Here is a 72089-nt window from a genome sequence, read left to right on the forward strand (position 1 = left end):
TGACAGAGCCCCTCTCGCAAATCATTCCAATATACCATAATTCTTACTCCATTCATTTCTATGACATTTTGGAAAAAGGTCAAGCAAGAGAGCAAGAGCAGAATAGTTTTTGTCAGAGGCTGGAGGTAAGGGGTGGGTATAATGGAAGTGCTGGCGATGCTATTAACTATTCACTAAGAATCTCGGGGCTGGAGAGATAGCACAGCGGGTAGGGTGTTTGCCTTGCACGCGGCCGACCCGGGTTCGATTCCCAGCATCCCATATGGTCCCCTGAGCACTGCCAGGAGTAACCCATATGCATCACCAGGTGTGACCCAAAAAGCAAAAAAAAAAAAAGAATCTTAGAAATGACACTAAATGGGGTGAATTTTACTGTAGGTATTATCACTTCACATTTTTTTCCTAAGGAAATTAAATCACCATCAAATGTGGGGAGCGTTGCCATAGCATCGGTATGGAGACCAGAGAGAGGAAGTCTGAGTTTCTCATGGGACGATCAAGGATGGAGCCAAGGGGAGCTTGGACAGAGAAGGCCACCTCTGATTTGCAATTTCTGAAGGTGACACAGACTAGCCGGAGCAACCCTTTGGGTAGAGGGACTAGGATGCCACATGTCTGAGACTGGATAGCAAGGCACCTTGAGTTTGGGTACCACCAGCATTGGTCCATGTCTCAGCTGTGACTGTCAAAAGGCGTGCAAAGGATGGAATCCTTTGCCTTTCAATATTTCAATTGTGTGAAAGCACCTCACACAGTTTGCTCTTTAGACCATGGTGTGTGTTCAATTTGGTGGCAAGAACAGTATGATGTATGATACCACCCATCACTTCCCCAACCCTTTGATCCCATCACCTCGAACAGAAACTCCCTGTTGAACAGCAACTTTCCCTTCCTCCCTCTCTCATCCTACTGAAGGAACCTCAAATCTACTTTCTGTGCTCTGGATTAGTCTCTTCTATATATTTCATAAGTGGAATCAGTGCTTATCCTGGAAGTATTGGGCTTGTTTCACTCAGCTTTGTTCTGTTTTCAAGGAGGACTTTGGATCAAGGAGGCTGGTACTTGGGGAGAGCCTCTCTTCTGAGATGGGAGAAAGAATATGCTGTTTCTGAGCCAGCAACATTTCGTGTTGGGCTGGCGCTATTTTCCCATGCACTGAGCTGCCATCTTCATTTCTGAGGTGGACTTCAGACAGGATTTCCCTGAATGCCTACAACTCCCCTGCTCTCCATAGGGATTCCATTTCAGTCTGCCTGCCCCCCACCCCTAAACACACATCTCTTGCATGGCCTTCTCACTTCCTATAAAACTGCAAAAGGTATTTTTTAAAAAGACTCAAGAAATTAAGTGACCAAGAATTGCAAATGAGGTGACTCAAGAAGCTGGGTTTGGAGTTAATTAGCCCTTGAACTGTCAAGCCCAATTGCTTCCAGTGAGTTCTGACATTTCGAAAAAGAATAATTAAGGACTTGCCTGTCACATTTCACAAAGGCCCAACCACTACAAGAACAAGTCCTACCTGCATCCCTCCCGACACACAATGTCTGGAAACATGGAGAGGAGAATTATACCCAGTGCAAATTGCAGGTCCTTGGGTAAAAGTGTCATGTTTTTAAAGAATTTTAAGATTTATGCCCTAAAACATAATGATCCCCATTTAAGGAGTAGGTGTGAGTGGCAGGGGGTGGTACTTAAAAAACATTTGAAATCACTGGAGAGTGAAAACTAACATTTACCTGGAGGTTACCATATGCCAGACACTATTCTAAGTGCCATAAGAGCTCATGGGATAGAAATCTATATAATAGTCATATAATGTAATGCAATGTCATATAATATAATTCTTAATAGGTGAGAGGCACAGAGAAGTTACATAAGGTTTTTTTTTCTTTTTGGGTCACACCCGGCGATGCTCAAGGGTTCTCCTGGCTTTGCTCTCAGGAATCACTCCTGGCGGTGCTCCGGGGACTATATGGGATGCTGGGAATTGAACCCGGGTTGGCCGTGTGCAAGGCAAACGCCCTATCCGCTGTGCTATTGTTCCAGCCCCGAACTTACATAAGGTTTTGAGAGTTACAAAATCAAAATCAAACCCAAGCGTTTAGCTCAAAAAGTGGTGTTCTCAACATTGACATCCACAACCCTTGTCTCAAAGCCATCCTGAGTTATGCTGTTATGGGATCAGTCAGCTTTTCTGATATGCATCATTAGTGTGACTAGAAGGCATTTATTAATCACATAATTCTTATTCCTTATTCTCAAAGAAGTAATTTTCCAGCAGGAAATAAATTTATCTATTATATATTCAACTATCTTATACTCAAATGACTACTTTAATTAATTTTCACTATTTTTGTTCATTAGATACTTATTGAACATATACATATATTCAAGGCTCTATATAAAGCCAGATGAGAGATACTGATAATTACTTAGAAAGAGAGGAGGCATTTGCACTCTGGGTGAAGATAGTTCCTGATATTATGATATATCACAATGCATGGAAATATAGTGTAAAGTAAAAAGTGGTAAAAACCATAAGAAAGGTATTGCGATGGCTCTTCAAAGAAAACAAGTGGCTTCTGGGATACCTAGCTATGCATATGCAATTGGAAAAAATATTTGTGGAGAGTAGAAAAGTAAGGAGAGAAATAAATGAAGAAGAATTAGGGTAGATGTTATGAAGAAGTAATGAGACAGCCAATAAACAACCCAATAAAATAAATGGGCATAATATTTGAATAAACATTTTTCCAAAGAAGAATGCAGATGGCCAATAGGCATATGAAAAAAATGTTCATTATCATCAATCATCAGGAAAATGCAAATTAAGACCACAATGAGTTACCATCTCACACCTGTGAGAACTGTTTACATCAGAAACAACAATAGTCTGGGATGTGGTAGAGAAAATTCCCTGCCTACATGAGGACTGGGTGCAGTCCTGTAGCCGAAACAAAAACAGAACAATAATAACAAGTGTTCTGGGGAGCATGGAAAAATAACTTTTGTGTACTGTTAGTGGGAATGTAAACTGGTGTCACCATTTTGGTAAGCACGTGAAAGGTGCTAAGAAGTAAAAGACAGAGTTACCATGTGGGCCAGCAATCTTGCTTTTGTGTGTCTATCAAAGACTAAATTAAAATGTTGACAAATTGACACAATGTTTATATCTACTCCAATATTTATTGCAGCATGTTTTACAATAATTGAAATACTGAAGCAACTAAAGTGCCTGTTGATAGATGATTAGATCGATGTTTATGGAGTGGAATATTATTCAGCTATAAAAATATGAAAATTGGCTGTTTGCAGAAAAATGGAGGGAATCTAGGGGAATAAGCAGAGTGAAATGAATCTAAGGCAAAGAGCAGGTATTGGATGATTTTCCCCACTATAGGGATATAAAATTTATGAAACAAAGCAGAATACTAAAGAGACAAACTAATGATAATAGAACTAAGGTTACCTGAGAAAAAGAGGTTGGGGAGGCAGGGACAAGATGAAGAGGTGTAAAAGCAAGAAGAATGCAATGAGATACATCTTTGATATGTGCTCAGTTGTAACCCTTGAAATTTGTGTGCTGAAACTAGAGTCTCCCATCCCCTGTGATGGGACTGTATTTAGACAGATGGACTTTAAAAGAGAGAATTAGGTTAAAATGAGGATAGAGGGGGTACTGATTCAGTAGCAATGGTGTCCTTATAAGAACAGGAGATCTGGGCCCAGACACATACAGAGTTGATGAACTGAAGACAATGCAGAGAGAAATCAGGCATCGCAAGCAGAAGAGAGGCCTCAGAAGAAACTGCCCTACTGATATCTGGATGCTTTCAGCCTCTTTCAGAACTGTGAGCAAATAGCACATCCATTAAGGCCTCCAGTCTGTGGTACTTTGTGATGGCTGCCCTATCAAACTAACACAGGCTTGAAAGAGGATCTAGACACGGTAGATAGGGACAGAAGGAAAACTATAGCTACATAAGACAGCATGTTTGTGATCACTGGATTTCATTCAGTGAAGATGGAGGATCCCTAGCAGATTTCAGTGTAGGAAAGGCATGTAAGCAATCATTCCATTTATTTGATTCATCTAGTGAACATTTATTAAGGATCTGCCATGTTCCAGGCATGCCAATAACAACTCAGGAGCTCAGTTATGAGTAAAGTTCTCTTCAAGAAGGGCTCTTCAGAATGGCATTTCAATAGGGTAGGGGAAACAGAGAGACTGAGGAAGATGGAGGGTTGGGAGACAAGTTTTAAACTGTTGGTCCTGGCATGGCTCATTGCTTTTCAACCTTCTTTTGAAAGAGCCTGATATAACACCCCACACCATCTTTCCTTACAAACATATATGTAAGAGATGAGTCCGCCCCAATCTTTTGCTTCCTTTCCAAAACATGGGTTACAGCACAGGCACATTTCTTCTGCTTAGTTCCACTGCCCAAGACAATGTGATTGAACTTTACCTTTTCTTTGGTTTTGTTTTTGCTTTAGTTTTTAGGTCACACCTAGCAATAGTCAGGGGTACTTCTGACTCAGAGCTCAGATTGCTCATGGCAGTTCTTGAGGGACTCTATGGGATGCTGGGATTTAAACCCATGTTGGCTGCATGCAGGGAAAAGGCCCTGCTTGCTGTCCTATTGCTCCAGCCCTGAACTTTACTTTCTGTAGGTGAGCTATGCACTAGGAAACACTTGTCTTCTGTAATCTAGCCAGGACTGCTGAGTGTATTCTTTCAGGATTGGTCTTTGCCATGCCTTCCAGTTCCTAATGTTCTAAACTTGCATGGTGGATTTATTAGTCTAATTTTTTTTCTTATCAAATTCTATGTTCCCTAATGGCAGGAACTGAGTTTCTCATTCCAGTATCTCCAGTGTCAACTAGTATCTGTCACTTTGTGGATTTCAATTGCTATGAATTAAGTGATTGTATGAAAACTCAGGGCAGCCTAGAGCACTAAAGAGGCGCATCAGTGGTGCTTTTGAGACATAAGGGGTCAAATATGATGTCACCATTGATGTATATGCACATGTACACACACATGTCATTATGTAGAAATGAATTACTGTTAACTATAACCCAGACTATAAGAAATCCCATTCACAAGTAGAGAATAGTGAGTCACTCAGATGAGAGCCAGTGAGAGCCTGGCTGCCCAAGACAGTCTTTGTGAAATGTCACTCCAAGCCCTTTTCATGAAGAGTATTTATCAACGGGTCTGTTCTAAATGTCTCCCATATGTAATTCATGTAATTGGTCCATCCAGCAGAGACTTGGAACTCAGCAACAAGGCTTCATTAATTTGGACATATTCCTCACGAAATGATGTTTATTTCTGGAAGAAAATGACCGCTCACAATTTTACGTGGAGGAATAGAAAAGTTTGAAGTTGTTTTCTCGAAGAGCTGAGGGTGGGTGATTACAGTAAAAATAATGCATCCTTCTTTACAGCACTTCTGTGGTAATTATTTTCCAAATGTCCTGAGTGACACTTCTGATTGCTGGTAGAGTTTGGCACCTAGGGAGCTCCCTACTGGCCCAGATGTGGCTTTTGTTTCTTCCTCCATGACATGGATGCTCTTGCTAGCCTTGTGGCATCATGGCAGTCTGCACACAGCTGTGGTTAAAGGTTGCAGCTCGGACGCCCGCAGAGATCCTGCTGCTGAAATGACGTCTGCATCCTGCAAGGATCAATGAGCTCTGTCAGTGTCCAGGCATCTGCCCACCCATGACTCTTCATTGATCAGTACAGTTTATTGCTCTTCCATCTGCCCTACCCTAATTGGTCATCTAATTGGAAACCAGCATTTTCCTTCCAATTTCCAGATCCAACCCTGATGTCGGGAATAAAACAGTTCCAACCGTTTTGGGACAGTCCATTATGTTTTTGTTTGCTTATTTGCTTGCTTCTGGTTTGGGATATGTACCCAGCAGTGTTCAGCATTTACTTCTGGTTCTATGCTCAAGAATCACTTCTGGTGGAACTCAGGAGATCATATGCAGTTCCAGGTAACAAGGCTGTGTCAGCCATGTGCAAAGTGAAGGCCTTACCTCTATACTAGTCTAGGACAGTTAATTATGTTGAGGAATTCCAGTGAATGACAGTTCTCTTCAGAGAGGTTTCCTTCAGTGCAGACTTGAATGTTAAGAGTCTGCTTGTTCAGATTTCCAGTTCAGGTTGTCTTTTTTGCCTTCTTTCTATTTCCTTTCCAACTTATTGAGGCAGGTGTTGGTTCTGATGTACCTGCAAGGTTTGAAAGAAGTAATTCTTTTTCCTCACTATCAAAATCTAGAGTGAAAAGTCATCCAGCAGCAATTTTGGTGATTCTACTGTGCACATACAGGTTTGTCAAGTCTGAGACAGTAAACAGGAAGTGGATGATAAGATGGCAGATTTGGGCAGTCAGCACACAAATTTTCTTCAGGGTACACATGTGAGTGTCTCTGTAACGCGAGACCCCTGAGAGAGGCATAACAAAGTCAAGAACTATTCAGTGAATGACTAATGTATTTATCAGCTATAACTTAGTTTGACCAGGTGAAAAATGGATGGACTGGCATTGGAACATGAAGAAGGGTATTTAAAATGACTTATTATTATTCCATTATCCAAACCACTCTACATCCTAAACCATTGCTTGCCTGAATGATCCCCTTGCTATTTGGCCACTTGAATAATCATTCTGGATTTAAGGCAGATTCTTCAGAGCAGGTTCTGATGGGAAGAGTCTTGTGAATCTCTCCAGCATGAAGATTTGGTGGTTAGGGGGGTCTCCTTTTTCTCAGGCAAGCCACTTAAACTCTCTGGTAAGAACTGCTGAGTAGCAAAATCTTTGCTGAATGTAAGCAAACCAAAGGACTGGAAGTTAGGAAATAAATGGTCACCTTCATACTCCATTTAAGAGGCCACATCTCCTGAGAAATCAGGGAGCAAGGTCTGAGATGGCAATACAGAATCTCTTCACTTCCTTATCTGGGTGTAATAAATGTGAATGGGTTGCACAGGGCCCAAAAAGAGGGAAAGAAGAGAGAAGTTGAGCTAGAAATGGCAGAAGAAAGGCCAGAAGTTGAAAATTTGAGAGAAAGCCATGACCTTGAAAAGAGAAGAGGTCAAAAGTCTCTGGACCAAGAGTTTCTATTTTTAAAATGAAGATGTACCCAGTTTTCACAAAGATATCAATTTAGAGCAGTTTCTGCTGTTATCTTACTTATTGATTAAGGCCTCCATCCCTCTCACCAGTTCCTCAGTTTCCCCAGTGTAAATGTGGCAATATGGAAAAGTTGGCAATTAGATTTTAAGATAGATATTTATCTGTGCCTCTAAAATTGAAAAAAAAATCCCACCAAGAACACTATCTCACCATTTACTACTAAGTACTTCAACACCTGACAGCTGCTCACCTATGCAGAAAAAACACAAACACAAAGCAAGATTAACAAGCTGTTTTCTTAGATCATAGTGAAACACACAGTTTAATGGTGTCTTTCAAGAGACTGGTGCCTAAGACAATAATCCCATCCTAGATGGAATAGGGTGGTGGGTTCTTGTAAAGGAAGGTCTGTGCCCATTAGCCACGAATCCACAAAATCTAGTGGTAAAGGTAGTTCACCATAGTTGGACTGTATGGATATCCCCATATAGGCATGCAAAATTTATGTGACATTTAAAAACGTAATGTAAGACCACAAAGAAATGTATGCTTTAAATTGGCTACTATTAGCCACATTCTCAGAATCCTAAGTCCCAGCAGAAGTTTTTCCAGTAAAGAGTTTGAAAAGCTTTGGCTTGGGAAATATGAGCATATCACATCTGGCCCTTTTCCCATTTTCTTCTCGCTTTTTTAATGGATAAAACAAGATATCATGCATAATCACAGACACTAAGAATACAATACATGAGTGAAAACAATGTGTATATGTATATCATACATGCATATATAGTATATACACTCTACAAAACATACGAGCAACAGGAACCCAAATTATGGTGAGAAGACAGCCACACTCCTTCTTTCACATCAAACATCTTGGGCAACCACCACTGCCCATAAAGAATCAATAGCTATGAATCTATATACCTAAAATATAGACAATGTTGTAAACCACTGTTTCCTCTGCCAGGGACCAGCCTCAGGTGAACAGACCTGAAGCAGGGACAGAAATCCCTGTCCCTGAAGCAGGAATAGAGTCAGAAATCAGAGTAAAAGCAGAGATGGAGCAATAGTACAGCAGCCTGTTGGGCATTTGCCTTGCATGTGGCCGGCCCTGGGTTCAATCCATGACATCCCATGTGGTCTCCCAAGCACTGTCAGGAGTAATTTTTGAGTGCAGAGCCAGGAAGAGCATCATCTCTGGATGTGATGCAAAAAACAAAAGAGAGGTAAAGAGGTAGAGAGAGAGAGAGACAGAGAGACAGAGAGACAGAGAGACAGAGAGACAGAGAGAGACAGAGACAGAGAGACAGAGACAGAGAGACAGAGAGACAGACAGAGAGAGACAGAAAGGGAGCAAGGGGGGGGGGAGAGAGAAACATGAGGTCAGGGGGCTCACAGCCTCAAAGACTGAGAACCTTGACTGTCCTCCACACACAATATTTATTGCTCAGTATTGATTATTAATCCCCTTCAGTAATCATTGGAAGAAGCACAACATCCTTTGGTCAAAGGCTTAACTGCTTTAATCTATCTGAGCTAGAATTTTACACGTCTGAGGGCCTTAGTTTATTGGAACAAACACCTTTGTAATGGGCTTTCTCTAGGGAGTATTCTTCTGGAAGAGGGAGCAAAGATAGAGAAGTTACAGGATCCCTGCCAGGGCAGCATTCTGCCTCCTGTGTCAAAATTCTGAGTCAAAAGATTCCATAAACTACCCATCCTGTCCGACTCCTTTATCTAGTCCCCATCATTCTTCAATTTAGGAAAAGAAAGAGTGGCAGAAATGACAATCATGAACAACTTTGTAACTATGTATCTCATGGTAATTCAATAAAAACTACACACACACAGTAAAATAAATAAATAATAAAGAAGTGGCACATTAGTCCCCTGGTGTGGTATGGCCCAGGCAAAGACTGGCTCCTGACATAAGGTCATTTTATGAAGAGTAGAGAGTCGCTTGATGCAGGCAAGGTCAAACACTAGACTATATGCTACTTACATTGGCAGGGGTCATAATTTCTGCTTGGATTCCCGAGAGGCCAGGTTCTGCCTTTTTCCCTTGGAAATAGCCTCTTCAAGGCTCCAAGGGCTCCTAGCATGGCCTAGCACCCCCTGAAACACAACCATCACACTCCCCCTGCTCAAATACCGCGAAGGTGCCCTTGCGCCTTCTGCATCCCATTGAAGACTCTCACAGTTCAGCAATTACCTCCCTACTACATCTTCTAACCTTAATCGCAGTGGCCTGTAAGTCCATTCTCAGCAGCTTTTCTCAGACTTCTGTATATTAAATTTTTTTCTTTTTAAATTTTCATTAAAGATCCATGAATTAAAAAGTTACTGACAGTGGAGTTTCAGGCATACAATAATTCAACATCAGTGTCAACTTCCTTCCACCAGTGTTCCCAGATTCCCTCCCCAACCCTCACTTCACTCCTGCCTATCAATCTGAAAGGCACATTACAAAGGCCTAGTGGTTGCTGCTTAGATCTCATGTTTTCAGTTCTGTGGAATCTGTGTTTTGCATATATGGCTGTACCACTCACCCATATCTCTGGTATAACTGAATCCCTGATGCCTGTTAGCCCATTACTTTTCGTTATCTTCCTCCCCTCTTGATTTCTTTACATCTCTGCTTGTTTCCTCTCTAAACACTGGGGTTAAGCATGATCTAGACATCCCCCTTTTACTATAACACATTATATTACTAGAATTATTGTAATATATTATAATACTATGATATTCATCTAGTATTCTATATACCACAGTTAAGTGATATTATCCTGTGTTTGTCTTTATCTGGATTACCTCACTCAACACGAGAACTTCAAGTTTCAACAACATTGCAGCAAACTGCATGATTTCAGAGTTCCTTATAGCTGCATGGTATTCTACTGTGTACACGGAGTTTTCTCCCTGAAATTTTCTTCTTCCTACCACCATCCCCTGCCCATCATGGTTCATCTGAATACATGGTTCATCTGGTGGTCTTCAAAGCTCAGGCAGCTTCTCTCTGAAACCTTTACTCATCCTCACCTCCATGGTTCTGTCACACTCTGTAGCTCTCCAACGTTGGTCATATTCTGCTTTTCAGCCTCTTGAGTCTCTGTCTTAGACTCTTAATTCAAAATTAGCGAATTTGAGGGTCAGGCTGTGAGGGTCAGGGTCTTCCCCATGTTTGCATTTTTCACCCTAGCTAGGCTCATATGCTTTTCACACAATAAACCCTGATTGTTAGCCTTGTGTGAGTTCCTGCTTCTTTCTTAGCCTCGGTGTACTTATTTATAAAGCAGGGCTAGCAGTGTAAGTCCTGCTTAGGGAATGTATCAGATGAAGTGAAGTTATGTAAGGAAAGAGATCAGTTCACTGTGCTGGCACAGAGTACGTATTCTTTGCTACTAGTATCAATATTTTATCACCAGTACCTTATTCATTTAATACTGAAATGATGTCTTCAGTGTTAGGGGTATCTTCCAGTTTCTTATTTAGTGATGAGAACAGAGCTTATTACACTTGGGTATTCTTATTCCTGTTTCTGCATCAAAATCATCTGGGGGCATTTCAATGCCCCCCCCCCAAAAAAAAACCCCTGATGCCCTAGACTTGTTCATTCAGAAACTCTGCTCCAATTGGTGAGATCCAATCATCACCAACTTTTACTCTTGAAGTGTTTTTCATGTAGAACCAGGGCTGAGAACCTCCGTATAGCATTAGTTTCCCATTTCTTTCACGTGTCTTTTCATTCCGTAGGTTGAAGCCAAGATTGTAATCTTGGTGGAACTGATCTCCGGAATGTTTCATGGACACAGGACTCCTCTTGTTCTCTACTGTTTTTGTTTAGTTTTGCTTTGGGGCCACACCCAGCAGTGTTTAGGGGCTACTTCCTGCTCTGTGCTCCAAGATTGCTTCCAGAAGTTCTCTGGGACCATGTGGTGCTGGGAATCAAACAGGGCTTCTTGCACGCTCAGCCCACAGATCTCTCTCTTGGGGCTCCACTTCTTGCTCTCTAAAACCACCACCAGGATCATTCTTAAGAGGCAGCCATGGTGACCCAGCATTTTGATGTCTCCTGAGATGCCTTCTCATTGTACTATGGGGTTATGGAGAGACTCTGGGACATGGGGCACATGCCATGCATTCACATGGACCTGAGTTCGGTCCCCTGCACCACTTCCAGAAGCATTGCATTGCTGGGTCCTGGCAGCCATTTCTGGGTCAGGCTTGTTTGTCAAGTATGGAGTCATAGTTGGGGCCACTTGAGAATTGCTTGGGAGTTCACCCCCCTCCAAAAAATGATAGTGAAGTGCTCATCTTAAGTAACTTACTTCAGACAATGTTGTAATGGAAACACCAAATCGTGCTGAGCCCTAAGGGATAGATAATGCATGCAGAGAGTCACTCCAGACGTCCAGCTTTCCTTTCCCCTTTGCGGCTGATTATGAGAGGTGGATAGGACCTCCACAACGAGTGGACAGGGCCTGGAAGAGGGCACTGGAGGGAATGGCAGCTCTGCCTGTGCCAGCATGAGCAGAGACAGGGACAATTGGGCTATTATAGTTATCAGCAGAGGGTAATTGCTGATACAGAGAGGCAGATTCCTATTTCTTGCCCTCTAGCCTTTTCAAAACCTTTGTTCATAATTGCGTGTATAAAGCTTGTAGTTCTTACTGAGCATTGAATTTCCATGGGAATGAAGCCAAAATAAGGACCAGAGACTTGGCCCCGTTTTGGCCAACCTGGGAATGCTTCGTCAGTCCTGTCCTGCTGACTCAATTCTCTCGGAACTGCAGGACTTATGTAACTTCAGCATACAAGTCGAACCCAGTGGTTCTCTTGCCAAGATGGTGGGGTGAAGGCGGGGGGGCTGATTAAATTTGAGACATGGCAGATAATGTAGGAAGGCAGAGGAAATGTGATCACTGAAGAGAGAACTGTGTGTGTGTGTGTGTGTGTGTGTGTGTGTGTGTGTGTGTGTTGGGTTTCAGAGAAATGGAAGTCTGATGCCAAGATCGTTGTTGTGAAGCAACCATTCTGAGGAATTTCTTCGCTCCCCTGCTCTGGTAGCTGGTGGTCACTGCTGTTTTTCTCTAGACCCAGGAATATCACTCGAAACACCCACGAACGGGAAGCACTGCCTGTGTTCATCCCAGGGCCGGAGTGCTGGTTTCAGGAGAGAACCTGGTATCCTCAGCCCCCAGAGGACCCATGCCCCTACATCCAAATTTCAACTATTGTTCCAGTTTCTCAGATGTCCTGGGCCTAACCCAGAGGAATTAGAACAGTAAAATGGACTAGAGATGTTGACTGTTCTTCAGACTTGGGGGGAGACACTTTCAAAACTTTTATCTCAGCACATACTACACAAACAAGACAGAAGAGCAAGTGGAGACAGAGCAAGAGAGCCAGGAAGGACATTCTTAATGCATGAAGTCACTGGCTTGCAGAGGAAAGCACCTATGGAAACAAAGTTCTTGCACAGGCTGCTGCTACAAGGCTCTCCAAGGCCCCTAGGGAGATGCAGCAGAGAAAATGTCAAGCGTCTACCCAATGCTCTGCAGCCTCAAGCTCAAATATTTGTTTTCTATGAGGAAATGACTAAGGGCACAGGCACAATCTCACTAAGTGCATGATTAGGGAACCACGTGACTAGTTAAGTGCCCAGCATGATTCAGGGGTTCTCCAGTCTTGGCCACTCCTCTGATCAACACCTTTCAACAACAAACACCACCTGAGTCAGTAGTCTGAAATCCGGAGTCCTGTTTACTCTTGGTCTCTGGAGCCGAGCGCTGCACAGCGCCCCCTGCTGGCGACCATCCCTGGCCTCGCTTTATCTGGTTTAGGAGCCTGCTGCTCTGACCTACCTTGCGGGGAATGCGTAGACTTAGGGGTTCCTGTCTGACAAGAGCCTGTGTCTGCTCAGAAAGCCCGGCGCTGGGTGATAACATACCTTTCCTGCTCCGTCTGCGTCCCAGGGAGGAAATCCATCTGGGAGTGGTTGGGAGTATTATGAATTCCTACCGGAGAGCATCTGAGATGGAGGAATTCCAGAGTGGAGCAGGTGATGCGCGTGCCATGCCATCCCCAAGGAGCACATCAGCTCATGCCACTGAGGTGCTGCAGCACGGGGCTGCCCTCTGTCTCATCAGACGGAATGCAAGCAGAGAAAGGAGAGCCCCGCTCGCTCACCGTGGCTCCTGCTATTCCTGGGTCAGCCCGGGCTCCGGAGGTGACCTCAAGGTGAGGGAGGGGAACCCCCAGCTCCTCGGAGCTGCCTGGGCTGATGTTCAGGATGAACCCGCTTTTGGAGTGAGTCCCTCTGTCGGCAGGACTGGGGGTATCTGGGTGACAACCAGTTCTGTTCATCAGGGCGTGGGCCTAGAAACTGTGTTCAAGGCTCTTGAAGAAAAGCTAACAGTCAAGAGAGAGACGGAGGTAGGGGTGGGGTGTGACTTACAAAACCTAGATACCAGAAAGAATGAAATCAAGTTTGCCGACCTTGTAAGAGCTTGCTGCCAACAGGCAGCTTGTTGGCCAATCACTCGTCTGCAATTCCTGCTCCAGGGGGAAAAGTCTTTCACTCCACAGCTGAGAGGAAAAATAAGACTGACTTGCCCAAGCACCTTTGATTGAAAAAGAGAAAACAGTTACTCTCAGGTTGAACTAAATTATAAGTCATCCATGTTAAATCCTTGAAAACTCAGAGTGTGGAGAAAAAAAGATTATGTAGATGCTGGAGCTACACTTTGGCTGTGTCATAATTTTGCCTAGGGACTACTTGTCTCGCATGATAATTGACCTCACAAGCCTGGGTGGGTTTCTCTCCCTATGAAGTGCCTCAGTGCCCAGCCTACAAGCTGTCTTATAAAGTCTGATTTCCTGGGCAGATGTCCCAATTCTGTCCACCAACTGGGAGCTCTGTAAAGTCCCAGAGTCTGTGAGCCAGCAGAATTCCAGAAGGCAGATTCCTGCTATGCTTTTACGGATCAGGAAGTGACGGTCCTGAGACCTGAGACAATGCTTGTTTCTGCTCAGACATTGAGTCTAGTTCTCTCAGCCACTGCCTCTGCGCCCCCCCCCCCCCTTTTCCTTCTCTTTCCCCCTGCTCCGGCTTTTGACCCAGGACCTGCCAACACCCTTCCTTTCAAGCTTTCTGGTAATGGAAACCCTACTTGACTATTGAGGACGCACCTCTCCAGAAGCCCCAAATCTGTGGCATGAATTAAACAGAGAAACATTTCCTCCCATAAAGCAGGAGAACTGGAATCATACAGATGAGTCACACACTGAAGGTGGTAATAGAATCTTCTGTAAATCAAGGGCAGGAGGCAGGTAGAAACCTAGAAACAGCCCTTCCATGGTTTTGATGCAGGAGAGAGACTTGGTGTAGGGCTTTGGTTTTGCTGAGTACAGTTCTTTGGACTGGCATGGGGGTGTGGGCTTTGTTCTAGGAAGTGCGCCCTATTTGGCTAGTGGTTCTAGAACAGAGATTACAGAGAAAATGCATGCACACCCACACTCACTACACCCACTCTTATGCACTCATTCAAACACACTCTTTCACACACATGCGCTCACAGACACACACATGCACTCACACACACTTTCAAACACACTCATGCACACTCACACACTATACATACACCCACACATACACCCCCACTCACATATACTCACACTCATTCACACACATATTCACAAACATGCACTCACACACACTACCACACACACAAACTCACTACCCATACTCTCACATGTACTCACACCCTCATTTACACACCACACACATACTCACTCACTTCTGTGGTTGCCCTGGACCCCGGTATTTGTTCCCACTGACTGACTCAGCAGAAAATTTGGCTGATTTGCAAGACTCTGTTTTGAAAGTGGGTGTTGTCAAGAGCAAACACATTTTTTCAGGTTCAGGAAAACACCATTCAAGATGCCAGGGAAGGAGGAGAGAAAAGATCTTTTTTTTTTCTTGAGTAATAACTTTGTAAGTTGAGCTGAATTTCACCTATGAACCCTGATGGGAAGGATCTGCCTTGTTGGTTTACTTTGAGCATTGTGCCTGGCCGATGCCAGTTCTGGAAGACTCAGCCTACCCGGCTGGCAGCCATGATGTAACTTTTTGTTTACATGTTCAGAATATGCCATGACTGAGCAAGCAAGATTGGGAGGCAGCAGAAATAGTAGTTCGAGAGTCATAATAATAGCAGAAAACTTCAAAAAAGTAGTTGTTGATGGGTGTTTTATAACTTCTTGGAATAGTGGTGCCTGCTTCAAGGGATAGACAATCAGTAAATGTCAGCTTTGGGTAATGGACCAATTTAGGAAGTAACCAGAGAACCCTAGATCTGAATGAAGGAAGAAGTAAAGTTAATGCTTTCCTTAAAGGTTTCAATTTTTCATTAGATTTTAAAAATGCAGCTTAAATCCCAAAAGCGCAACATAGGAAATGATGTATTAAATAAATGTGATCAGTGGCCAGTTTAAACAATGACCACATGAATTTGCCACTATAGAACTATAGAGAGAATGAAATTGAGTTGCTCTGATTTAGGAAAAACAACTTTTTTTTTTGAAGGGGGGATTTGGCAGGGCCCACACCCAGCAATGTTCAGGGGTTACTCCTGCTTATATACTCAGGAATTATTCCTGACTGTCCTCTGGGACCACATGAGATGATGGGGATCAAATCTGGTTATCTGTGTAAGGCAAGCACCCTACTTGCTGCGCCATCTCTCCAGCCCCCGAAAAAAAAACTTGAAATAGCATTTAATTTTATTGGGAAATTTACTTCTATATGTAAATAGATAACAAAAGATTTAAAGAAAGAACTTTTAAAATACAGATTTCTATCATCACCAGTCCTTGTTTTATAATCCCCTCCATTATTTAAATTTTGCCAACGGGTTTGATGAACTTAATGTTACCAGAGGAACATTAATTTCTCTAGGTTTTTGATAAGATGCCTAGTTCCCTATTAGGAAAGAGAGGAGGGGTCACTGACATCACATCAGTGTTGGGAGTTTCAGAAGTTGGGTCATTGCTAAATCAGGTTTGGATTTTCACACTCAGAACAGGCCTGGATTTGTTATGTCACTTCTGTGGCTCCAAATAGTGAGAAACCTTGAAAGAGGTCATAGAGGTTAGAAATATTTGGTTCCTCGGGTGGGAAATGTAAGGGTATACTGGGGATATTGGTGGTGGGGAATGTGCATTGGTGGAGGGATGGGTGTTTGGTCATCGTGTGATTGTAACTCAAACTTGAAAGCTTGTAACTATATCTCATGGTAAATCAATAAAATTTTTTAAAAAAGGGAAATAAAGAAGAAATATTTGGTCCCTCAAATCCATTAAGTTGGACTACTCTTCAGAAATCAAAAGTGTAATGTCTATAAAATAACACCACTTGTTTATTTAACAAATTATCTTTTAGCCTGACATAGTCAAATGCTTTAGGTCAGAGAGATAACACAGGGGGTAAGATACTTGTCTTGCATGTGGCTGACCCAGTTGCAGCCCTGGCACTGCAAATGGTCTCCTGAGCACTGCCAGGAGTGATCCCTGAGTGGAGATCCAAGAATAAGTCCTGAGCGCAGCCACTTGTGGAGTCCTAAGTAAATAATAAATAAAAATCACAGTACATTGGTGGGGGAGAATATGGGAGAAGAAACCAGCATCTGACGTTTCTAAATTTCTATGGGTATTTTTCTTTCAAGAAATAAAATATTATCTATCTCCCCTAGAACTGGAATTGGGCTGAAAATTCACTCAGAGTACAAAGTGCTAAGCCTTTCTTATCCCAAACCTTGTTTGACAAGTGAGAAAGCCCCGATCTGACCAGGCACCCCAAATGAAAAAAACCAGCAAAGATGAGTCTCAAATGTTGGGGGTTTTAAATGCATGGTAGGGAAACAATGACGTTTGTGGGAAAATGATCACAATGCCCATATTTCTTATGTATTCAGTCTAGTCTTTTAAAATGGGAACTCTGCAAATGAATTTTCATCATGCAGAAACTAATTAGAGATAACCATTTTTAAATTTCCAAAGCTATTTTTGTAACTCAATCTAACCAGCAACCTGATTCAATTTGGAAAGCAAATTTTGTCTGGGATGAAACAATTGATGGGAAGACTTAGACCAATCAGGGCTTCATTTGAAGTTGGGAGAGGTCAAGATTCTGTTGTATGAAAGTTTCTTCAGGATCTTCAAGACTAATGCATGTAGTTCAGTTGCCGTGACAAAAAGGGGAAGTCAAGGGAGGGGTCTGACTGCAGGAAAAAAACTCAGTGTCATGTTAGTTTTGTCTCTGCTTCCCTAGAAAGCAGAGCCAAAAGCATGTGTGCTCCTTTGGGGGAGTAGCACCCCCAGGAGAGAAGCCACTGAATTGGGGACAGTTACTGAAAGTTTCAAGGAGCTGGCACCAGCTTGTATACAGGCATGAATGCATCTCACAATAGCCCGTTTGTGGGCATGAGAGAGCTTCTCCACCTTATTGCTTCTCCCATTGATCAAAGGCTTATCCAGTGGACAGTAATCCTTCTGATATGTGGTTTCTCGTAGCATGTTGACATTGTATGGTCTCAGAGATAAGCCTGCTAGAGAAACTCCAAGCCGGTGGCATTAATCTATGGAAGAACTCATGCATATCTAGTCTAGGAGGAGTGCTCAATGGAAAGTTATTCTTGCAGCTAGTTCTGTACTGCACTGTCCCTGCAGTGCTGGCCAGCAGAGCAGTGGGTGGAATGGAAAAGGGGGACGAGGATCTTAGAGATGTGAGAAGGAGTGAATCCTATGCATGATTTTGATGTAAATTTCTATCTGAATTTCTGTTGCAAAAAGGTTTATTCTTTTTTCTGTTCATGGAGAATAGTAGCAGTGGAAATTTGGCATTTGTGACTGATGTGTATTTCCCCAATATCTATTCTCATCCCATTAGAAAGATAGTCCTGTTTCTCCTAAGCTTCCTTGCAGATAGGTGTGATCATGTATGTGACTTAATTCTGACCAATGAGATGCAAGAGGAACTGAAATGTAACTCTAATAAGTCTTTAAATAACTATTTATTTATTGGCTTTTGGGGTCATACTCCTGGTTCTGCACTCAGGAATTAGTCCTGGCAGTGCTCAGGGGACCACATGGGATGCGGGGGATTGAACCCTGGTTGGCCGTGTGCAAGGCAAATGCCCTCCCGGCTGTGCTATTGTCCCTGCCCCTAATAAGTCTTTAAGTGGGAGGGACATGCTTTTCTTTGTCCTTTCCTTCTGCTGAGAAGCTGAATTTCAGAAATAATAAGTGGAGTATTCCCAGTTTGGACCATGAGAGGAGACTGGGAATGGAAGTTACTTGTGGCAAAACCCAAATCCTGAGGATCTTGAGTTCCTGTCACTGTGGTCAAATCATCTCTCAACTGCTTCTCCCCAAAAAAGGCCTGCACATTTGCTTTACTTAAACAATTGTACTTTTATTTGGTCAGACAGTTCTAAGTGCGATAGCACCTAAGCAGAAGGACAGAAATAGGAGAGCATACTGAGTATCCATTTGAAAAATGACTCTTTTGACTTGCCTGTGTCCCCCCCTCTTACCTTCTCAGAACACCTTCAACTCCTCTCCTGGTGATAAACAGTGCTGATCACTACCAAATGGGCCTGGACACATCCCATCTGCTCTCTATCCATCTCACAGAATGTTGCAAATTATCATCATGCCATTATGGCCATTTTCCAAAAAGGGTTGTCCCATCCCCAATCTTGCTCCACTTCCATCTACTCTCTAATTAGTGGCCAGATTGATTCTTCCCACATAAGTTCCCCTGGCACCCTCTGTTTAGACTCTTTCTATGGTGTTTTAGTTCTCTTATGATCTATTACGAATGACCACAAACATCACAACTTCAAATGCAATATTTCTGCCCTGGATTGTCAACATCAGGGAAGGAGTCGGCCTGGTAGTTCTCCATGGGGCTCTTTTATGTGCCTGAAATTATAAATTGGTGGGGGTTCTGGTCCTCTACATACCTGGTTCGACTCATGGATCTGCTTCTCAGATGATGCCTGGATGGCCACTGTGGCTGTAGGTGGGCCTGCAGTCCTGACCACATGGCCACCTATGTCTCCTAATGAGGCCAGTGCTTTATGCCTTTCTGTCTCTGTCCTTGAGATGGGGGTAAGCTAATCCTCTGACTTTCTGAGCACAATGAATAAACAGCCTCACCTCCCTCACCACAGGTAGTTTAGGAAGGCACCCTGGTTCCCTAATGTCTTCTTCACATGCCATCTCTGCCACCTCTGTATTGGGACCTGATTGAATTATCCAGTTTTTAGTGTTATTGCTTTGAGTCTAGTGTGGCTTACTTTACATGAACTAAGCAGTCAATATTTTTCCCCTCTTTCCCCTTATCCATCATCATCATCATCATCATCATCATCATCATCATCATCATCATCATCATTTGGCTTGGGGGCCAAACCCAGCAGAACTAAGGGCTTACGCCTGGTTCTGTACTCAGGGATCACTGCTACCAGGGATCTGAGAACCATATGGGGTATCAGGAATAAAACCCAAGTTAGCTGCTTATGAGGCAAGACTGTACTATCTCTCCAGTCTTCCCCTTTTACTTCTTTAGCTAAAAATCCCAAGTTCCCATTGTATTTAATTTCTTCCTTCCTTTCTTTTTTTCCCCCTGATAATATGCCAAAGCACTTCCAATAATTCTGTTATCTAACTGCATGTCACCAGCCAGAAGACATTTGGAAAATTGACAGCAATAATAAAAAGGCTGAGGCCCAGACTGCTTCTTGGCTGAAAGGTCATCATGTGTTAAGACAGACCCACTAGACTGTCTTGGGAGATATCCTCTATCTCTTTCATTTCTGGAGGGACAGAAACATAAGGAGAAACCCAGCTGGGAGCAAAGAACATTCCTTGGAGGGTCTATGAGGCTTTCCCTCTGAGCCTTCCTTATATGTTATGTGAAATTAGAATCTCTATATCAGAAAATGAGATTTTCTTCTATCTATATGTCACAATTTTATCACAGACATATATATGCATGTTTTTTCTATTTCACTGTCACTGTCACTGTCCTCCAATTGTTCATCAATTTGCTTGAGTGGGCCCAGTAATGTCTCCATTGTGAGACTTCTTGTTACTGTGTTTGGCATATCGAATACATCACAGGGAGCTTGCCAGGCTTTGCCCTGCGGGCGAGATACTCTTGGTAGCTTGCCAGGCTCTCCGAGAGGGGCAGAGTTGTCGAACCCGGCTCAGCCAGGCTGGCTGTGAGCAAGGCAAATGCTCTACGGCCATGCTATATATCTCTTGTCTCCTTCCCTCCCTCCCTCCCCCTCCCTCCCCCTCCCTCCTCCTCCCTTCTTCCTTCCTTCTTTCCTTCCTTCCTTCCTTCCTTCCTTCCTTCCTTCCTTCCTTCCTTCCTGCCTGCCTGCCTGCCTGCCTGCCTGCCTGCCTTCCTTCCTGCCTTCCTTCCTGCCTTCCTTCCTGCCTTCCTTCCTGCCTTCCTGCCTTCCTGCCTTCCTGCCCTCCTGCCTGCCTGCCTTCCTGCCTTTTTGCCTGCCTGCCTTCCTGCCTTCCTGCCTGCCTGCCTTCCTTCCTTCCTGCCTTCCTTCCTGCCTGCCTTCCTCCCTTCTTTTCTTCCCAACATTGTACACAAGGTTAGTCCCAGTTGCCTTGTTTTAATAAGCGACCTCACACGTATACCTGCCAGGGAAAGAGCAGAATGATTGCTTCCTCAGCAGACAGCATACATGTAGCATTATTCTGGGGTTCCATGTGTCGCCTTCCCTACAGCTAACTAGATTCAGGGGCAATTGGTGGGGCCGAGGGATTTGGATACTTCGCCTTCTTAATTGAGAACTGCATTATCCCAACAGTCGGCTCTCAGCCCAGATGGCGCCCCGATGTTCTGTGAATCTCTCTCAGCACTGCAAGCACATCTGCCAGTTGGATTTCAGCATTTGTTTCCTCTTTAATTATCCAGCCAGGCTCAGCCAGGGAATATTTCCCAGTCATATGCTGGCTGTGCCCAGACTTCCCCAGCCCTCTCCGCACCCCCCTGGGCAAGAGGAGAAGTAGGCATAGAGCCTGTTGCCAGGGCCAGCAGCTACAAAGGCCAGGTAGTCTGAGTGACCCTGTCTTCCCTTTGGTCTTCTCTGCTCTTCCCTCATGGTCTTCCCCCTGCTCTTCCTGCTCCTCCAATGTATACTCCTGTTGCCCAAAGGAGACACCTCAGGCAAATGTAGATTCAACCCCTTCTACTCTTCCTTCCTCTTCCTCTTCCCCTTCCCCTGGGTTTAATATCTACGTCCCCAGGGCAATGCTCAGTTGAGAATTCACAGGGCCTGACAATGTACCTTTGTGCCCTGGTCTCCTGCCTGATCCCATCATCATAATGCGTAACTTTTATTTGTTTGTTTTTGTATGAGGACCATACATGGCTGGGCTCAGGGGACCATATTCAGGGCCAGGGATCAAATGGAGTAGACTGTGTGCAAGGAATGCCATTGTACCCTCTCTCCTGCCCGAATAAGGTTTTCGTTTTTGTTCGTTTTGATTTATTTTGGGGCCCCACCTGATGATGCTCAGGGCTTACTCCTTGCTCTGCACTCAGGAATTACTCCTGGTGGGAATCAGGGGACCAAATAGAATGCTGGGGATTGAACGTGGGCAGCCTGTGTATGCAAGGCAAATACCCTACCCACTGTACTATCTCTCTGGTACCAATAATGAATAGTTTTTGAATGGTCACTAGAAGTCAGGTGCTTTAGGAATATGGATTTATTTAATTCTTATACAATTAGTCTGTGAGGTAAGGTGATTGTGTTACCCTCCTTTGACAAATGATTACAGTAAGGCACAGAGAGTTTCAGTCACTTGCCCAAAGGTCATACAGCTGATTAGCAGAGTGAGGATTTCAACTATGAGATTTGAGCCTGACAAAATCATGAGATTCAAACCAAATTATTAGATTTGAGTCAGCTTAAAAATGTACAGCATGGCAATAACCGAGAAAGAATCTTGACTCATGTGGCATATTTTCTTTTTATTTCCTTGTTTTCACTCTTCTTTTATTCAAGGTTTCTTTTTTCATGTAGTGACTATGCTGATGCAGTTTCAGATAGCTGAAGATGCGTGGGGATGGGGCCTTTACATTCGGTTGCTTTGCTGTGCCCCACTGTCTGAAGGAAGGCAGATATGCTCAGACCTGGGTTCTGGTCTTGCTTAAATCCTATAAAGGAATCATTCAGTATTTTTATAGTCCTTATGAAAATACTGTATAAATGTCTCTCCAAGAAAAGTTCTATGTTCAGGAATTTGAGAATCAACTGAAATCAAAAGGGAAAAATCATTGGAAGGGAGTGAGCGATCTGAGACTCTAAATTGATTCATGGAGAAATATAAATAAATAAATAATTAAAATATTCACAGACTCCTTCTTGTGTAGGAGGCATTGTATGTGGGAGAAAAGCATCATATTTTCATAACAGGGGAAATTCGTTTGCAAATGTGATTGGGGGTATCATGCTATGGGGTTTGGAGAGGCTTTCAAGCAAAAGTGAGTACCGAGGGCAGAAGGGTGATGGTGTTGGTCTTGAAGTAAGACTTGAATAATGCAAGAACAAGTTAAACTTAACCTTACCTAGTTCATATCTAGCTTTGACCCATGTGGTCACTGCCACAATTCTCCTGCTTTGGGTATAATCAGAGTAGATACCATGTCCACCACCTTGGCACTCTTACCTCTCACTAGAGTACATAGTACTTAACTGTTGTTCCAAATACATTGGCTAAAAAAGTAAATCGATGAGTGAACAGGGCAACTGGTCAAAATCACTTAGTCAAATCAGGGATATGAAACTTAAAGTGCAATTCATACCTCTCTCGCCTAATGCTGGTCTCTCACCCACTGGTCTTACAAGCTTCTCTGGCTCTTTATTGAATTATCTGGCTCTCTCGTCATGTCTTTCATTTAGTGTTGTCATGGAACAAGTGACCTTGCAGCTTCACCTACTATGTTAGTGTGTCAGCAACTACATTCGTACTGGGGGAGAAGAAACAGTGATTTCCCATTGTATGACTGAAACTCAATCATGGAAGTTTTGTAGCTGTATCTTACAGTGATTCAAAAAAAAAGTTAAATTAAAAAATAAAACAAAGAGTCAGGAAAGACTGGGGGGGCAGAAAGATAGTGGATAGGGCACTTGCTTTGCTGTCATCTTAGCCCAGATTCAATCCCCAGCATCCCATATGGTCCCCTGAGCGCAGAGCCAGGAGTAACCCACAAGCACTGCCAGGTGTGGCTCTAAAACAAAACAGTAAGACTAGTCTGGAGAGAGCTTATATCCTCTCCTTGATTGTCCATGTGAGGACAGACCCAGGGGTTGGCCATCTGCATTCAGAAGAGAGGCCTCTCAATTTTGCTCTCAACTCAGTTATTCTGGCACCTAAAACCTAAACTTCCAACCTCCAGCACTGAAAAAAATAAAATTCTTTTCTTTGTAAGCTAATAATAATAATAATAAAAACAAAACAGTGATTTCCTTTACTTGTGAGCATAAGTAAGATTTCTGTGTTTGCAAAAATCTTTGGGTCTCCATATTGGTTCCTGCTACTAAAACTTTTGGTGGGAAAAATAGAGTGATGGTGTGTACTCAAAGTTGGAACTGGCAAAGAGATGGCACAGAATCATTTCTATTCTGCTGCTCCCTCAGGTTGTCATTATCAGGTAAGAGGGTTGATGTGTTTCAACACTCTTTGGTTCAGCCCCTGCACTGTACCACAGGGTGCTGGGATGTCCCCATGTCCTTGATGTGGTCCCCATGAGATAGAGAGAAGCTCTTTGAAATGTTCAATATTCCATTGGAATGTATCCTCTAGTGAATGAAATTTTCCAGGAGCAAGTTTATTAGCTTTTCCTAAAACTTCCTCACTCCTTTTTTCAGTTCCACTTATTTTTATTAAGGGGGGGGAACCTATCAGGGTGTCAGTTTCCTCCCCCTCCATTCTCATGTGAAAAGAAAATGTGACATCATTTTCTGAGTCTTCAGCAACTGAATTGCACTCTGTTGAAGATTCTCAATTTGGGCTTTCTTCCCCTCTAGAGAAGTCAGTGTTCTCACTTTAACATGTCTCTCATTCTCTGACCTCACATTTCTTTAAGTTTTTTTTTTTCAATGAGAACTATTTTTTTTAATTTGTAGTTAAAATTCATGATTTAACCAGGATTTTGTTTCAAAAGACCTAATGAATACTTATATGTTTTAAAAGTTACAAATTTATGTGTTCACATCACTATTAACTTTCTATTCTGACTTTACTTCACAGTCTTGGAGAAAATCTCTTAGCAACTACTTCCCACAGCAAACTCTTCTAAGTCAGTGTGAAGCTTCTAATTTAATTAACACCTTTCCAATTTCCCAACAAGGGTAAATGAGAGAAACTAAATTTATGCCAGAAAGGAAGGAAATTAATTTTTCTCAATTGATAAGGGTGAAGGTCTTGCAAAAGTGGCAATTTAACAGTCATCATATCAGGGTTCAGGGAGAATCCTGAGTCAAGAAGTTAATAGGTTAGGGGGGTCATGAGTACTTGATAGGTTTCATAGTAACTCCAGAGACTTCAATGGTAATGACTTAGAGAAGACCCAATAGCAAAAATATTCCTTAAGAAACAAAAAGCAACTGGGATTTGAAAGGAGGGAATTATATCATCAGAAATGAAACTCAACATGGATCATTCAAATGTAAAGAACCTCCAGAGTTTGTCTCTCAGCGACTTCCAAAACTTTTGGTCAGAGTGTCACTAAAATATTGTTGAGATGAAGATGCCCAGAACTTTATTTTCTAGAAGCAAAGAATGGAGGTGGAACAGAGGCAAAAGTAAAGAGGGATGGGACCCAGAATTTAGGGGAGACTTAAAGTGAAACAAAACAGCAGAAAGAAAATTTCCCCTACCATTCTTCGTTCTTCTTGGGCTGCTCAAACAACCAAACTAACATCAGAGATAAGTCGAAGAAAAGAACAAATCTAAACGCATACATATGGAGACCCAAGATGTAGATTATAAAGCAAATGGGGCCAGACTGAGGGTGCTTATAGCCTGAGTGTAAGGATAGGATGGAAGGCCAGAGCCAAAGTAGAGCAGACAAGGCACTTGCCTTGCATGCATGTGGATCAGGTTCGAACCTTGGCATCTATGGGCCTCAGAGCCCCACCAAGAGTGATCCCTGAGCACAGAGAGTGGAATAAACCCTGAGCACCACAAAGTGTGACTACAAAAAAAAAAGAGAGAGAATAGGATATATATCTGAACTTGAAGGAAAGGAGAGGTCTCACGTAGTGAAGGTCAGATGCTCTGTAATCACCCCATTGTCTTGCTACCTTTCTTTCTCTGATAGAAAAGTTATTTTTGAAGATAACCCTAAATTCCATGGCTACCCTCAGTTCTCATACTTCTGGGGAATTAAAAGAACAGTAAAAGTTACCCATGAGCCACAATTGACCTCAGTTCAAGATAATCCACATGCCAAGATAAGTACTAGAAAAAACCTGTTCTGAACACTAGCTGGAGTCTCTTTCTCAAAAATAGATGCAGAGATGATTAAGATAAACTAGATCATGTCCAGTTATAATTAGGGGTTAATGCAAACACGTAGATTTTGGCCAAAATGTGCTGATTCAGGTGAAGGATGGCTGGAGAACAGCAGGCACATGTTTTGATCCCAGACCAGAGAGGAAAAACAAAGGATTGAGAGCACATACTATACATGTGGGGGCCCCAGATCAATCCCAGGCCCACGGAGTCCTCGAGACCTCCACGAGTGACCCTTGAGCACCAAGCTGGGAGCAGCCTTTGAGAACTTCTGGGTGTGAACCCCCCGCCAAATACAATAACCTTATCACGAGACGGGAAATGGTACAACCATACTATGGTAGCCTGGGCTCTATTATTCCAGAATGATTCTAAAATGTGTGAAAGCTTTTTCTTTTTCAAACATTTCAGTGGGACAAAGAAATAGTCCTTTTGTTGTACTTCTCTATTGGACTCCTAGGAAGCCACATACCAGCTTGATGACTACACTTTTCCAAAGATAGGGATAAACTTGAGATGATCCAGAAAGAGTGACACAAATGAAAAGAAAGAACGCAGATTGGAAAGAGGGCCCGGGGGTAAAGACTCAGAGCTACTTAACCTACAGAGGAAAGATCAAGTCTTGCAGAATTATTGCCTTCAAGCATCTGATGGACTTTTGGCAGGAAGATGCTGATAATAAGTTTCCTGAGCCCATGGATGTCAGAGGTGAAAATAATATAGACGAAATTAAGGACAAATCAATAAGTAAGCTCATCCAGGGTGTTTGATGCAATGTTTCATGGTACACTGGGGTCCTCTCCTGTCCTTTCCATCCTTCTGCTGCAAAGCCAGCATCTCTGCTTGAGGGTATCTCTGCATAGCTTTCTCAGTACCAGCCTGGCCAGCAGCCCTGTGTCTCAGCTGGGGGTGTGTCAGGGGGGGAATCTTACATTACAGGCGCCCCTGGAACTCCAGCAGCTATTAGCCCAGTGCCAGACTAGAGTCTGAACCCAATTAAAAGTTGTTCAATCAAAGAGCTATTTAAGGAGGAAATACTTAATGCCAGAAACAAAGATCAGGAGAGAGTTGTCTACTAAAATATTTAGGAGTACAATGTTTTGCTCATTCCATTTCATCCCTCCTACCATGGTCTTCGTTAAAATCTACTGGGCTCACAGCTATCCTGTGAAGTAGGTTTCAGTTCACCCACAGAGTGGGTGAATGCAAATTCAGGGCCTAATCCTGAGAGGAGGTAGATCTGGGATATGGGGCTGTGACCTTCAGATGGTCACATCAAGGAGAGACTTGGAAAAGACCACTCCCCCCTCCCCTTCTCTGAGCTCTTCTTGCCTCCTAGTGCAGGGTTTTATCTATATCCTAATTCTTCCATAGACATGTTCTTGGTCTCATGTTCTTGGTCTCTTTTCTCACTGTTTTAAAAAAAGTATTCATGTATTTAACTCTACTCCTATTGGTTTGCAGTCCACTCTTGGACTAGCATGTAAATAAAGAGCATCACCTATTTGGGGATAATAGCAGTTCAGTTATTCAGTTTCCCTGACTGCCATGTGTTGGCTCACCTTGGCCCATATGGAATGAACCATTCTTTAGGACTCTCTGTCTTGGGAGCTGCACAGCTTCCTGGCAGGATAGGAACAAAGTGTCCTTATGTCATTCATCAGCTCTACTTGGGAGAAGTTTAGGGAGACCCACAGGGAATGCTAGCAATGGGCCTCTTTGCCCTTGGAGAACTTTTAGGGAGTTCCACTGCTCCAAACCATAGGCGCAAATTATACAAATCTGGCAGAGATGGGGGGAAATCATCTAGAGCAGTTTTCTCAACCTCTTTCCTCCCCTGACCCCCTTTCTATCTCCCTCCCTCACTGGCTGGTCCCCTGGTTTTCAAGCTATGGATTCCCATTTATTTGATTTTTATCTGTGACCCCCTTGGAAATATGGAGTCCCACTGGGGACCCATTTGATCCCCAGCTGATAAATGTTGATCTAACTCTTGCTTCTCAGTTGGGGCAGAACACAACTCACCCATTGCAGAAACCTGACGTCTCTCTATGTAATCAATGCTCTCTTCAATCCTACCATCCTATCCATTCACGTTTGCAAACCACGTTCCTCTCCAAGGCCTTTGAACTGTGTTTACTTTGAGACCCATTAGAACACCACAGTGGTTTCCCATGATGCCTCTTGCCCCTTTGCCAAAATTATGCAAATTAAGTGTAACCCCAATCTTCACTGGATTGCTTGTGATTGAAAAGTAATTGAGTTGTAATATGCTAATCCTTATGCTAATATTTGTCCCCAAAGATAGAGAGCCCTGAAAATGCTAATGCAAGAGGTCTTCCAGGAAAGAGGATTAGGAGCTGGGGGGTTGTGGGAAGAGGAGAGAGGTAAGGAGCCCAACTGGGGGGTTGTGGAATCTGGAAACAGAGCGTTTTGTTGGTTATGTTGGATTTTTCAGATTGTCTGCAGTGATGAAGTGTTCCTTTGAGAAGCAGGGACAAATTAAATCCAACACAGAGGGCCTCAAAGATGAGGCTCTCCCCCAGGGTTATGATGGAAGTTCATTATATGTGTCTTTGGTTTTATAATTGATTTGTAGAATGTACTTTAAAGAATGACTTAGCTTGTGGGTGGAAACTTTAAAAAAAGATCTTCAACCTGTCTGTACCTGGGATGAACTTCTCTGTTCCAGGCTAAGAAAATGCTGATTTGGGGGAGCTTCCTGTAACCATACTGATAAGATGCCATCATGTGTGTGTGTGCCCCCCTGTGTTGCTTGAGCATGAAGCAATGTAACAATGAGTTTGTGGTAATGCCCCATAAAAACAGGCTCTTGGATCCCTGAGCTTGATCTAAGCTTTCAGGTACTTGCCTAGCCTAGACTCAAGGGGGTTTAATCAGTCAGTATCATAAATATCAATTTGTTTTCCCATCATGGATTGTCTTAGTTAAGTGAAGAACCTGGTTACAACAACAAAGACAGAGAGGACTTACCAAAACACCTGGAGTAAGTGAAGATGGGGAGATGGGTTAAGGCTGCAGCTTTCTCAGAGAGGAATGCTGAATGCAGGAAAATTGCCGGTCCTGAGGGATCCAGGAACCTTGTAGCATCAGGTCCTAGCATCTGAGAGAGCTGTGGTTCTCTGGTCTCTGGGACTGAGAGAGAAGAGAAAAAATATATATACTTCAATCTAGTGGAAGAGGTCAGTGTGACTAATGATTTGGAAACTGTAAAAACCATTTCAAGTCCATGTTTTTATTTCTTCCATAAAATGTTATTCTAAGCTACATGTCAATTATCATCTCTGTCCAGTACTTCTAGTTTCTCTGAAGGAGAAGAAGAGTAAGTATGACTTATGCTCTGTTCTCTGGCTACAAGAGAAGGGCTTTGGCTGTGACCTCAGAGAATGAATTTGCTGCAAGTAGTTTGGGCCCCAGGTTTTCATAGCCCAGATTGCTGGCTCAGGGTGAGGGAGAGAGAGGGTAATGCCCAGGACGGTGGCTGCTTGGGTCTTTGCTTTTGGAAAGGTGCCCAGGAAGGACAGGAAACTCCTGGGAAATTTTTGGAAAGAAATAAAGATGATGATACTTCAAAGTTTTGCTTCTACAGTCCTCTAGGTGAGGGCAGCCTCAGGCCAGTTCCAGCTCTTCATTAAATGCTCCCCACCTGGGATTCCAACTGGGATGCTCTGAACTCCTCCTAAAAGTGCTTTTGCTTACCTTGTCACCCTTGTCTTTTTCTCTTGAAACCTTTCTCAGAGATGTTAAATTTTCCTTAGCTTATTTTCTTCTCCTCCATGACCAGAAATACATACATTATTATCATCTTCAACATACCACAGAGGTCAAAGTTTCTAGCTAGCGGGATTTGAATGTCATCAATGAAGATAGCAGCCTATTAGAGAACAATGTAAGAAATCTGGACCATTTTTAAGGAGTACTCCTGCTGATGTCTCACTTTCTGGTTTTCAGTTTCTTGGTTTCATCTGGTCATGGAGAATGACATTTATTTGTACAAATGTGTAGAAAGCGGGGCAAAAATGTTGAAGACCTCTTAAAGATCCTAATTGGTTTGAGGCTAGGTCTCCACTTTCTACTGTGGGAATTGGGTCTAAAGGCTGTAAAGGAAAATTTCCCAACAAATGCAAGTCTTGTGCCATATTGCTCAGAGCACTTCCCAGGAAAGGTTGCCAGGATGCCTTTCAACAAAAGTAATGAACCACTCCTGCTGGAGGAAAGAGGCGTTTGTTGATCACACGTCTTTTGAATTAGTTACAGACACAGATGTTCTTACATTTTTTCCCCCCTGATGTCCTCTTCCTTTTCTAATCAAAGGTACACAGTACAAGAATCCAGAGGCACATTTCCCTAGCCATCAGACATGATTTATTCCTATTTTCTATACTACTGTTTCAATTTTTGTCTTGAAAAATATCACAAGCCTCCCCCCACTCATCACCTCACCCCCCCACCCCACTCCCCACCAGCAAATTACTTAAATAATTGCAGTCTAAGAAGTTCCCTTGTTTTCACACAAACAATAAGCTATAGATAGGCCAAGGGCTTTCAGTGTTAAACATGATATGTGTGTCCATTTCATTCAGGAATCTTGGTATAAATGGTAGGGATGGCGAAATGAGACAGGGTCAGATTAGAACCGGATGTGAAGAGGGATGTCAGGAGTAGGGTCGTGATAATCACCTCACTGACCGGAAGGAAATCATCTCTTCATCCTGCTCTGCCCTGGTCCCTGTTTATTCTCCCTGCACACTTGATACCCGCCCCCCCCCCCCCCAAAAAAAAGAACCAGCTATGCCTTTGGTTAAGAAGACATAAAAAAAAAGTCTCTGCCTTTAACCTAGGTCTTTAACCTAGGAGATCCCTGCATCCTTCCTGCCCGCCTTCCCTTCTTTCTACTCATTTAAATGAAATATCTCCTGAATTCTGCTCTTAAATGTTTTCTGCTCCCAAATTTGACTGTCGAAAACATGAACCTGAGTTCACGGTGGCAGAACCCCATCCCTCTGTCAACAACAAGCTCTTTGAAGCTGCATGAGCCTTCTCTGGGCCTTAGTTTGCTCACCTATTATGGAAACATCCCAAATGCCCAACTACAGATGAATGGATCAAGAAGTTGTGGTTTACATATGCACACACAATGAAATATTCTGCAGCTCTAAGAACAGAATCAGAATAATTACCATAATTTCAGTTACCAGTGAACATCCATCACAATGCAGTTACATTTTTTTCTTGTGATGAGGATTTTAAAGATTTACTCTCTTAGCAACTTCCAAATATATATAATAGCAATGTGGATGAAGCTAAAGGATAACATGCTGAGAGAAGTCTGATGGAAGGAAAGGGACAGATACTGAATGATATCTCTCATAGGTGGGACTTAAAGATACACAGCAAGGCAGCAACAAAAATGCAAAGGCAACATAATGGGAGAACTGATCCACACAGTTGAGTTAGGGGGATGGGCGGGAGGGGGTTGGTGTCCTTGGGGACAATTAGGGGCAGGAGACTGGTAACAGGTGTGGTGTTAGAATTATGTTCATGAGAAAACATTATTAATAGCATTGTTAACCGCCTCCACCACCCCCTGCCCTGCCCCAATAAAGTAAGTAGCAGAAGTACTTGCGTGGCTGCCCCTCGCCCTGCCCCATGCTCTAACCCCCCCAGCTGAGGACTGTGTATCTAAGCAGATCCCCTGTGGGGTGACATGTGGATGTCTTTGGCTGTCAGATGCCCTCTAACTCCCTCTTCCATACATACAAGCTCTCAGTTTCAGAATGGACTATTTTAAGCTTCCTGTTTTTTGACTGGAATGGTCTGACTTTTGCTTCCAGGTCCAGCTTGAATGCTGTCTTCCCTCTGTTCGTTCTTGCACACAGGGGTTTGGGCAGAGGCTTAGCTGTCTCAGAATCAATTTCATTCTGCAGGCATGCCTGGAGCGCTTCGCAGCTACCCCTATTACACACGAGTCTTTGGCAAATGGTTAGTTTTGAATTCATGCCAGAGGGAGGCACATAGGCTCACAGGCAGGCACCATGACCTCTGAGAAGCGCTATTGTGGTCCTGGGATTTGAGGATAGTCTTACCCGAGAAATACTACGATCTTTAGTTCCCCTATTTTATTGAGATAGCTGATATATAACTCTAAATTTCAGAGATCTAATATAGTGATTGAACATACTGTGGAATAATTACCATAATTTCAGTTACCAGTGAACATCCATCACAATGCAGTTATATTTTTTTCTTGTGATGAGAATTTTAAAAATTTACTCTCTTAGCAACTTCCAAATGTATAACACAGTATTACCAATGATATTCTCCATAGTCTAGTTCATGATCCCCAAATTTAAGTTATCTTCTAACTAAAAGTTGGTAACTTTACTTTGTTTGCTTTGGAGCCAGACTCAGTGGTGCTCAGGGATTAGTCCTAGTTCTGTGCTCAGGGATCTCTCCTGGTAGAATAGGATGACAATATGAGGTGACTGAACCCAGGTCAGCTTTGTAAAAGGCAAGTGCCCTACCCATTGTACAATTAATCTGCCCCCAAAAGTTGGTAACTTTTTGACCAGCTTCAACCACTGATCTGAGTTTCATTTCTCTGAGTTCTGTTTCTCTGAGTTGTTTTTTTAAATTCTAAAGATGGTGCAATCATGTAGCATTTATCTTCCTCTGGTTTATCATAGCCTAATGCCCTTGAGGTTTTAAACATCAGGATCTGCTTTCTCATGGCTAAATAATAGACAACAAGCATCTATAACCTGTCTGGTCCACAAATGGACATTTAGATTTTTTCCTTATTTCGGTGATTGTTAATACTGCTGTAAGGAATATGAACTATTGGATATTCCATTTTCACTTCCTTCCAACATAGATCCCAACATGCATCACCAGAACCTGTGGTAGATGGATTTTCAGTGATACAAAAACTTCCACCCTGTTTCAGATTCCCAGCAACCATACATGCCAGTTCCCCTTCTCTTCAGCAGCCCTGTTCCCTGTCATTCCCTATCAAGACAGATAAAACAGATCAGACGCATCTCATTGTGGGGGAACTGCTGAATTCTTCACCGGCAGACTGACATCAAGGCGTCTGCACCCACAGTCCAGAGAAGTGGCTGAGTCAAAGCCTTGTACCTCAGGCTCTGTCCTCAGGATCACATGCCTCTTGCTGGTTTCTTCTCTTGCGCAATTGTTCTGCCACAGACCCTGCCTTGAAGATGATCGAGTTCAGAGTCACATGTCAGGGCCCAGCAGAGCTACAGAGTTCTCCAGAAGTACATGGTGCATAGCCGACTGACCAACCCACTGGCCACTTGCTTTGTGTTTACCTCATGATCCTGAGCTTGAGCAAGAGCTCAAAGGGGTGGAGTCGGGGAGGGGAGGGCGAGAGGTGGTATGGCCAAGGCCTTAAGCTCAAGCCCAAACTGCATGGCCCCTAGATGGTCCTGTAATCACTTGTTCTGAGTACAGACCCACTAAGACCATATGAAAGATACCAGGCTAAGGATCACCAGGAGTGATCCACAGGCCCCTGTACACAAACAAATAACTAAGTATAAGACCATATTCTAGAATAGGCAGGGGCTTGCTCAAAGAGCTTTGTGAGCTGGAGAGATAACATAGGAGTAAACTTATGTTATCTTGCCTTGCAGTCCTGTCAGGACTGATCCCTGAGCATAGAACCAGGAGAAAGCCCTGAATACAGCTGGATGTGGCCCCAAACCACAACAAAAATATAATGCAGATTTAAGAATCTACATTTAAGTACAGCGTTTGGTTTAAGAAAAAGCAAATCAGGGATTTGAGAGAGATAATTCAGGAGGGCTGGAGCGATAGCACAGCAGTAGGGCGTTTGCCTTGCGTGCAGCCAGCCGGGCTGAGCCGGGTTCGATTCTCCACCCCTCTCAGAGAACCCAGCTAGCTACCGAGAGAGAGTATCTCGCTCTCACGGAAAGGCCTGGCAAGCTCCCCCTGATGTATTCAATATGCCAAACACAGTAACAGAAGTCTCACAATGGAGATGTTACTGGGCCCACAGGAGCAAATTGATGAACAACAGGAGGACAGTGCACAGTACAGAGCTAATTCAGGAGGTAAAGTACTCCCTTGCAAATGGGTAACTTTTGTTCTATCCCCAACATCACATATGGTCCCTTGAGCCTTCCAGGGGTGACTCCTGAACGCAAGCCAGGAGTAAGTCCTAAGTACAACAACAACAAAAGATTTGTCACACTGCATCTCCTACAAGGGATGGAGCCTGCATGGAGCCCCTGGGTCTGGACACTGAATGTTGGTGGCATCATTCTTAGGGACCGTGTTTGACAGAGCATGTGCTGGGGTTGGGACTTGTCTGCCCCCTACCCTGCCCCCTATCCTAAAGCCACCGCGGGCCTGGGCATTCCTGGAAGCAGCTACAGGGTTGTTTATGAGTGGACCCACCTGGAGATGCAGAGATGGGTAGGGCACCAAGAACAACTGGGTGTCCTGCAGACAGATCTTGCAGCCTGAGGCAGGAAGGCCCACCCCTAGGGCCCAGCACAGGAGCGGGAAGGGAGGGATTTCACAGAAGCCATTTGGGGGGGTCTCTGCTCCCACATTTGACCTGCTCCTTCTTCCTTTTAGGACCGTCCCAGACTCCCAGAGCTGGCACCACTCACCTGGAGCTTGTCTGGTTGTCCGAGCAACCCCCAGCATCACCCTGAGAGCAGCAGTGGAGAGATACTCCTGCTCTATATGCAGGAGCGCTGTGTCTGCTCTCCAGAGAGGCCCTTAAGCAATTTGTAAATAGACTGTCCCCCATTGATCTATCAGGGCAAGGAAGCCAAAGGAATCACCTCCAAGCTCTTCTCTCTGCCACTCTCTCTGCATAATTCAGAGTGACTCCTGGGCTGGGAAAGATCCCAGGAGCTACATCTCCCTCCAGAGCCAAGGCTCTTCTGCCTCCCCCCCACCCCATCTGCACCCTGAAATTAGATCTGTGGGAGAAGAGGGAGAGAGGTACTTCCTCACAATCAGTTCCAATGAACCTGCATGAAACTGACCTTGCGTGAAGTGGACTTTGCTCAAGTGGCTTACTGTGGCAAGTGGCACTTTTCTGTTTCAGCTTCATGCACTGAACTTGCCTCCAGGTCCCAAATAAGAGGAATCATTTCCCCGGGACAGATGCTAAGGACAAGTGCTGGGGACAGGGTGGGAAGGCAGGCCTTTAACATTCTTCCCCAGGAGCGGGAAGAGGTGCCTTCCAGGGGTGCCTTCCATGCCCAGGCTGGAGCAGTCATGGGAGGACCTGTAGACAGGAGGGGACCCACAGACTTTCCCTGGAACCCCAGTGGCTGAGCTGAGACAAGGGGAGTAAGGCAACAAGGAGGAAATTATAACTACTTCCTGTTACTGGGCTCAACTCTTCGTGTTCTTTGCTTGATTGTTATCCAGTGTACTGATGCTGTAACTGTGGAGTGTCAGGTCACCAAGATACTGACCCTGTAGCTGTGGAGAGTGAGTCCACCAAGATTTTTGGCACCAGAGTGCCTGTTGCTCCTGGAAGCATCAGGGCTTTGGCACCCCCAAACGTTCCTTTGGAGAGATGGACAAGTCAAGGCTGCTACCAGGCTGATGTGCCCAAGAGAGGCTCAAAGCAGGTGTCTGCTCACTGGGCACTCTGACCCTCTGCATTGGTGGTTTAAGTCCACAGCATAGAGGGGTGACAATTCCACAGGCACCCAGCTTTGATCTGGAGAAAAGGACTAAAGTTCATGAGAGCTGGGATTTGTTTTCCCATCCCATCCCCTTCATTCCCTCTTTAGACCCTTTGGGTCTGAAGTCTGTAGGCCCAGCTATGGGTTCTTGGGAAAGGGGTACATGCCTGTGTCTGTCTTAGACACCCACATACCCCTGCCCCTACAACACGCTCTCAGGAACAATTCACTTTTCAGTTCTCTTAAATATTCCGTTGTCTTTTCAGTACTGAGCATTGGAAAATAGCACACATTTTCCCCCCGCTGAGCCTCCAGACTGTTTCAGTTCCCAAACACACAGAGACACACAGGACACATAAAAATGCATGTATGCACACACACACACACACACAGATTTCTATACATGCACACATGGATGCATGCACATGCACACACATGCCCTCAGAAAGCTTTGTGCCCGGGCCCCATCCCTGCTTCCAGCTTCATGGTCTTAGAGGTGAACATTAGGGTTGTGGAATATTTTAATCATTCCTCCTGGGTTGTTTCCTTGCTGCTGGCCCCAAAGCATGTCATTTTATTTGACAGCTCTCCAGAAAGTAGGCAAGACGAGGGGACAAGCAAGAACACTCAGAGTCAGAACCTTCTCTCCAAAGCTCTTGGTTTATTTAGTGAGTTGGTGAGTTTGTTTACAGTGCTAGGGATCAAACCCAAGGCTTCATGATGCAAGGCCAATGCTCTGATCCATACTCCCAGTTCTACTTTCCAAATTTCGTATAAAAACAAACATTTGGTCACAGAGGATTTTGAAGGTATCAGCACTGATGGATTGCGTGTAGATTTCAGGCAAAGAGTGCCTCATAGTAGTCCGGAAAAGGAGTATGTGTTTACATCTTCAGTTTTCCTTCATTGGATCACTGGGAGCAAAGACACTCCAGAGGAAAACTGCTGCTGAAACACTTCCTTCTCTCACCACTGTCTGATGCATATCATGGCTGTGCACATAGAACACACAGCCTCTTAATACACTCAGAGTTCTTGGGATGAGCTTCATATGACCCAGAGTATATTTAACTTCTGGCAGAGTCTCCTGCGTCCATGCCTGGCTGTCCTCACTGGGGCCTCTTGGAGGAGGGTGGGTTGAATTTCCTTCCCCACCCTGAGCAGAGCCCTGGCAGCTGAAGATCTCCGGTTCCAGCCACAGCCATGCTTAAGACCACTCTACACACATTCGGAATGAGTCTCACACATGAAGAAACCGGCAGAGGAACCCAGGTGTGCGGAACCAGGGAAATAGATCTCCAAGCTTGCTTGGATTGGGACTAGGCCTTCTCCACCCAGTTCCCCCATCTTCCAGTATGTAGGCGTTACACCCACCAACTGCCCCTGGAGCTATGTAATCCCAGAGACTATAAAACACAGCTCCTGGAAGCTGGGACATCTTATCTATTTCTTCCTCTGGAGAACCTGGCAGGCTACCAAAAGTATCCTGCCCACATGGCAGAGTCTGGCAAACTCCCCGTAGCGTATTCAATATGCCAAAAACCAGTAACAATGATGAGTCTCATTCTCCTGACCCTAAAGAGCCTCAAATGTGGCATTTTCTAAAATCTCAGGGCTAGGACGAAGGAGATGGTTCTGGTGCCTGCTCGAGGAAATCGATGAACAACAGGATGACAGTGAAACAGTGATATTTAATTTCCATTTCCACTCTGAAAATTATAGCTAATCTTAAATATTTTTATAGTGGCCATTTTCAGCTATGACTGGCTCCATGCTGTGCAGGGGAGTGGGGTGGGGGTAGAGGTTGGGGGTGGGGCAGGGCTCTGCTCCATTGTGTGGGGTGGCCATGGAGTCCTTCAGGACTCAATTCAATCACTAGAACTATCACCCCAGTTTCTTGGTAAAACTTTTCATAAGCAATTTTTCTCCCCTTATTTCACTGTGTACCAGGCTCTGTGACAATCACTTTTTTGGGTATTTTTTGGTTCATTTTTGTCAACATTATCACCAGTTTTTAGTAAGAAACACTAAGGTCTCTCAATTCTCTTGCTTATGATTACATAGGAAATAGTGCTGTGAAGATTTGTGGCCAAATTTGTGGCCTCACTGAGCTGATGCCCCATGTGTACTTTTAAAAGTCTATAAACACAATGTTGTCTGAAAGTAGACTTTTGAACCAGCAAGACTTGGTCCCGGAGTTTCCAGGATTGGGGAAGTCATGGCAGGAGTGGTGATGAGCTGCTTCTAAACACACAGTCATGTTTAGAAGCACCCCCTGCTTCTCTCCTGGCAACTTGACTTGGCACACCTCCTGCATTTCATTGTTTCTGAGGTCACTGAAGTTCAGGAGACAGGTTTGATTAAGCTCAGAGTCAGGGGCCGTAGAGATAATACAGTGGGTAAGTGCTTGCTTTGTAAGCAGGCAATCTAGGTTTGATCCCCAACTCACTAGTGATCTCTGAGTGATATCTGAAATGCAGAGCCAGGAGTAAACTCTGAGCATCCCCATGTGGCCCCTAAACAAACAAAAAACAAACAAATCCAAACAAAAATAGACTTACCACTTCCTTTTTAATAGAAGATACTGAGCTACAACTAGTGCAAGTCTTTCTTCAGGTTACTAATTCACTGTCTCTTGGTGTTGCAAATGTCTTCCAGACATTGAGCTTTAGAACAATTTTAAGGAAGAGGAACTTAAGCTTATTTTGTCCATCTCAAGAGGCCAAAATCCTGAGAATTCCTAAACCAAGGTTTGGAACAACCTGGACAGCTAAAGACAAGAAAAATGAAGAGTCATTTTCTGTTTACTATTTTGATTTCTTGTAAGAGCGAAATGTCTCATTTTCTTGCTCCCCGAAGCTCTCCTCTCCTGTCTATTTGAGAGAAGACCCTGCTGCCTTTTCATTACTAGATAAAACAGTCATTGCAGGCTTCAAGTCCTCCCTCTGCAGACCAGACAGCATGTTTTTTCCAGCTATCAAAGAGGAATAGCTTGGGCAGCCAATTCTAACCTGAGCAAGGGAACAGATAAATGCAAGCACCACTCCACCTACTAATTGCCAGCCTTTCCTTGAAATATTTTTGATGTCAGGATCACCAGTGACTGACTGAATCAGGCTTCAAGACTCACTAATGGATTGGTTAAACCAGCTCACATGAGTATTGCTGGCATTGAAGTGGTGCTGTAGGAGACCACTTGATCGCCAAAGGAGAAATGCTCTGACAAGTGTGACTCTAAGATGAGCTGTAAAATCTTTCCTACATCTTGCCCGAGAGACGGTTTGTAGTCTTGCATGTAGCCAACCCCGGTTTAAGCCCCACCACCACATGTTTCAATTCCCACCACTACATTTCCCCCCCCATTTTATTTCACTGTGTTCCAGGCTCTATTATAATCACTTTATGGGTGTTTATTGGTTAATTTTTATCATCCTTATCACCGTGTTTTAATAAGAAACACTGAAGTCTCTTGCAAGTGGATTGCATGTGATTACATAGGATGTGGAAATGTGAAGATGTGTGGGCTCTGCGTAATCTCCAGCCTCTTGGGACCTTGCATTGAACCACCAATCCAATTGGCCAAGAATCATGGAGACAACCCATGGGCCTCCTGAGAACTGCTTGGGGAAGTCTCTCACTCTGCCTTCCACCCCACCCCACCCCACCACCCCAAATCCTTTTCCCTTCTATCTTTTTAAGGAAAGATTTGCTGTTTCAGATAACTTGATAGTTACTTCCAAAAGCCTGATGGGACTCAAGTAAGACTAAAATGCATTCTCAGAAATAGCTTTGGCCATACCGATACGTTGCTAGTGCCACAGGCTATCGTTATGCTCAAAGTATTTTTTCTCAATGTCTTTTTTATACAAATATATTAGAGTGATAATATTCTGATATTTAGAAAGTAGTCCTAGTAACTTAATTATAATAAGGAGTGTCATACAGTTTCTTTCTTTAAAGAGAGAAAATTTCTCAGGTCTCTACAGAGGGTGGAGATTGTTCATGACTTGAATAAATTCCTGGTCCTCTAAAGAGATAGAACATAAGACATCGAAGGGGCTTATACTTTCAATGGGAGCCATGGAATTTTTTGGAAAAAACATGTTGACTATAATTGCGTCTATTCCACCAACCAACCAACATTCATTAGGAAGTGACTTTTCCCACAGACTGTGCTTGATACACAGTGGATTTGAAAGAGTAGCAGATGGGGGAGAGGAAGCGAGCTCAAGGGGTAGAGCAAATGCATAGTGAGTACAAGGCCGTGAGGTCCATCCCCAGCACTTGGTGCAGATGCTCTGGTGCAACTTGACTAACTGGGCTGAGCTCTGCCAGAGTGACCCACAAAACAATTATTGGCTCAAAGACCAGAACTCAGCCTTTGCACATGGAAATCCTGAGTTCAATCCCTAGCACCGCATGGAACCCTGAGCACCATGTTAAGAATAATCCCCCAGAAGCACAAGGTGTGACACTCCCTTTTTTTGATTTATTTAAGAAGCTGAGATCTTGACTCAGCCCAGATGGAGCCGCTGAACTTGGAAATCTTGCATTCCTGTTGGCAAATCAGGGTAAAAATCTGAGCTTGGAGTTAGAGGGGAAAGTGAGAAATGACCTTGGCACACATTTGAAGAAAACCATACCCTTATGTCACCGGACCTGGTATTGTGCCCAGAATGTGATTGCATAAAGGGGGAAATAAAGGGGGAGAAACGATCTAAGAACAGTTCCTTTCGGAAAATACCTGGAGGTTTTCTTTAACCAAAGCTTAGTTCAATAGAATGACATGCCTCCTTTAAATAACTACTGTAACTCTGAATCCTTTACATCAGAGAGTTCCCAATAACAAGCAATAGTAATGAAGTATGTTGGTCAACTAACAGTGGCAAGTAATTCTGGAAGTGCTGCAGTGGATGGTCACTGGAAATGATGTATCGAGAGAAGAGCACTATGGATGCTGAAGGTTCTAGAGAAGACACCACAGGGCACAATGAGAAGTGCTGAGTGTTCAGCTTGGAAAGAGGAAAACTAAGATGAGAATAGTCCTCAGTATTGAAGGAGCTGCCATGAAGAAGACAGAATGAGTGGTCATGTTTTGTTTTGTTTTAGTAAAAGAACTGGAGCAAAGAGTAAGCAAATGAGGGAGGAGAGCAAAGTAAGCAAATAAAGAAGTGGAAGAAAGGAGAATTTTAGCTCAATTTACGGAAATGCCCTTCAAAAAGGAACTTTCTCCCAAACCAAAGTGATCAGAATCAGAAGTGATCTGTGCTGAGGTTATGTGCCCTGGAGAGTTGGGGATCAAACCTAGGTTTGCTGTGTGCAAGGCAAGTGCCCTACCTGCTATACTATTGCTCTACCCCCACAACAAAAGCACTCTTTTTTCCTCCGTTTGAATAGCCATGCCATAGCCATATGTGAACTCAAAGGAGAGACTGCCAGTCTCACATAGGATGTCAATGGTCTTGAGTCACATCCTTCACCAAGTGTCTGGGATTTGGGAAGGAACCAGCGCTGACATAGACCCACAGAATGAGCCAGGGCCATTAATGCAGCACAAGTACATGAGCCTATTGGTCAAATGGCTTTCAAACAGATGGGTCATAGTGGGATGTATTCACTAATACCCAGCACAATTCTCAGGATTCTTTCTAGCCAAGGACCTTTCTCTAAAGTAACAACAGGGCCAGGGAGTAGGACTGGCAAGGTTATTGAGAGGTTTAAACTTCTATGACAAATAAGAATGAGGAGGTTGGCAAGGCTAAGAGGTGATAATGTCTATCAGATTTCAGGTTGAAAGTCGGAGAAAGATGCTAATTTCTTTAAGGGTAAACAGCAAGTAACCTAAGGAAAAAAGAGGATTACAGACTTGGTCCCAGTAGAGCCCTTTCTCCAGGCTCTGGAGACGGTCTACCCTGCTTGTGTTGTTCCAGCAAAGGATTGTGGGCCCACAGGGAATGGTAAGGGACTGACTTGCTCCCATATTTTTAAAGAATAAGGCATCGTTTAAGCCCAGTAAAAAATTTAGTATATGTGGATATAATTTTTTCACTTGAGCAATTATTAGTTTCTTTACTATACCAAGAACCCTAAGGTTGCAATGAAACCCTTTTATTTTGGTATTCTCTGGAGTTTGGCATGGTACCCAGCACTAGTAAATGCTGCAATAAATTTTGAGTGTAGTAAATAGAAGTGTGTCTTTTGAGTAGTAAGGAGTTTGAAGTATATGGGCCAGGTCACAATGATTTCTTCTTTCTCTGCTCTTTTCCCATTCTTCCTTAGTCCTAGATGTAGAATCATTCTCTGAAGCACTTTACTCTGGCACATGGTCCTCTAGCACTGTCTACAGCAAACTCAGTTGACTTGCACATTTGTTTATTCAAAAATGCATCTACTGGGAGATAAAGAGATAGTACAAAGGTGTTACACTTCCCAGCAAGCACCAGCCTATGGCCTAGATCCTGGTTTGAAACCTGGTGCCACATATGGTCCCTCAGGGTGTGACCCCTGGGCACACTCATGTGGGGTTCCCCCTACAATTGTATAAATTAAAGATGTTCAAAAATATATTTATTGGACCTCTGTTTTGTGCTTGTACCATACTTGGGCTGGCAAAAAGAGCTAGTCAATCCTCACTTCTTGAAAGTTTTCTTGTATCTGTTCTTTGAGAGGAAAGGCAGTAGGAATTGAGTATCTAGTATCAGTGAATAAGGAAAAAATTTCTTTCTTTTTTTTTTTAGATAACCAGCTGAGATATATTAATCCAGTTCTTGGAACCACACCACAAGGAATTCTCTTCAAGGTCTTCCATGATTTGGTATTTCTTAAGTCCCAAAATATGTCCAGATTACAAATATAAGTGAAAAAAAACCATCACCAGCCTCTGAAGATTCTTAGGTAGTTCTAAGAGCATTAGATCCAAGCTTTGACCACATTTTTATGTTGAAAAAGTAAGATGATTATAACCACCTACCAATATTGATTTGACTTAGAGTCCATGGGGATCAATAGAAGTCAGATCAACTATCAAATGTGTTGGGAGGAGTTCTTCCTGCTACTGCCCTGCTCAACAGCAAGTAAGAATAGGCCAGCAGTGAGTAGGCAAGATTTATGAAGATCACAGGAGACTTTTTTCTGGAAAATCTCAATATAAATTGAATTTATTTTTTTGCTTTTTGGGTCACACCTGATGATGCACAGGGGCTACTCTTGGCTCTGCACTCAGGAATTACTCCTGGCGGTGCTCAGGGACCATATGGGGTGCTGGGAATTGAACCTGGGTCGGCCGTGTGCAAGGCAAACACCCTACCTGCTGTGCTATTGCTCCAGCCCCGATAAGTTGAATTTTGCTAGGAAAACATTCATATCTTCTCATATATCCTTGTACAAGAAAGACAAAAAATAGATGAATAGAGTCATAGAAAAGGAGAGAGTAAAGAAGGAAAAATATGGGAGAGCTTAAAGGTCGAATACTGAAAATTTCATTTCATCATCATCCTGTTATTCGTCGATTGCCTCGAGCAGGCCCCAGTAACGTCTCTTTCATCCTAGCCCTGAGATTATATTCACGGCTCTTTAGGAGAATGAGACCCATCGTTGTTACTGGTATTTGGCATATTTGGTACGCCACGGGGAGTTTGCCAGACTCTGCCCTGTGGGCAGGCTACATTCGATAGCCTGCAAGTTTGTCCAAAGTAGGAATAAGACAATAAGATGTCATAAAAAAAAAAAAGTCCTGTTAAGATGTCGCGCGGCCGCGAATGCGGCCGCGCGGTTCCGGGATCTGGATTTTATAGTCTCTGAGTCTTGGCCGCTGATGGGATTACATGGCGCCAGGGGGCCAGGTGGTGGGTGTGACCCCCGCCTACTGGAATTTGGAGGATCTGGGTGGAAGATGCTCGACTCCAATTCGAGTAGGCTTGGAGGTCTCGGCCCCGGAACCCGCGTGGCTTTGTCCCTCTGCCAGTACCTTCATGTGTGCGGAGAGTGGTCTCAGCATGGTGGTGGCTGGTCCTGGAGGTCTTCGGCTGCCGTAGCCCTGGTCGGGGCGGGGAGGAAAGCTCAACCCGCTCCCCTCCAAGGGACTCCGGGAAGGAACACCCAGGCGCGGGGGCAGAGACTGCACTCTTCTCGTCCGGCATCATGGATAAGAAAGGGAAGGAGAAATCAAGTAATAAAATGTGCATGGTTCAGTCTCAAAACTCTGGCTCAGCATGGACTGAGGACAAGCATTTCCTTGTTGCTGTAGAGTGGCCTGGAGGTCAGAAATGGCTGGGATGTCACTACTGGATCCTGCTCAGCTCACAGCAGACACAGGTACTAGGCAAAAGAGACCTGGGTCCAGGAGCAGCGGGCCCAGCTGCAGTGAGTGTTTGGAACCTATTGAGTCCCTCTGAGTTGCAGCCCTGGAGAACATTGTTTCCTTTTTCTGATAAGCAGAGCATGACATTTTCTTACCTTCTAACCTTCACCCAGACTGTGTATTTTTCACAAAGGCAGCATGAAGAATGAATGGGGCAAGGAGGAGCACATCTAGCCCAGTGCCACTGAGCCCGGAAGATGTAATTCACACCACCTGCCTGTCTGTTTATGGGGGCCGACACCAGTGAGATGTGAGTGCCTGGCACCTGCATTCCAGCAGCAGCATATAGAGTGGCATGTTGTGTCGGAAAACCACTCTGTGAGAGAGACAGAGAGAGAGAGAGAGAGAGAGAGAGAGAGAGAGAGAGAGAGCTACTAGGTTTGGATTTTATTATTCATAACACAGCGTGTGTTTACTGTTGGAAATCAGATGCAAAGTGCCTGTGGGCTGTAATTTCGCTCGGCTCCGTCCTGCTTCTCCTGTGTTGGGACCCACAGCTCCAGTTTCTATATTTGAAAAAATAAAATCACTTTCCTGCAGCACCAGAGGAGAATGATGGTGCTGAGAAGTTTGGGAAGAGCAGATCTATTGCCCCAGTAAGATTGACCCAAGTGGCAAAGAGGTTGACAGTGAATCTCAGCCCTGTTGAGGTTTCCCTCCAAGCAAGTCTCTGCGAAGGCAAATGCAAACCAATGGCAAGAAAAACAAGACCAAATCCTGCCGGAGTTTTAATGCCGAGGGGAAAGAAAAGGGAAAAGGAAACTTGATTAAGTGCTCCATCAACCCTACCCAGAGGATCTCTGCTTTAAATAGTCCAGCCCTTTGTTTATTTTTTGTTTTCTGGAGAGCATGGCTGTGGCCCTGCGGACTGGTCCAGTGTTTCATCGCCATGGAGTAAAGAGGGGATGGATTTTGCAGAGGAGATATGTAGTGGGAGCTCCTCCAACTCCTACCCAATGTCCAGGACCCAAGGGACTGCTCCCGTGACTGGAAGGAGAACAGAAGCATGTGTGATGGGCAGCAGAAAACAACATCAACCACAATGACTTGGAGAAATGATGCAATAAGGGAATTTTATTTTTCCCCCTTTCATGTTTCCTCAAATAAATCACAAACCAGTGACATTCCTACAACTCAGCACAAATCTCAGGCCAAGACAAAATGCAAACCACAAAACCCTCCTAATATGTTGAGGCCTTTCTCCTATCTCTCTTACACTTTTAACTTGAAGACTCAGGAGCTGAGTCTTTCCTCTGACAAGACCAAGAAACTCTAAATTGTATGTGGTGCTTCAAATTTAAGGAGATACACTATAACGTGCTGATTTTTTTTATTATGTCACTGAATGCCTGTGTCACATGCTTGCCTGTGCCCTGTGGCTCAGAGGAGAAATAAGCTTTACCCCTGTAGAAGAATTTACTGATCCACCAACATAGGTAAAATGATAAACTTTCTCACAAGGCAGATTCCAACTTGTCCTAGACACAGAAAAAATGCTTCTGCTCCTATCTGGAAAGAATCTTTGAGACTGGAGAGCTCCCGGGGGCCCTGTCCCTATCACCTTCCCCAAGGTCTCAGGAATTTCCCTGATCAGTGCCAAGCTAGTTTCAGGGACAGTTCCATCCCCATTCTGGCCTTGAAGGACAGATGAGTGTGCACAGCCTTCAAACTTTTCTTTCTTCTTCCTTCCAGGCAGCCCCCCTTTAGCCCACCCCATCTTCTGTTGGGGGTGCATGCTCTGCAGTTTTCCTCGCCAGAGGCAAAGCAGCAGAGGGCTGCCCTCTCCCAACCTCTCTGCTCCTCTGGCGGAAAACTGGCTTCATGGTCTGGCTCCCACCAAGCAAATTCATTTCCAAACTGTAGCAACAGAATAAGCAAAAGAAATAAACTCAGACTGCAATGGTCTACGGAGACAACATGTGTGCATCATGGCTACCCGAGAACGGAGCTAGTAGTTAAGCATCTTTGCTAAAGTGTTGAGTTTGGGGGTGCTTTCCAGTGTATCTTGAACACACAAAAAAGTGAATGGTAAAAAGAGAAGCAGAAGGAGGATTTCAGAGGTTTATTTTTGGGTAAGTCCAGGCCCCTGGATAGTGATTTCTCTATCTTCAGGCTGCTGGGAGCTCCCTAGTTCAGCAGTTGCCTGATCCAGAAAAACCCCATCAGACACGTTCCACGGAGCAGGAAGCATGAGTCCTTCCAGTGTGTTAGAGACCTGGGTCAGAGAACCCTCTTTAGTCCCCAGAGTGCATGCATTTGAATGAAGCCTGGGAGAAGATAAAAAAGGGGGGGGGGCAGTTGGTGGAAGTGATAGTTCAGTCACCTGCTGCCTGTCACCCTTGAAAGTCAATCTGGGACCAGCAAAATAGTACAGTGAGTAAGGCACTTGCTTGCACATGGGTGATCCAGATTTGATCCCCAGCACCACATAGGATCTCCCCAAGCACTGGTAGGGGCTGATCTTAAGCCTTAAGTATTGCCAAAAGAAAGCATTTTATATGACGCTAAGACAGAGAATTTGGCTCATATCCGTTGTCAGGTAGAGATTTCCACCTACAGCAATCCACATCCTGCTATGGCCTAGCCCTAAGACCCCACCTCTGAGCTGTTATCTCTTACAGAAATCTGATTGAGAAGCAGCCAGCAGGGTTGAAGCGATAGTACAGTGGGTAGGGTGCTTGCCTTGCATGTGCCAACCCAGGTTCCATCCCTGGCATCCCAGAGGGACCATCAGGAATGCTCTCTCTGCAGCTGGGAGTAACTCCTAAGCACAGCCCCAAAACCAAAAAAAAAAAAATAGAAGGAAGGAAGGAAGGAAGGAAGGAAGGAAGGAAGGAAGGAAAAACAGGAGGAATCTGAGAAGTCAGAGGGAAGAAACCAGTTTTTTTATGCTTATGGACTTGACTTGGCTATCATCAAAGTGGGCTGAGCCTCGAATTATAGTTCACAAAGAGCTTTTATAGCCTAAATACAGGCTACATTAGTTCTAGGGAAACATTTTTCATCTAACATACACAATAGTTGTTAACATGGCTGCTAATATATAAGTAGTTGGTACAATGAGTGATTAATACAATTTAAGTTCCATATAGGACGTTTGCTAATTGTTTCTTTGACCCTGTTCTATTTCTGCTTAAGGCACCTAATCAGACTTGCTCTCTTGCTCCATTCTTGTCATACCTTTGTAATTTACAACCCATTCGTTTCTGCCAGCTCCTAGAATAGGTCGCTCAGAAGTCCTGCCTCCTGTTTCCTGCTTCTGCCTTTAATTTTCCTGCTTCAATCTATGACCTGTCCCCTGCCATGCCATTCTGCCCCATCCTGCCCTGAACTTCCTCAGTAACTTCTCCCTAGGACCCCTCCTTTCTTCCCCAACTCATTCTGCTTTCAGGATTTTGCTGGAGCTGAGTGCTGCACCCAGGGTGAGGATTCAGGGCCACATTTCATATTCTGTTAGTACCCTCTTTCCTACTTTCCCCAGTTGGGAGTCTCCTTGGATACCTGGGGGATTGTTCTCACTGCTCTGTATTCAGGTGTGCCCTGGTCCCTGCCTCATAACTTCTGGGAGCCTAGTCTGTGTGAGTGTGCAGGAGGCAGCAGCCTATACAAAGACAGAACAGAAGCAGGAGCGCCCTTGCCCTTGGGAAGCCTGATGTCCACCCAACCTCAGAATGGAAGGTGGAGTTTTATCAGGGAAAGGCCTCTGTGGATATTTCCACATGAAACTCCAGGCAGGGCAGCCATGGCTCTGGAAAGCAGAGGAAGATGCATGCTCACGGCCCACTGAAATTGGTGACTTTGGGGGAACCATCCACAAAGGGGGAGCTGGTTACAGTCACTTCCAGGATCTGAAGGGGCCGAAGGAGGCCGGGCAAATCAGCTCCAGTGGCCTCTAAAATTCCCCATTAGAGGCTTGGTTGGTGGTTCCCATCTTGTCCTGCTCGTGCCACAATACTGTAGCACTGTAGCACTGTCCTCCCGTTTGCTCAGGAGGGCTCCAGTAACGTCTCCATTGTGAGACTTGTTGTTACTGTTTTTGGCATATCGAATATGCCACAGGGAGCTTGCCAGGCTCTGTTGTGCAGGCGGGATACACTCGGTACCTTGCTGGGCTCTCCGAGAAGGACAGAAGAATTGAACCCGGGTCGGCCGCATGCAAGGCAAAGACCCTACCTGATATAGTGCACATAAAAGTCACTGGTCTCCACAGTCAGTTGGGGACAGTGACGGAGAAATGAGGAAGAGCTTTGCCTCTTTGGCACTAGAGGTGGGAGGAGAGGCGCGTGGGCTCATAGCTCATCATGAGGATGGAGTACGTACCCTCCTGGGCTTATTCTCAAACAGCAACTTCTTAAGCTTAGTCCCCCCACCATGCTCATCCCAAAGGAGATAGGCAAGCCACCTCTCAGCTCTGCATTTTGTCAAGGGGCAGTCTGTCACTGGCACAGTCACACACCAATGAGCGTGCTTCCTCAAGCAGGACTTTCCAGCAAACAGGCCTTGGTCACACTGTGGGAGGACAAAAAATCCTCCACAGCCCCTCTGCTCCTCCCCCCGCCACCCCCAGGATACCACTGGTCTCCAATAGGACGTTTGCTTCTAAATGGGTCCTTCACCCAGAAAGCACTACGTTCCCTTGTGTTTAGATGCTGACAACTCTGCCAAAGACAGGTTCTGATTTCAGTTCTCGTTCAGGTTCCAGTTCCAGCTGGAGGCTTGTCTGAGTCTAGCAAGCAGGACAGGGAGAAGCCGCAACTCTCAGCAGCCAGCCTTGGGCCACCCCGGCTGTGAAAACACAGAACCAGAGCCTTCTCAGAGGTAGAGCTGGAAAATGAAGATTTTTGTTTCTGTTTTTTTTTTTTTTTTTGAGCCACCGCTGACTGTGCTCAGACTGGTTTAGTGCTCAGAGATCTTTCTGGTGGGCTTTAGGAAGAAGAGCTGGGGGACCATTTAAGATGCTGGAACTGAATCCCGGTCATGAGCAAGACAAATTCCATACCTAATATACTATCTCTCTGGCCCCGAAAATACTTGTTTCTCATTTAACTTTTCTTTGGAAAATCATTTCACAAGCTTACAGTAAAATAGCAAAAGCACTCACATGTTCTTTACTCTATTGTAAGATTGTTAACTATTTCTTTTTTATCGCTTACCCCGCCACACAAACTCAGATGCAATATTAAAAACATTTTTTTTCTGAACCATTTGAAAGTGGTTAAGCCATAACACCATAAAGCCATTGTCCCTAAATATTTATGTGCACTTTCTAAGGATAGGGATCTTCCACTGCCTAGTCACAGTGCAGATATTATATAACACTTCACATGGATGCAATAGTCTAGAAACTGATATGCTTCTCAGGTCTCTGGGTAGAAGCAATGTGCAGCCCAGTGTGAGAACTTCTGTGGTCACTAAAACTCACCCTAGGATCTTGGGTCTTTGAAAGGAAGCAAAGAGGAGGTGGAGAGTCCAGATGAGGGTTCCAGCTCTATAAACTACTTTACTTTTTGGTCAAGGTAGGGCTCTCGAGCCATGCTCAGGGGGACTGTGGCCACTCCTGACAGCATTGGTCAATGGGCAGACCTGAGGGTTTAGTGTTTGGGTTCCATGTGCTGCTATTGGAGCAGGGGCCATGCCAGCTATCCAACTCGAGCCTTGCAAGCTCTCCCATCTTTAAGCCCTGTCCTGGGCCTTCTGGGACTTCTTACAGAGCCCAGTGGCCCCTGCCCACTCAGAGCACAGTTAAGAAGTAGAGCAAAAGTGATTCTGGAGTGTAGTTCTTGAAGTCACATTTGTAATTGTTTTTTGCTCCTCCCTTTTTTTTTTCTTCCATCTCACTCTCCATTTCTTTCAAGAGTCCTCTCTTATGAGCTGGGCTGACTTCTTAAGAAGCAGATGATCTTGAAACAACTTAACATGGCCCAATAGCCTATTGAGAAATTACCCTAAGCTTTATTCAGTCTGCTTCTTATGTTTATTACTAAAGCGAGAATTTCCCCTTTCTAGTAACTCACTTCCCACACCCCAGCTCCAGGATCTTGTGTTGTGCTGTGTGACTCTGCTGCATAGTGGCCCTCCCACATTTGAAATGTGTCTAATTTGAATTGAGATGTGTTGCTTACATAAACATAGTCTACCTTTCAGACTTATTCTGAAGAGGAAAAATGAATGCAAAAATATCTTCAATTTTTATATTATCACTATGTTAAATGGCAGTATTTGGGATAGATTGGGTTAGATATACATATCATTAAATATCAGGGCTGGAGTGATAGCACAGCGGGTAGGGTAGGGCGTTCGCCTTACAAGCGGCCAACATGGCTGACCCGAGTTCGATTCTCCGCCCCTCTCGGAGAGCCTGGCAAGCTACCGAGAGTATTCGATATGCCAGACACAGTAACAAAAAAGTCTCCAATGGAGACGTTACTGGGCCCGCTCGAGCAAATCGACGATCAACGGGAGGGTCTTTACCTTACCTTTACCTTAAATTTAGCTTCACAGGTTTCATTTTTTTAATAAATGTGAAAGTAGAAAATTGAAATATGCTTGGCGTGATGTTTTTATTGCACAGCAGGGGTCTAGAATCTCCCTTCCCCAGGATGGAAAATGTACCTTTAATGGCAAGAGTTGATGATTGAGGGAAAGTTGCTGGGTGCCTAGAATACAAACATCAGTAAGAATGTTTTTTTCAAATCACACCTTTGAAGAGGAGTGTGATGATTAAGCTACTTGACTGGGTCATTCTTCACTGTAAGTCACTGTGTGACTGTAAGAGTGGTACTGGACACACATAGCATTTACGTTGAAGAAACACCATCCTCCCCAATGTGGAGGTCTGTTTCCAATCCAAGGAAAGTCTGAGGCTGACCAAGGCAGAATTTTCTCTTTGCCTGATTTCAGAGTGGGACATTGGTTTCCTCCTGCCATCAAATCAAGGCTGCCTCTCAAAGCTGTGTCTAGTTTTCAGTCTGCAAATCTTGGATCTTGCCAGCCTCCTTCAGCATATGGGTAAATTTCTTATAAATTTATGCATACACATATATACATGTTTATCTACACATGCACATATTATGTGTATATTTGGTTTTCTATTTGTGGAGAACACAGACTAATGTGAGTGAATTAGATTTTTCCAGAAGGTAAAGGAATGGGAGAGAGAAAGTTAAAGATGGAAGTTGACAATAGGGAAGGAGACAGTTGGATACTCAAAGATGGGGACATAGATGGGTGCAATAAGTTTCTTGGGGACCTGACTCTTCAAAATTTTCTCCTGTGCTGTGTATCTCCTTGGATACAGAAAGTCACATCAAGTTTGACACAAAAATTTTCATGGGTCCATCAGTCCAGGAAGGCTCTCCTGTGACTGAGCCACAGTGGCTGGCAGGCAGGAAGACAGCTTTGGCAAGACTGCTCTGGTGTATGTTCAAGTGAGTATTATGCAAGCAGAACCATGGGTGCCAGACTGACAATGTAGGACCGGTCCAAGGGCAGCCTTGATGAATCCAAGAGATGTATCAGGAAGAAATACTCTTAAGACTCTGGGAAACTTTCTGCCATCCAGAAGGGAGGGAGCCTGAGAATGATACTGAATTTCCAGCCATTTTTTTTTATAGGCCAGAGACCACTCCTTCCCCAAGTATAACATAGCATTGGACTTTGGAATATGCATAAAAGGCAAAATTCCTCTCTTTCCCCCATGTTTCTCTAGGAGGAAATCATATAGAAATGTCTCTCTTCTTCCTAACATTCCTACCTGATGATCATCAAGGGTCTTTCATGGATTGCTCCCTGGTGAGGAAGTTAGGTAGCTTGAATCCTCTAAGATTTATTCTGTTGGCGTATGTATATTTTTCCGATGAGGGAACCTATAAAAGTGTCTAGATTTTCAAAAGCACTGGAGTTAACAGTGTTATACGCGACTGCAAAAGAGTGAAAAATTCCTTTAGGGACAGATTGTCTGCCTCCTAGTTCACCTGCCCTCCGTAGGTTACTTAATTAAGCACTATATGTGTATAGATGCTGATGACTCTGCTAAAGACAGCTTCTGATTCCTGTTCTGGTTCCGGTTCCAGTTCTGGTTCCGGTTCCGGTTCCATTTGGGGTGCCTGAGTGGAGCAAGCAGGACAGGGAGAGGCAGAAACTCTCAACAATCAGTCTTGGGGTCCCCTGGCTCTGAAAGCACTTGGACTAATGAAACCAGATCCTTTACAGAGGTAGAAGTAGCACTTTTGCACTGTCCTCCCGTTGTTCATCAGTTTGCTAGAGCAGGCACCAGTAACATCTCCATTGTGACTTGTTACTGTTTTTGGCATATCGAATATGCCACAGGAAGCTTGCCAGGCTCTGCCCTGCGGGTGGGATACTCTTGGTAGCTTGCTCTCCGAGAGGGAGGGAGGAATCAAACCCGGGTCAGACGCGTGCAAGGCAAACACCCTACCCGCTGTGCTATCGCTCTAGCCCAGAGGTAGAAGTGGGGAATGAAAATTTTTGTTTTTGTTTTTGAAATATGTATTATAGTTACATATTGAACTCCTTTCCCAGGCTCAGTCCCCAGCATCCCTTATTAGGTTACTTAATGACTTTAGGCTGCAGTAGGTTATTCAATCATTCAATCCGTGTTTGTTGTAGCCCTCCTGCCTCCCTCCCTACAGAATACTCTGCAGAGTGATACTTTCCTCTGGTCTTTGCTCCTTCCACTGTATGTGAGACTGTGCCTTGTAATCACAACTCCACTCCTTCAAGTCTCAAATAGCTCTCACTGCCAACCCTTCATCAGAACAGTCAAACAATGTCAGCTCTGGGGAGATAGAAATTTTCCACTTCTCTTCTCCCAGCTTTTCTCTCTGCCCAAGATCACCTTGAGGCCTCTTGTCACAAATTATCCGTGGTAAGGTATTAGAGGAATGCTCCTTCTACAGAAACTACTTGGCAGTTTTATTGGGACCTTGGATGCATGGAAAATCTGGATGGATCGAGGCTTGCATCCTGAATGCTTGGTGAAACATCGAAGGAGTTAGAGCCTGGAGCTCATGCTGGACTAACTGGGCTATGTCTCCTCCTCCATGGGCTGGCCCTGCCTTCAGCAGTCTCTGTGCTCTTATCCCATCCATACCTGCTGCTTCACAGATCCTTAGTGCTCTTTCAACATATTAGCCTTCCTCCCATATCTACCTCCCCTATCTCTCATTTCTTTCCCCCTACCTTAACCCGGGCTGTTAGCCTCTTCTGGAAGACCTTTTCTCATTGACTGGATGCACAGTGCTTTCCCATATTTTTCCCGGTTCTTACTAATTTTTCACTTCCTCTGAGTTGCTGTGCAACTGCACATCCTCTGTCCCATAGGGCATGTTTTTTCTGATCCCACAGTATCCTGGACCTTCTCACTTCCAGCCCATCCCATATTCCCCCTTCATTTCATAGAATGCATTTTATAATTACTCTCTTATTTTCTGGAATTATCTAATTGCTTTTAATGGGAAGGTCTTACCTGCCTTCATGAAATAATTAACGTAGGGTGCTATATTTTTCTTTCATAAACAAGGGATTGAGGTTTCACTGGGATTTTTGTTTGTTCATCAATATAAAGATACTGTGCACAATACACAATAATTCATAATGCAAGTGCTAAGATCTAAAATGTTGTGTAGTTGCAATCATTTTCCAAATAATTTTCCCCACGTCTTCACTGCTTAAATTGGTAGCAAACTTTGTCTTATGAAGAGGCAATTAACCACCAGCATTTTCAAATGTTGACAAATTGTTTGCTCTAAAGTCTCGCTAATTCTCAATTTAATTTCATGCATATCACATACTGACAAGTCTCCAATTTGTTGCAGCAAATTAACAAAGTTATTAAATAAAAAGATACTATCTCTGTAAAATATATCACAAATAGCTCCTGATTCTGACTGGGAGAGTTGAGATTTCTTCACAAGAAATTGTATTTAAAAAACAGCTTGACTATGAATAGATAAGTAATTTCAAATGCCTGAAACATATTAAAAGCAAGCTGGGGGTTCTAAATTGCAATTTAGCTATTCTTCATAATATAGGTTTTAAAAACTGCCCTCTCCTCACTAATTTATGGAATATTAAATTGCCACATGAGACTATCACAACTTCCCACAATTCAGTAAATAACCTTCTATATATTTATTGAGCCAATAAACAACCACCCAAGGCATAATTTCACCTCTTTAAAAGCATTCACATATTAAATAGAAGAAAGTATACAAAGTATGTGATGGTTATGTCAACAGGGCTGTGCTATCATACCCAGTTATTTAATTGAACATTAATATTGGTATTGCTGTGAAAATATTTTGTGGATGTGGTGGGTTAACGTCTACAATTGGTTACCTTAAGTAAAGCTGATTACATTTGATAATGTTGATGATACTTTATCTAATTATTTGAAAGACTTAAGAGCAAAATCTGAGGTTTCTTGAAGAAGAAGAAATTCTGTATCAAGACCGCAGCATTAACACTTGCCTGGGTTTTCAGCCTGCTTCTGGCCAGCTCTACTGATTTTAGACTTGCCAGTCCAATCAACCCAATGTTTTAATTATTTATTTTTTGGTGGCAGGTCACACCAGCGATGCACAGGGGATACTCCTGGCTTTGCACTCAGGAATTACTCCTGGTGGTGCTCAGGGGACCGTATGGGATGCTGGGAATCGAACCCAGGTCAGCTGTGTGCAAGGCAAATGCCTTACCCGCTGTACTATTGCTCTAGCCCCTTGCCAATCCAATGATCATGAGTGCCATTTACTTAAAGCAATAGTCGTAAAAAACATTCCTAGTACTCTGGTACAACATGGAATTATTTTTTTATAACTGCAGAACTACCTGCATTTGCAAAGTAGTTAATAGAAATATTCTCTTAGATCATATAAGAAAAAGATGTACAAGAAGAAAGTGTAAGCCCTAACATAAAAATTACACTTAATCACTTAATCACTTAATTTCCCATTAGTCATCGATTTGCTCGAGCAGGCGCCAGTAACGTCTCCATTTGTCCCTGTCACGTGCTAGTGTAGCCCAATGGCATCTGTTCCCTCTGGGAACATGAAGAGCCTCAAACCGATCGTTCATGATCTTCACGAAGAAGTCTGACCATCTGGTAGGTGGGCGGCCACGCGGTCTTTTGACATCCCATGGAATCCAGTCAGTAACAGCTCTAGTTCAGCGGTCGTCTTTAAATCTCATTACGTGACCAGCCCATCTGATTTTTGACACCTTGGCAAATGCGACAGCGTCCCTGATTCTTGATCGTCGACGGATGTCAGAACTCCGGATTCTTTCTCTCATTTGAGTGAAACGTGACATTCCAAGCATAGCTCTTTCTATTCCTCTTTGGGAGATCTGAATAGCGTTCTCATCTTGTTTGCGTAGGGCCCAAGTCTCTGAGGCATATGTTAATGCAGGAAGAACAGTGGAATCAAAGAGATGTGCCCAGAGCCAGAGGTTCTTCGTCCTCTTAGCTATTTCTCCCACGTTCTTGAAGGCGTTCCAAGCTGCTCTCTTCCTCCTGCACAGCTCGGGTGCCAGGTCATTTGTCATGCTGACTTCTCGACTTAGGTACACATAGCTGTTGCATTTGGAGATGGTCGTTCCGTTGAGAGCGAATGGGGCATCAGGAACGAGGCTGTTTCTCATGAACATTGTCTTCGTAAGATTCAGCTGTAGTCCTACCTTTCCACACTCACAGTCAAAGTCGGCCAGCATTTGTGCCGCTTGGCTGATGTTTGGTGTTATTAAAACAATGTCATCAGCAAAGCGGAGGTGGTATAGTTGCCGACCATCTATCTTCACTCCCATTCCTTCCCATTCCAGTTGTCGCATGATGTTCTCGAGGGTGGCACTGAAGAGTTTTGGTGAAATGGTATCACCCTGCCGCACCCCTCTCTTGACATCAATGATCACTTCTTTGTAGAATGGTGAGATCCTGGTAGTGAATCGCAATACAGCTCACGGAGGATCCTGATGTATTGGGCTTGAATGCTCTGATTGGCTAGGGCTTCAATGACCGCTTCTGTCTCAACAGAATTAAAGGCCTTCTTTAAATCAATGAACGTTAAATAGAGCGGCATCTTGAACTCCCGAGAAACCTCAATGAGCTTGGTTATTGTGTGGATATGGTCGATGGTGCTGAATCCTTTGCGGAACCCTGCTTGCTCGCATGGTTGTCCTTCATCTAGTGTTCTGCCAATCCTATTTAGGATGACTCGAGTGAACAACTTGTAGATGACAGACAATAGGCAGATCGGGCAATAGTTGCCAATGTCATGGATGTCTCCCTTCTTGAACAGTAGTACGGTCCTGCTGGTTTTCCATTGGGATGGAACCTTGCATTCAGGCAGGTAGCGAGTGAAGAGCCGAGCCAGTGTATTGATGAGTACTGACAGCAGGTTCTTCAGGTGTTCAGGCCTGACCTTGTCTGGGCCGGGTGCTGTTTGTTTCTTTACCGACGAAATGGCGTGTTGGATTTCGGAAGGGAGAACGTTGGGAACGACATATCCATCCTGTGGAATTTGGTATGTCGGCAAGTGGACATGGCTATCGAAGAGATTTGAGTAGAAGTCATGGATAATCTTCTCCATTGCCATTCTGGAGGATGTGATGGATCCATCAGGACGTCGGAGGGCAGTCATCTTGGTCTTGTAGTTGGCGAAGGACAGGCGGGCGTTACAAATACTTTTCCCAGCTTTTGCCGCATCTACCAGTACTTCTGCTCTTCTATCTTTGAGGTCTTCCTTGATCGCATCTCTGCACTGCTTTGTGAGCTCGGACGTTAGCTTGCGGTTGCCTGAGGCATGCGCCAAACCACGCTGGCGAATTAGCTCAAGAGTTTTCGAAGATAGGCAATTTTTTGTGGCTATCTCTCTCTTGGCGTTGCTCGCACATTCATGGAGGTGCTGAACCAATCGATCGTATTCCTAATGAATAAAAATTACATTAAATATAAATAGTCAAATATTAATTAGAAGACATACATTGGCAAAGTGAAATAAAAAATATGATCCAAATATCTGTTATCTATAAGAAATTTACTACAAGTATAATGTAGTGAGGTGGAGAGTAAATAGATAAATATATATGTCATATAAACAATCAAAAGAAAGCAAGAATGGTTATAGTGACATCAGAGTGTGGAGCACAGGGGATTAACGGAGATAAAATAATATTATATTTAATGATAAAACTGTCAGCTCACCGAGAAAGCACAGCCATTTTCAGCGTGTCAGAAAGCAGAACTGCAAAGCATATGAAGTAATACCTGAGAGGGATGAATGGAGAAATAAAATACACATTTACAGTTGGAAACTTCATCACCTGTCTTGCAACAATTGACAGAACAACTTGGTAGAATGTCAGCAGGACTGTATAATAATTAACAGCACCATCAAAGAGTAGGTTAATGACATTTATAAAATGCTTTTCCCAACATTAGCAAATACACATTTGCTGTAAGTGCTCACAAAACAAGACAGTTTCATGGGCCATAAAACAAATCTCAACAAAATTTTTTTTTTGGTTTTTGGATCACACCCAACGATGCTCAGGGGTTTCTCCTGGCTCTGTACTCAGGAATTACTCCTGGTGGTGTTCAGGGGACCATATGGGATGCTGGGAATTGAACCCAGGCCACGTGCAAGGCAAACGCCCTACCTGCTGTGCTATTGCTCCAGCCCCTCAACAAAATTCTTAAAGTTAACATTATAGAGTGTGAGGTCTTATTATAATGGAATCAAATCCAGAAATTATAGAAAGATAATAGACTATCATAAACTCTTGCAATTTAAAAACATACTTCTAAATACCTCCTCAGAAGGCTGGAGTGAGGCTTGTTCTTCAAGCCTGTGTTCTTCCCCAAGCACGTATTTCGCTTGCTTGTCTCTTTTTGCTTGTTTGCTTGCTCTTTCAAGCTCATGTTCTCTCTTGAACGTATAAGCTTTTCCTTCGTCCCTCCCTCACATCTTTCGAAGTAAGTTTCATTGAATAAAAATGATCTTGCTTCACTGAAAGAAAAGGGGGTAACTGGAGTAACAGAGTTGGGGTTAATTAGCTTGTCTTGCATCAGTTGCCCCCAATTCAATACCCAGCACTGTACATAGTTCCCCAAGCTTCACGGTGTCATTCTTGAGCACAGACAAGTAATAACCCCTGAGCACTAACAGGTGTGGCCCAGCTACCCATAACCAAACTAAATTAATAACTAACTAGTTCATGAGTCCAATAAGTCTCGAGGGAAATTAAATAAAATGAAAATAAAAATATAACATATATGAATTTGGTGGGATTCAGTTAAAGTAATTCTGAGATTAAAATTTATGGCATGGCATGAAATATATATGTCAGAAGAGTAAATAGCTTCAACTAAATAACCTGAAAGAACAAAATAAACCTAAATGAAGGAAATCAAAGGAAATGGTAAAAAATAGAATTCAGTGAAATTAAAAACGGAATGGAAAAATAAAGAGCTTGTTCTTTGAAAAATTCAAAATAATTGGCAAATATTTATCAATACAGACAGAAAAAAAAGGGAGAAATTAGCATAATTAGGAATAGAATGAGGAATAGAAGTACAGAATGTGCAGGCGTCAAAGAATAATGAGATTCTAAAAACAATTCTACAAACATGGAAAATTAACAGATATGCGTGTAAATTAATTTACATACATAAAAATTAAATGTTCTTGGTAGGGCCACACCTGGCTGTGTTCAGGGGCCCATATGTGGTGCTGAGATTTGAACCCAATGCTGATGAAGAAAATTATAGGATTTTTTGTCTGATAAATTAGTGTGGAGGCATACTATATTCAGGAGGCATACTATATTCATGGACTGGAAATCTAAAAATAGTAAAAATGTCATCTGTCCCTAAATTAATATACAGAATCTTATACAGAATCTTATGTTTGTTTCTGTTTTCTTTTTTGACCACACCCAGCAGAGTTCAGCTGGTTATTTATGGCTCTGTGCTCAGGAGTGAGCTCTGGTTGTGCATACATGGTGCTGGGGATTTGAATGGGTTTATGGGAAGCAAGGCAAGAAACTTTAACCCTGTATTATCTCTCTTATTTCCTTAATAAAATTCTTATCCAAATACAAGCGAAAGGTTTTATTGCTATGGTAAGATTTTTCTAAAATTTATATAAGTAACCAAGACAATTTAAAAAACAAAGAATAAATAGTAGGCCATAACTGCCTATCTAAATTCAGTATACAAAGTTACGATATATAAGATTGTATATTTAGCAGAGGATAAACACAAAGATAAATCAAAGAAAATATATACACCATAACTATATCTACACAAATACACATATGCCTGTAGGAAAGAACATTTTAGCAAATGCTGGAGCAACTGGATAGCTATAGGGCATGAGTAAACAAAAGAAATAGAAAAAGTTTAAAAAAGAAAAAAACTATAAAATTAACTCAAAGTGAATCACAAATATCAAAGATAAACTGAGATTAGTACCAGGAATTTTGCTCCATGACTTGAAGGCCAGCCACACGTGCTAGGTGAAAAGGAAGCTCAGATAGAGAAGAGAGCACCAAATAAAGGGTGTTGTGAAGACCCTCCCAGGGTGGGAGAAGCATGCTGAAAGTAGTCTATAGACCAAACATTTACATTTACATAAATGTAAAACTTTTAAGAAAAAATGTAGGGAAACTGACATCTAAGGCTAGTTTAACACTTTTTCTATGTTCACACCAAAAATACAGTCCATAAAAAAAATCAATAAATTAGACTTCCTCAAAACTAAATACATCTGTTCTTCAGAATACCCTGTGAGAGGTTGAAAAATTAGCTGAAAATTTGTGAAGACAAAATTTTAAACCAAATATTTGACAAAAATGTCTAGTAACTATATTACATAAAGATCTCTGAATTCAACAATAAAGAAAATAATAGAACCATTGCAGCAGAAACAAGCACCCTATCAAAGAATATTTTTAGTCTGGTAAATTAATACATGAAGGTATGTTTTACATCATCAATAGTTAAAAAATGTTAAAACACAGAAATATATTATTACACACCAACAAGAAAAGTAAAACATAAAATAGTGACTCCAAATTCTGGCACTGATTCAGCAGAGAAACTAGATCACTACACAATGCTACTAGAAATGTGTCACAACCGCTCTGGAGTTTTTTTAAGTTTTACTATATTAAAGTAATTTATATTATATAGTATATATTTCCTATATAGAATAAAAATAAAAATTGGGAAATGATACATTTTGTCTACCCCTTTGGAGTTATAAAACACATGCTTTGAAAAGTAAACTTTTCTAAAAACTGAATGAATTTTATGTGGCCCTCAAAATGATTTTTTTCTATAATATTCATTACCCTTTGAGGAATGCTAATTTAAAATATGATATTCAGAACTGACTCAACCTTACAGTATAAACATAGAAAAGCTGAGAGTGCTGCAGTTGATGATTGGGTTCAAATTCCAGCTGTTTCATGTATAGTCATTGAGTTTCTGTGTTATTTCTTTTTTTTTTTTTGCTGGGAATAAAACCCGGGTTGGTCGCATGCTAGGCAAACTCCCTACCTGCTGTGCTATCGCTCAAGCCCCGCTGTGTTGTTTCTTGACATTGTATTGAGAACCTACAATTAACACAAAAACAAATTCATTTTAGAAGGTGAGAAAACAGTCCAAATACATTTTGTTTTTGTTTCTAACATTTTCTAGGGTTTCAGCATTTTTTTTTATTAAATTGTAATTTTATTTTTAGGGCCCAGGTCTCTGAGTCTTATGTTAATGCAGGAAGAACAGTGGAATCAAAGAGATGTGCCGGGAGCCAGAAGTTCTTCGTCCTCTTAGCTATTTCTTCGATGCTCTTGAAGGCGTTCCAAGCCACTCTCTTCCTCCTGCGCAACTCAGGTGCCAAGTCATTTGTCATGTTGAGTTCTTGACCAAGGTACATGTAACTGTTGCATTCGGAGATGGTCGTTCTGTTGAGAGCGAATGGAATGTCAGGAACCAGACTGTTTCTCATAAACATTGTCTTCATGATATTTAGCTATAGTCCGACCTTTCCACACTCGTAGTTGAAGTCGGCCAGCATTTGTGCCGCTTGGCTAATGTTTGGTGTTATTAGAACGATGTCATCAGCAAAGCAGAGGTGGTGTAGTTGCCGACCATCTATCTTCACTCCCATTTTTTCCCATTCCAGTCATCGCGTGACGTTCAAGAGGGTGGCACTGAAGAGTTTTGGTGAAATGGTGTCACCCTGTCGAACCCCTCTCTTGATGTCAATAATCACCTCCCTGTAGAATAGTGAATCCGTAATACAGCTCACGGAGAATCGTGATTTATTGAGTATGAATGCCATGATTGGCTAAGGCTTCAATGACTGCTTCCGTCTCAACAGAATCAAAGGCCTTCTTTATTTTTTTTATTTATTTTTTTGTGGTTATTATTTTTTTTATTATTTTTTTGTGGTTATTTTTGTGGTTATTATATTTTATTTATTTTTTTGTCTTTTTTAAAAATTTTTTTATTAGTGAAACACCATGAGGTACAGTTATAGACTTATAAATTTTTGTGCTTGGGTTTCAGTTATACAATGATCAAGTACCCATCCCTCCACCAGTGCCCATCCTCCACCACCACGGGTCCCAGCATCCCTACCACCCCCCATCCCCCCCGTCCCACCCTGCCTCTGTGGCAGGGCATTCCCCCTGTTCTCTCTCTCTTCTTTTGGGTACTGTGTTTTGCAAGAGAGGCATTGAGTGGCAATCATGTTTGGTTTATAGACTACTTTTAGCATGCTTCTCCCACCCTGGGAGGGTTCTCACAACATCCTTTATTTGGTGCTCTCTTCTCTATCTGAGCTTCCTTTTCACCTAGCACATGTGGCTGGCCTTCAAGTCATGGAGTAAAATTCCTGGTACTAATATCAGCCATTCCTGGGTGTTAGTCTCCCTTTTTGTTGCTTTATGTTCCCCAGATGAATGCAATCTTTCTGTGTCTATCCTGCTCTTTCTGACTCATTTCGCTTAACATGATACTTTCCATGTAGTACCACTTGTATGTAAATTTCATAACTTCATCTTTTCTAACAGCTACATAGTACTCCATTGTGTAAATGTACCAAAGTTTCTTTAACCAGTCATCTGTTCTCGGGCACTCAGGTTTTTTCCAGATTCTGGCTATTGTAAAGAGTGCTGCAATGAACAAACAATTGCAGATGTCACTTCGACTATACCTTTTTGCTTCTCCGGAATATATTCCCAGGAGTGCTATAGCTGGGTCAAATGGGAGATCGAATTCTAATTTTTTGAGAATCGTCCATACTGTTTCCCAAAAGGGTTGGACCAGTCTGCATTCCCACCAGCAGTGAAGGAGGGTCCCTTTCTCGCCACATCCGCGCCAGCACCTGTTGCTTTTGTTCTTGTGGATGTGGGCCAGTCTCTGTGGTGTGAAATGATATCTCATTGTTGTTTTGATCTGCATCTCTCTGATGATTAGTAATGTAGAGCATTTTCTCATGTGTCAAAGGCCTTCTTTAAATCAATGAACGTTAGATAGAGCAGCATCTTGAACTCCGGAGAAACCTCAATGAGCTTGGTTATCTTGTGGATATGGTCGATCGTGGTGGGTGTAATCCCATCAATGGCCAAGACTCAGAGACTATAAAATCCAGCATTCGCGGCCGCGTGACATCTTATCAAGACATCTTTTTATGACATCTTATTATCTCATTCCTACTTTGGACAAACTTGCAGGCTATCGAATGTAGCCTGCCCACAGGGCAGAGTCTGGCAAACTCCCCGTGGCGTACCAAATATGCCAAATACCAGTAACAATGATGGGTCTCATTCTCCTAAAGAGCCGTGAATATAATCTCAGGGCTAGGATGAAAGAGACGTTACTGGGGCCTGCTCGAGGCAATCGACAAATAACAGGATGATGAATGAATGAATGAATGGTCGATCGTGCTGAATCCTTTGCGGAGCCCGTCTTGCTCGCATGGTTGTCCTTCATCTAGTGTTCTACCAATCCTATTCAGGATCACTCGAGTGAACAACTTGTAGATGACAGACAATAGGCAGATCAGGTGATAGTTGCCAATGCCATCTTGGTCTTGTAGTTGGCAAAGGACAGGCGGGCTTTACAAATGCTTTTCCTGGCTTCTGCCGCATCTGCCAGCACTGTTGCTCTTCTCTCTTTGAGGTCTTCCTTTATTGCATCTCTGCACTGCTTTGTGAGCTTTGACGTTTGCTTGCAGTTGCCTGAGGCATGCGCCAAACCATGTTGGTGAATAAGCTCAAGAGTTTTCGAAGACAGGCTTTTTTTGTGGCTATCTCTATCTTGGCGTTCTTCACACAATCATGGAGGTGCTGAACTAGTTGATCGTCAATGTTGTCAACGATGACATCTTCCCATGTTGCATCAATAGTGCCAAAAAGTTCCCAGTTGGTAGTTGTTCTGGGAGTTCTCTTCTTAAACTTTGCAGCCTTTTCTCCCATCTCTGTGAAGTAGAATTTTGCACGAAGTAGACGGTGGTCTGATCCCGTTTGGAATTTTGGGACAACAGTGACATCGGTCAGGCAAAACCATCGATTGAATATTGATGTGGTCAATTTTGTTGTGGAACTGTCCACCGGGAGACTCCCATGTCCAGCGTTTAGATTAGGCCTTCTGGAACTGTGAGTTACCATGGATGATCTTGGTAGATATGATGAAGTCAGAGTCTCTCACCCTGTTTTCTCCATTCAAAGCCATGGGTCCCAATATGGAGTTCTTCAGCTGATCTTCTCTGTCCTATCTTGGCATTAAAATCACCAACAATGATCTTGTAGATCCGGGCCTCCCAAAGAGGAGTCGAAAGAACTATGCTTGAAGTATCACGTTTCACTCAAATGAGAGAAAGAATCCGGAGTTCTGACCTCCGTCGACGGTCAAGAATCAGGGATGCTGTATTGTTTGCCAAGGCATCAAAAATCAGATGGGCTGGACACGTATGAGATTTGGAGACAACCGCTGGACTAGAGCTGTTACTGACTGGATTCCACGGGATGTCAAAAGACCGCGTGGCTGCCCACCTACAAGATGGTCAGACTTCTTCGTCAAGACCCTGAATGATCGGTTTGAGGCTCTTCTTGTTCCTAGAATGAACAGACGGCATTGGGCTACACTAGCACGCGACAGGGACAAATGGAGATGTTACTGGCGCCCACTCCAGCAAATCGATGATTAACGGGAAGTCCAGTGATCAAGTTTATTTTTAGAGAGTTGGTTATCTTCCTGAAAATGAACATATTTTGATCTCACACATGACACTGTTAAGGGAGACAAAGAGATGCATCCTCAGCCAGGTGGAAGGAAGATAAATGTTGGAGCTGTGACTTTCCAATATAATAACCACGTACCCAATGTCCCTGAAGCTGTTTTCCCAGAGGTGGCATCTCATGAACTAGAAGTAGTTTTCACTTCCCCCAAAGTAAAACTGTACCAGCCTGAGTCTTTGAATAACCTTCCTTGGAACTAGCACTTCACCATTAGTTCTGATAAAAACACCTGAGAGTCTGTTGTCCAGACTGAGTTCCGGGCAGATGGCCTTGGAAATCAAGACTGGAAACTAGAGAAGGCTTTCTCCACCTCTGACCTGACTGAGGGCTCTCAGGGTAGCTGAAGCCTTTCACACAAAGTTCTGCTCGGTTTGCCAGCGAAAATTCACCAATAGACACAACGCTTTGATTCCAAAGTTTCTCACTTTTGTCCTGGCTCAAAACCTGATGCACATTAGGTGCAGAACTCAGCTCTGCATGTCCCATACACGGGATAGCTTGTTCCCTGAACTCAACCGCTTGTCGGTGAGCCTCTAGATGTGCTCCACAAGGAACAGAGTCAGGGATCAAAGATGCCTTTTCCTTCACTGTTGGGGAGTCCTCCAGACAACTATGAAAACCTGATGTGCTGCTTGTAACGTTCGCTTGAGACCCTCCCAGGATGGGAGAAGCATGCTGAAAGTAGACTATAGACCAAACATGATTGCCACTCAATGCCTCTTTTGCAAACCACAACACCCAAAAGTAGAGAGAGAAGAAAAGGGAATGCCCTGCCACAGAGGCAGGGTGGGGTCGGAGATGGGGGGTGGGAGGGATACTGGGACCCGTGGTGGTGGAAAATGGACACTGGTGGAGGGATGGGTACTCGATCATTGTATAATTGAAACCCAAGCAAAAAATTTGTAAATCTACAACTGTACCTCACGGTGTTTCACTAATATAAATTAAAAAATATAACATATGACAATGTCTATATAATATATATAAAACTGGGATTCTAGGTCAAAGGTAGAGAGCACTTGCCTTCTATGGGTGAGGCCTTGGGTTCCACCCAAGTTATCGATATACATACACACACAATATCGGCTTTATGCATAAGAGCCAAAAATGTGGAATTAACTCATATATAAAATATATAATAAATATATAATATAGTATGTATAATGTATAATAATATATTAGTAACAAGTGTCCTTAGATAATAAGTACTCAAAGTCAGCTTTTCTGCTAGAATTTCCCCAAGGACCACATGCCATCTGTAAATTAATACTATACAAAAAAATTGTCTCTAATGCACATAAGCAATATTTACACACTGCTTATTTCTGACAGTTTAATTTCATTTTTAATTGGATCGCCAGGAATTACAAAGTTATAAAATTTCAGGCAGTGTTCTAACAGCAGTCCCTTCACCAGTGTCTACTTTCCTCTACCAAAGTCCCCAGTTTCTCTCCTGTCCCCCAGACTGCCTCTATGGCAGCTGATTTTTTCTTTTTTTTCCTTTAAGAGCTATGGTTTACAATAGTATTGCTGATGGAGACTCATGCACATCATTTTACCTCTTTTCAGCACTAAGTCCTCCTCCAGACTGATCACTTCCCTTCCCCATTGTCATATTGTTCCTTTCCCTGATCTATCTCTACTGCACCCTGACTCAGGACAATTTTAGGCCTTATTTCTTGACCAGACTACTTATTCCAGAAGCTGATTGCAAAAGTTCACTTAGATAATATAAACCAAAAGACTTTGAAAATGAAATTCCTCTACACACATGCAGTGTGCCTATCAAGTTTTAACATCACATGAGCTCGCTCCTGTAGCTTTTCTCTGCCTTGGATGCTCAGTGGAATTAACCAGGGGTTTTAAAAAGATGGTTCAAGAGCACAAGTGGGAGGCTCCAGTTTGATCCAGGGTGCTGGGTTCTTGTATGGTCCCAGTGACTTTGCAATTGGGACACTACCCAACACCCCCAACACCCCTCCACTCTTCCCAGACCTCGTTCTCCCTCCCCCCCCCCCCCCCCCCCCGCCGAACACACTGCATCAGAGCTTACAACAGTTTTTACTGAATACCACCACTAAAGATGGTGATCACTGAGGTCAGGAGTACAGCCCCACCATTTTCCCCAACCCCACCATGAACACATGTACCTCAACTACCCTGGCAGGCACTACAGTCAGAATGCATGTGAATGCAAGTAGGTGAGTTGAACCTTTGGTTAGCACAGATGCAAGCCCAGCAATGGACAAAAAGGAATGTAAGCCCTCAGTGACAATACAACTTTGTATGTAACCTCTGGTTAGCACAATGACAAAGGGAAGAGAGGAGAAGGGTGGGAAGGGGAGGAGAGGGAATAGGAGAGGAAGAAAAGGGATGGGAAAGGAAGGGAATGCAAAGATATTTCCTCCACATATTTCCCTTTTCTTGGAGACCCTAGCATACCTAGGACCCAGGAGGCAGCTGAGGAGGAATTGTAGCTGGGAGCTGAGGAGGTATCAAGTCTGAGGAGGTGGTCAGTGTGGTCAGAAAACTGGTCTATGGACAGAGGTCAGGCAACTAGTAAATGCTGAAGAAGTAAGTACAGTACCCGAGTTTATCATTCTCTCTGCTGGAATAGGAATTCATAAACATGGAGGAGAAAATCTACACAAAGATACTTAAGGTACTAAATGGAAATGTAAGGTATTAGTGTGAATACATGGTTTTAAAATGTATATGTGAATTTCTATGTATGTGTTCATGAATATATGTATGTGTATTTTCTGATACTGAATAGTAAAGTCTAGACACAATGATACTTTACTAGCAATGAGCCACAGCACACTAAACACCCAAACTTCACTTTTAAAATAAACAGTATCCTATTGTTCACTGAGAGGAACCTAGCATCTTTGAAGGAATGACTGATTACAGGCATAGACAAAGAATTGGGAGACGAGGGCATATTGTTCAGAAAGCAATGAGAAATTATGAAAACGCGTTGAAAGGATATAGGAGCCGGCTTGAAGGGGCATCCATAGACTAAATACAGGAAAAAATGACCAGAAAAATCTGTAAGGATAGAAATAGATTACAACCCACTGAGTAAAATAGAATACCTGGGTCTATACTGGAAAATGTTAATGAGTGAATAAATGGAATAAAGAGAAAATTCTTTCTCCGAGTAGAAAATTCTTCCTTGGGGTAGCCAGTAAATATGAAGAAATGATAGAATTTAAAATAACTCTGGAGATTCTGGTGGCCATGAAAATGTACCCCTCAGATTGCTAAGTACAGAAATCTAAATGATCTGTCATATTGTGTGCATTCCAGTTTATTGCTAAGTTCTCCCAGGTCAATGGTCTTAGTCAAGGCCATTGAGTGTGGGCGGGGGGGTCTGGGTGTCTGCTGGTGACCAGCTGCCAGCAGGTCAACCTGTAACTGCAGAGCAAGTGCATCAGCAGCCCGATAGTAACTTTGGCTTCCTGATACTTCGAATTTGCTATTGCTGCTTGCCTTTGGTCGAACCCCAACAACTTGGGACCAAGGTCACCAAGAAATTAAGAAGCCAAAAGTTAGGTATGTGGGAGTCATGCCCACAAACCATCTCTGGCTCAGCTATACAAGCTCATTTATTGGCCTGGTTTCAGACACCCATAGATAAAGCTTGAAAGAGATTTAAAGTCTCAGTTAATCTTGGACCTGCACATGGCTGAACAGACCAAGGGAAATCGGAAGGGGTCTGGTTGACCTGTGCCCCTCAAGCAGAGCCCCCGCAGCCACTTGCTTCCACAATCCAACTCACTGCCATACCCCCGGCCTAACTCTACCATCTCAGTATGGATCTCAATGAGACATAATCTGCTAAAAATTCTGGTATGAGATTTTGTGACTGAAATATCGAGGCTTTCTTAGGATTGGGATGGGCTACCTCCCCACACCTCCCTGTACTTTCAGAAGCCTCAGCAGTCACATCCACACCCCAAAGCTATCACCCAGTTGAAAAGCTACCCAGCCTTACTGTCCTGATGAAAATACCAAATGCCCTGAACAAACACCATGACCTCTTAGCACCTGTATTGCAAACCACAATGCACAGAAGGAAAAGGAGTGAGAGTGCAAGAAGGAAAGTACCTCCCATGGAAGGAGGCTGGGGGTGAAAGGTGGGGAGTTGGGGGATGGTGGTAGGGAAACGAGGACATTGCTGGTGGAAAATATGCACTGGTGGAGGGATGGGTGCTGGGTCATTGGTCATTGTATGACTGAAACCCAATTATGAACAGCTTTGTAATGGTATATCTCACGGATATTGAAAAAAAACTTCTTAAAAAAAGTAATGGATGAAGTTCATGCCCAATTCAATCAGCTTAATCAATGGCTGAATAAATAGCAGTACTCCTACATTAAAACACACACACACACACACACACACACAATGGAGTGCGGTTAGAGATGCCTCCTGATCCTGCACCAGGCTGAATCACATATCTGGGTCACCCTGGAGGGGGCGCGGGTGAGTCTCCCGCCTGCCCAAACAAAGCCCTGGCAACTGAAAACCTCCAGAACCAAATTGCTGCCATGCTCACGGCTGGACGCCACAGCCTTGGACAAGCTTCATCCAGGAATGGATCTGTTGAGAAATTCAGGTTTGCAGGTTTTGTGGAAATCACAAAGTCACCAGGCTTTCATGAAATCAGGGATGGATGGCCTCTCCCCAACCCCCTGTTCTGGGAATCTGGTAGTCACACTCGTGAACTGCCTCTGGCGCCAAATAAAATGGTTAACTGACCATGATCCAGAGACTCATAAATAAATCAGTGAGCTACAGAGATGCCTCCAGACCCCAGAGTCACCATCCAATTAAAAATTGGAACACCATCTGTATCACCCCATCAAAATTTTAGAATTCCTGGTACTCATGGCTGGAGCGATAGCACAGTGGTAGGGCATTTGCCTTGTGCGCACCTGGCCCAGCCAAGCCCGGTTCGATTCCTCCACCCCTCTCGGAGAGCCTGGCAAGCTACTGAGAGTATCTGGCCCACACGGGAAAGCCTGGCAAGCTACCCATGACGTATTCGATATGCCAAACACAGTAACAACAAGTCTCACAATGGAGACATTCCTGGGCCTGCTTGAGCAAATCGATGAACAACGGGAGGACCGTGACTGTGACTGGTACGCATGGCTGCTTTTGCGACTGAGTGACATCTCATACTGTTCACCATTGATATACCAGGAGTAGCATACCGCATCAGATGGGATGTAAAGTAGGAGGAAACTAATTTTGATTAAGAAAATATTAAAAAATCAAGGTTTAACCTTAACAATGTGTTAATAATCTTCTATACAAGAGCTTAATGGCTCCATGTGAGATACAACAATCTTCACACACTTTTTTTTTTAAGAAAATCTTTTTTGATCATTTTTAGGGGCTGTAGTGATAGCACAGTGGTAGGGCATTTGCCTTGCAAGCGGCCAGCCGGCTGACCCGGGTTCAATTCCTCCGCCCCTCTCAGAGAGCCTGGCAAGCTACCGAGAGTATCTCGCCTGCACAACAAAGCCTGGCAAGCTACCCATGACGTGTTCGATATGCCAAACACAGTAACAACAAGTCTCAAAATGGAGATGTTACTGGGCCCGCTTGAGCAAATCGGTGAACAACAGGAGGACAGTGCAGATCATTTTTAAAGAATCATAACGAGCTATACAAAATAAATCATTTAGGGCCTGCTCTTGGCGCAGGCTTGGGTGGTAGTTGAGAAAATTGGAAATAATGGGTGGGATTGGTGTTGGAACATTGAATGTAGTAAATCACTGTGAACAACTTTATTTAATAAAAAAAAGTGGAATACAATGATAGGGGTGATGGGGCAGACTTGGGTCGTGATAGGAAAATTTGAAATATTGGTGGTGGGAAGGTGTAATGATGGTGGGATTGGTGTTGAAATACTTAATGTAGTAAATTATTGTGAACAACTTTATAAAAATAAAACAAAAAAGGAATAAAAAGATAGAAGTGAGATATTAAGGCAGGTTCCTTCCCAAAAAACATGGGACTCCTTTGTTGGTAATTTTGCATAAGGACTCCACTTTTCTTTTTCCAAATATTCTGAGAAGTGTATTACAAGCTGAGTTTTCCCCTTCAACATTCTAACCCTCTCTCTATCCTCCACTGAGAAGGATAAAATTTCATTATCTGACAGCTCTGGAACGCTTCTCTGACCCTGACCTTCTCTCACAAAACTTACAGAAGTTTTCCCCAGTGACTCTTTCTGTACCCTAACGCTGTCTACTGAAAGATCCTACTTAACCAACTCAACCCTAAGTAGTATTATATAAATTTAAGTGAGAGGTATAGTGAGCACTAAGGCTAGTAGAGATTGGTCTATGGCTTGATGAAAATTAAAACGCTGGTAATCTCAGAGCTTCTTCTGACAAATTATTCATCTTTCATAAAAGAAAATGTAATGGAGAAAGGGGCTTATGGACCCCAACGTGACCAGGTGATCAAGGTGAACATTTTCAGAGTTGGGATGCATTGACAGAGTTCTCTGATGTATGTGAGGAAAACAGCACTGCCTCTCTACCACTAAGAAGGGATGGCCTAAGCCTTGTAGTGAGGAAATAGTCATGGACGAAGATGAGAATATTCCACAGCACAAGACACCACAGAAGTTCCTGAAGACTGTGAATGGGAATGAAACTCTTTCAGATTGCAGGAGATTAATACATAACTGTGAGTTGGATGCTTGGCTAGAAAGAATAATGAGACAATGTTAGAATATTTTAGGGAAATCTCAATGGGACTGTGGAATGGATGGTGGTGTTGAGCCACCCTTAATTTCCCCATTCAGAGGGTTGTATTGAGGAGGGTGTCTGTGTTTTGGGAAAATAAAGAAAAGACTATTTAGGGATGATGAGTGCCTCAGGTTGTTCAAGAAGAGAGCAATATGATAGGTGCGCACATACACACATACATACACATACATACACATACACTCACACGCACACATGCACACGAGCAAAGATGATCAGTCCTAATAATTGGGGAAACCCAAGGGAGGAAAAGCGGCAGTTCCTTTTACAGTTTTTGAATTTTTTCTGTAGGCTTAAAATGCTTTTATAATAAATTATCAGGGGCGGGGGGGGGGGGAGGAGGGACGGGAAACATTAATCCCAGGGCTTTGACATTTTCTCTTATATTTCTAATGGTTCTCCAAGGTGTCTCCATTCGTCCCTGTTGCATGCTAGTGTAGCCCAATGGCATCTGCTCGCTCCAGGAATATGAAGAGCTTCAAACCATTCATTCAGGGTCTTGATGAAGAAGTCTGACCATCTTGTAGGTGGGCGGCCACGCAATCTTTTTTTTTTCATTTTTCATAATTCTATTTATTGAATCACCATGAGAGCAGTTACAAAGCTTTTGGGTTTAAGTCTCGGTCATACAATGAAACATCCGTACCTTCACCAGTGCCCATTCTCCACAACCAAAAACCCCAGTATACCCCCACCCCACACCCTCTCCCTGCATATGGGGCAGATTGTTTCCACATTACTCTCTCTCTACTTTGATCACATTCAATATTTTGACACCAGACCCACCATTATTATTTGGAATTTTACCCCAACACTCAGATCTGCTGAAAAGGCAACAGTAGACAATTTGTTTCCTATTGCTGGTTAAGAGCCACCTGATATTTTGACATTCTGTGGAATTAAGTCGGTAATGGCTCTAGTCCAGCGGTCATCTCCAAATCGTATTATGTGTCCAGCCCATCTGATTTTTGACACCTTGGCAAACAAGACTGCATCCCTGATTCTCAATCATTGACTGAGGTCAGAACTCCAGATTCCTTCTCTCACTTGAGTGGTGTGATCCTCCAAGCATAGCTCTTTTGATTCCTCTTTGGGAGGCCTGAATAGCGTTCTCATCCTGTT

Source organism: Sorex fumeus, unplaced genomic scaffold (assembly GCF_029834395.1).
Source record: "Sorex fumeus unplaced genomic scaffold, SorFum_2.1 ptg000008l, whole genome shotgun sequence".
NCBI classification, from domain to species: Eukaryota; Metazoa; Chordata; class Mammalia; order Eulipotyphla; family Soricidae; genus Sorex; species Sorex fumeus.